The 68,694-nt window shown below is 28.4% G+C and overlaps 7 protein-coding genes across 7 annotated transcripts in view; 3 read left to right on the top strand and 4 right to left on the bottom strand.

Moving 5' to 3' along the window:
• Positions 1 to 8,478: 8,478 nt before the first annotated feature.
• On the bottom strand, positions 8,479 to 13,650 carry LOC124931709 (nuclear pore complex protein NUP58-like). The gene is made up of 6 exons (XM_047472235.1): positions 13,130 to 13,650; positions 12,773 to 12,887; positions 11,441 to 11,902; positions 9,657 to 10,143; positions 8,985 to 9,025; positions 8,479 to 8,703 (listed from the first exon to the last, which is right to left on the bottom strand). Exons 1-6 carry the CDS (start codon positions 13,471 to 13,473, stop codon positions 8,668 to 8,670), a joined length of 1,485 nt encoding a protein of 494 aa, XP_047328191.1. The 5' UTR covers positions 13,474 to 13,650; the 3' UTR covers positions 8,479 to 8,667.
• Positions 13,651 to 14,126: 476 nt separating this feature from the next.
• LOC124929004 (WD repeat-containing protein 44) lies at positions 14,127 to 19,406 on the bottom strand. The gene is made up of 8 exons (XM_047469258.1): positions 19,382 to 19,406; positions 19,165 to 19,226; positions 15,881 to 17,614; positions 15,694 to 15,784; positions 15,443 to 15,600; positions 15,227 to 15,343; positions 15,044 to 15,134; positions 14,127 to 14,866 (listed from the first exon to the last, which is right to left on the bottom strand). Exons 3-8 carry the CDS (start codon positions 16,724 to 16,726, stop codon positions 14,277 to 14,279), a joined length of 1,893 nt encoding a protein of 630 aa, XP_047325214.1. The 5' UTR covers positions 16,727 to 17,614; positions 19,165 to 19,226; positions 19,382 to 19,406; the 3' UTR covers positions 14,127 to 14,276.
• Positions 19,407 to 27,855: 8,449 nt separating this feature from the next.
• On the top strand, positions 27,856 to 28,865 carry LOC124932932. The gene has a single exon (XM_047473644.1). The coding sequence runs from the start codon at positions 27,856 to 27,858 to the stop codon at positions 28,855 to 28,857; it is 1,002 nt and encodes a 333-aa protein (XP_047329600.1). The 3' UTR covers positions 28,858 to 28,865.
• Positions 28,866 to 30,995: 2,130 nt separating this feature from the next.
• On the top strand, positions 30,996 to 34,319 carry LOC124930707 (uridylate kinase). Its single transcript, XM_047471049.1, has 7 exons — positions 30,996 to 31,311; positions 32,191 to 32,332; positions 32,421 to 32,474; positions 33,056 to 33,147; positions 33,354 to 33,580; positions 33,679 to 33,855; positions 33,929 to 34,319. Exons 1-7 carry the CDS (start codon positions 31,082 to 31,084, stop codon positions 34,057 to 34,059), a joined length of 1,053 nt encoding a protein of 350 aa, XP_047327005.1. The 5' UTR covers positions 30,996 to 31,081; the 3' UTR covers positions 34,060 to 34,319.
• A 161-nt stretch (positions 34,320 to 34,480) lies between these two features.
• Positions 34,481 to 36,073, bottom strand: LOC124929003 (glycolipid transfer protein 1-like). Its single transcript, XM_047469257.1, has 6 exons — positions 35,924 to 36,073; positions 35,739 to 35,794; positions 35,441 to 35,571; positions 34,818 to 34,953; positions 34,598 to 34,729; positions 34,481 to 34,516 (listed from the first exon to the last, which is right to left on the bottom strand). The coding sequence occupies exons 1-6, from the start codon at positions 36,039 to 36,041 to the stop codon at positions 34,481 to 34,483; spliced, it is 609 nt and encodes a 202-aa protein (XP_047325213.1). The 5' UTR covers positions 36,042 to 36,073.
• A 9,804-nt stretch (positions 36,074 to 45,877) lies between these two features.
• On the bottom strand, positions 45,878 to 47,434 carry LOC124929002 (alkane hydroxylase MAH1-like). Its single transcript, XM_047469256.1, has one exon. It carries the CDS (start codon positions 47,432 to 47,434, stop codon positions 45,878 to 45,880), a length of 1,557 nt encoding a protein of 518 aa, XP_047325212.1.
• A 17,908-nt stretch (positions 47,435 to 65,342) lies between these two features.
• LOC124932059 (systemin receptor SR160-like) overlaps positions 65,343 to 68,694 on the top strand; it is a 4,095-nt gene continuing 743 nt past the window's right edge. The window contains exon 1 of the mRNA XM_047472662.1: positions 65,343 to 68,694. This exon is cut by the window's right edge and continues 743 nt beyond it. Within this exon, the coding sequence (XP_047328618.1) occupies positions 65,566 to 68,694 (3,129 nt within the window). The 5' untranslated portion in view covers positions 65,343 to 65,565.

Below are 68,694 nucleotides of genomic sequence, written 5' to 3'. Positions count from 1 at the left end.
ATCTCATATCGTGACCTTACACTTTCAATTTTTCAATCAAATATTTAATTCATATTTTTTTAATATTTAACATAGTGACCTCACACTTTGGTCAATCAAATATTTGATTCATATTTGTTTAACCACTTTCAATTTATACCAGCCTATTATCCCTCGATAAACCACATTTCAATCACACTTGATTAAAACTGTGTACTTGTTTCGTTAAGTTGCAAATTCGAAACATACATATAATTTTTAATTTTATTTTTGACCGTTTTAAGTTTATGGGCGAGTCAACTCATTATCTGACCTAACTATTCATTTACTCACACGTATATATATCCAAATTAACTACAGCTCTTGACCCGGCAATTCGAACACTTTAAAAATTATATATATATATATTTATATATATATATATATTAGTTAAAAAGTTAAACTTATATGGTTAAAATGTCCCGTTTTCATCAAATTTGGTATTGAATTTAAAATATAAAGTTTCATCAAATTTGGTATTGAATTTAAAATATAAAGTGTTGTTAGCCTAGTTGGTTAAAAGATTGTATTTGTTATAACATTTTTAGTTTTAACTGTTTATGGGCGGGTTAACCCACCATCCGACCCAAGTATCCATTTATTCTCACATATATATCCAAATTAATCACGGCTCTACATTCCAGACACTTTAAAAATTAAGCATCATTATTTATTATTTATTATTTATTATTTATATTTATATATATATATTTATATTTATATATATATATATATATATATATATATATATATATATATATATATATATATATATATATATATATATATATAGTTAAAAGGGTGAGATGTAACTAATTTCTTAAACTTCAACAAAAAAAAAAATGTAATTTATTTAAGTTGTTATCATTGTTATGTGTATAATTTTAATCTATGTATCAAATTAAAAACTTATTTTAAATTAATAATTGTTTTAAAGTTTAATCCATCATTATAAAAGTTTAAATATCAAAAGTCTTATTTAATTTTTAAAATAATTTGATTCAATTTTCTATTAAAATGCAATTGCTCTTAGAAGAACATGAAGAAAGTTAAGAGATGTTATTTAATGATATTTATTATAGTGATATCTTGTAAGTAAGGAACCCTTATTTGATATCACAACATATTTATTTATTTTGATGTGGAAAAATAAATTGTAAATTAATATTATTTATACAGACGGGTCAATAGGTTAAAGAATCAGTTATAAATAATAGTTTTTTATCTATCAAATTTGTATATATTATAATAATTTTAAAATAATTAAATTTATATTAGTTTTATAGTAATGGATAGTGTTATAATTTTTTAAATCACACCTAGTTCAATTATTTTTAACTACATATTATTTTTTCTCTCATTTTTTTTTTTAATTTATCTTACATTTTTTTTCAAACTCACTCGTAACTTTAATTTTTTTACGGTTGTTTTTGTGATGATTGTTGAATCCTAGAAATGAAATTCACGGGACATGATTTAATGATGATGATTTACTCTATAATTTTGTACAATATATATTGGGCTAAGCCCACCAATTTTTTTTAGAAAATATATGTATATATATAATAATAAAATAAATAAATTACTCTATAATTCCCTAATGTTTTCGATTTATTTCACTATCGATTAAATATTTATTTAATTTTTTTCTTTTTTTTCTTTTTTTTTCTTTAAGTTTACCCAATTTTATTTTCAAACCATCTTAACTTCATATTCTGGATATTTCCCTGCCTATAATAGGTAATGAGGCCTTGTATGAAATAAACTACATGTTTGTTTATTTGATAAGAATTTGCAAATTGACTATTTATGTATATTTGTTTGATAATTGTTCCATTCTATTTTATCTTGTTAGTTTTGGTGAGCTTAGATATCTAAGTTGACAATACATTTTAATATGATATTTAACTCATTAGAATAGTTAAGTTTTTGTTAATTTATAACATGAAATTATTATATTTATTTAATTTAAAATAGACAATGTGAAATAAAATAGAAAAAAATTATCATATTTTTTTAAGATACACCTCAATCTGGCTACTGATTATCATCTAGGTGTTAAATCAAGTATCCCATTTTTTTTTTAACATGTAAATATATTTTGGAGAGATGATTGGGTTGAAATTTGAGAGATAATTGTTGTGTAATAACTGATTTTGTTGAAAAAATAATAAATTTTATCTCTCTTTTCTCTAGCCTCACTCTTTATCATTTTTCCAGCCAATAATGTGCTGACGAATCTTCTCTCCCCAATTTTCTCCCCAATTTTCTCGTCTTGTCTCTCCTCCATATTTTGTGTTGGGCTATTAATAATTATTTTAGTTTTTTAAGCTCCTTCATTTCATTTTCGTTGATATGGATATGGGTCATTTTTACCTGGATCGATTCTCCCCAAATAAGGCCCAATGAAATAATAAACTTATTCTACATGGAATTCCAAGCAAATGGAATTTCTGAATATATATTCCTGAAAAAAATTGTGATATTTGTGTTCATAACATTTTAAAATATTATATTTAATATTTTCTAATTATTTATTCCTAAAATATCTCTACCTAATCTATTTTTTCATATAACAAATTTAATGTCTTAAGTATTACTTAAGACATATGAACCTGTTTGAAACCCAGTTTCTGAGATTTTATTTAATAAGTTACTTACAAAATAATTTTTTAATATATTATTAAAAATATATATATATATATATAATTATACATATATTAATAAATTTAATAATATTTATATATTTACATGTGTTTTCAAACTGAAAACAACTAAAAGAGTAAACTTGGAAATGAAATGAATATATTAGTACGAAGATAAAATTGAAAATATAGATTAAGAAAATATTGATAAATATTATTAAATTAGTTATATATATAATTAAAATATTATTTTATTTAAATTAATATCTAAATAATATATTTTAAAAAAATTAAATAAATATATGTTTTTTTGGAAACCCATATCTAGATGTTTACGGATAATGTTGCATAGATAGAGACGTTGAAACAAGTGTGAAACACGTGAGAAACACGTGTTCTTTTCTTCCCCAAACATTGACACGTTAGTCTACTTGCTAATCAAGAAATCAAACCGCCCACTGATTTGTTTTAATTAAAACCGGTAGGAAAAATAAAAATAAAAAGAGTGGTTGTATTTAAAAGTTTGTTTAATAATCAATTATTTACTTGAAATATATATATATATTTTTTATGTCTGATATATATTTAATTTCACTTTAAATACTTTAATTTAAAATAAAAGTAATTTATTATCTAAACAAAATTAGATAATAAACTTTACATAAAAAAAAGAGGTCTTTTATGTTTATTATTTATATAAAAAATTGACGTGTCTCTAATATGTTTAGATCATAGGTCAATTTAAACACTTTTATTTTATTAAGATCTAATCATATTATAAATTTAAATGATATTTGAAAACAAAATTGTTAGACCAAAATATAGTTTTTTTTTTTATTTAGGATAAAATAATGATCCTCTTTTATATGTTAAATCCTTTATATTAAGGTTATTATTTAAATATTTTAATTATAATTTTATTAATTACTTAATTTATATCATATATTTTATAATTTAAAATATTTTTATTTGTTTCTATCAATTTTTGTTATAAAACTAATAGATTTATAAAAACTAAAAACTCGATTCAATCAAATTAAAAAGAAATTAATTTTTAAAATTTGAAGACTAATTTATCTTTTGAATTTAAAAATACGATTATGTGAGTGAATTTAAAAATATGATTATGTGAGTGGATGGTGACTTAAAAGAAGTTAATTTTAGTATTTAAATTGATAAAATTATTAATATTTTGATTAAATTTTGGGATAAAAATAACCCCACCTCAAACAAGTCATAAGCTTATTTGACGCAACAAAAAGTAATGACTTACAAGGTAATACTATATCAAATCCTTGAACTTTGATTTTTAAAAAATTAATTTTATCATTTAAGCTATTTTATTTTTATAAATAACTTATTTATATTAAAATAATCTCTTACCAATATTCAACCAACAAATCCTATTAATAATATAAATTTGAAATAATAATGTGTTGATAAAGATATAAGTTTAAATAAAAGCAAAAGGTGGGGGCCAATAACCACCGACTTGTTGTTTCAATTCCTGCCCAAGCTTATCCGTTGACAGTATTCCATTTCCATTGTTTGAGGGTTTATTTATTTATTTAAATACTCCTCCCATGGAGCTATTCTTCTTCAACCCATTAATTAACTTCTAGAGAGAGAGATAAAGAGAGAGAAAATGGCGGATATTGCGATGCTAGTTGCAGAGGAGTATGAAAGGAGGGTGAAAAGATCAATTGGAGAAGGAGGTAGAGGAGGAAGAAGAGGAAGAGTTTGCGAAGAAGAAAACGTAATTTTTTCTTCTATTTCATCTGTTAGGATGATGATAATCAAGCAAATCGCAAATCAGGGGAACCCTAAAACGCAAATCGCCGGCGGTGGTGCTGGTGGTGGTCGTGTCGCAGCCTCCGATTGCGTCTTCTCCGCTTGATTTTTCTTCTCATTAATTATTATGTATATATTATTAATCGCCTGTTCTATTATTGTGTTTATATACATGTATTTTAATTAATAAAGTTATCTTTAATTAATTATTTCTTCACATAAACCGGGTTTAATTAGGCTGTTCAAACATTGATTAAGAAAATTTTACATCTCCGTCTCCTCCAGCTTCTTCATATAATAAAATATAAAATTAAAAACTCAAAATGTTATAAATTATTTAAAGGACCTGATAACTCATGATAAAGCATAATAAAAGGGTAGGTAGCTAGCTAATCAATCCTAATATTAATTAGATTTATGGTCTATTGAAGATGAGTTTTAAATATAATTATTATTATTATTATTATTATGTTGGAAGGTGTTAATTCTCATTAAATTAAACAATGAATTACAAATAAAATATTAATTTATAAATAATAAAAAATAATAGATATTAAGTAATATAAATTTATAAATATTAAAGTTTTAATGAAAAACATCTAATAATCACTTAAATGAATTCTAATAATTTTTTATTAAAAAAAATTAAGACTAACAAAAAACAATTTTAATTGATAAAATTATCTTCTTCTTTTTCTTTTTTTTTTACTGAAAATAATGAGACCGAATATTAACTCCAGACAACCAAAATTCAAATTTGAGTTTTAAAAATAATTAAAAATTCAGTGATACTGACCTCGAATGGAATAATACTTTTGAACTACCCTGGTAATAAGGGCTATTGGATTTTGACTTTTGATTATCTAAAAATATTAAATTTAAATTATATTAAAAATTCAACCTAATTTGCATAATCATCCTTTAAGTCTTTTCAGAAATATAGTATTTAATTGTCACAGTACTGCCAGCTTGGAATTATTCTCCTTCATTATAATTATTTAATAGAAAAATAAATTATGTATTTTAAAATATTAATGAATATTCGGCGCATATTCGAGTTTGGATATGACCAAAAATGTGCATAATACTTTTTCTATTATTTTTAATATCAAAGGTATTTCAAAGTAATTTTCAATTCCAATATGTTTTTAACTTATTTATTAAGTTTATATTTTTCTCAAATTGTATTATATACAGTTATGCCAATTTTAATCAGTACACAGTTTTCGATTTGAAACCACCCTGGTTTGACCGATAGTAATATCATATTATCATCCCGGCTTTTCTCCCATGTTATACTGATTTTACTTCAGAAACAATTAAATATAACTAATATATTTATTTATTTTCAGTATTAAGTTTAGTTTTTTATAATAATATAAATTATAATATATAATATTAAAAAAAATATGTTTATATAATTTTATAATTTTTTTTTTTTTTTTTTTTTTTTTTTTTTTTTTTTAAGAATATAGTTTTTTTTTGGAAAACGATTAATATAATTTCATTAAAAATTCTAAAATTGTTGATGTTTTAATTGTTTTTATTGCAGTTTGTTTGTGATGTTCATTTGTTTTTGTTATTATATTATTTGGAAATTAGAGCAAATGTTTGTTTTGCACTAATTCATAAACTCATGTAGGTTTTATCATTTTTTGGGTTTTTAATGAAATGACGCTAAGTCATTTTTCAAAAAAAAAACTGATAATCGAACTAAATCGAACCGATAACTTACCGGTTTATTGGTTAATCGATTTTAACAGTTCAGGTTAACCGATTTTTATCGGTTAAACGGTTCGGTTTTCGGTTAAACTATTTTTCTAACGGTTTAACTAATAAACTAGTAATAATTTAATTATATATATATATATATTTATATTAGTTATTTTTTTTTTGTAATATTAGATATATTATAAATAATATTTATATATAAATATATATTAGTTATTTTTAATTTTTAAATTATAATTTATATAAAATTATTTTAAAAGAAAATTTAATTTATATGAGTGTTTGTTTAAAAATACATACTCTTAAAATATATTATATTATTACAATAATATAAATATATCTATTAACAATAATATAATATATTATATTATAACTTAAAATAAAAAAAAATAGAGAATAACAAACAAGATTTTGAAAAACAAATCATTTAATAAGTTTAATACTTAATTTAAATAATTAAACTATCGGTTCACGGTTAAATCGACCAAAACTGACCAGAACTAGTAGAACCAAAACCGGTAAAACCGATACCAATATTAATCAATTAATCAGGTAAAACTGACCAAATAAGAAGTAAAATCGGACTTAACCAGAATCATTTAACCGGTTAACCGATTGATTGAACCTCCATAACTATAATTAAAGAATGAAAATAAAAAGACCCTAAAAACTTATTATTAACATTCACAAAAACAAACAATAGAGATTACAAACGAAAAAAATACAATAAAAACAGTTCTTTACTACCACAATTAGAATGTTTATTTCCATATAAATTTGTTGCGTCATAAAGTCTTATTCCCTTTAATATTCCCTTCCTCTAGTGACGCAAGAAGATTGAATTAAAGAAGATGATGATCTTACTTATTCTCAAATTGTGTAATTTTTCTTAGTACGAACCGTGCTTATGAAGAATATAGTTTAAAGATGTCTCACGTTCCTACCTTTCCTTTTTATATTCTTATATGCGATAAATTGTCATTTCGTAGCACCACCTCGACACCAATTCTTATTATTTTTCTGAGTCCCATCTAAAGATTGCCTCATGAGTCATCTTGGAGCTGTCCTCGCGAGACTGACATCAACTGCCTATTCGCTAGCACCCCGCTGATATGAGGTTTAGATGTTTGATGTGCCATTACTCTCTACTCATGAGGTTTAGATATTTGATGTGCCAATACTCTCTACTCTATGGAATGATATGAGAATTAGATGTTTGATGCGTCAGTACTCTACTCTATGTTATTCTTTCTTGCGTTTTTTTATAATTATTTTTGGTTTAATTCCTTCTTTAAATACTCCCAAAAAAAAAAAAAAAACTATATTATGCAAAACTGAATAGGAAGAAATGTTAGTAAAAAAAATCTCCAACTTAGAATGGACATAAATAATGTTAAATGAATTATTCACATTATTATTATCCATATTTATATATATTAAACGAGTTAACCTTTTCTCATTTATTTCAATATAGTATAATCATTATATATCCCTCTCTTATATTTTTAATTTATTATATTTTTAATTTATAAATATTTGTACAGTTTTTCTTAAGTCATCTAAAATTTGTAAGATTTAAAAAAAATGGAATATTGATTATTTATTTCCTTACATATCAACCATATTTGTTTTACTAGTCAATATATGTCGGTTTATTTAATATTAAAAATGGTTGAATTTTGTAACCAGATAACAACCTTAATTTATAAAATAATTTGTATAAATGTGAATGATGCGTGATTGTTTAGGTTTATTTGAGACATGTAACATAACATTTTAATACATTACCAATTTATTTGACAATAAATAAATAATTTGTTTAGATTACAGGACATTCATCCGGATCTTAAAATAATATTAATACATTTGAGGGTTGAGTCATGTTGTACTATTTTAAGGAATTATTTAGTCATATGGATAAGATAACATAATTATATAATATTTAATTAATTGTAGGAGTGGATAAGATATCAAATTATATAATATTAATTAATTGTAGGGACAAACAATGCATATTCTTTAAAGTTTGGAGTATTTCTTTTTCAATTGAATTACTTCTTTTGTATAATTAATAAAGATAGTGCACGAGAAAAAGTTGGAATAATTCCAAACAATGTTAGGTACACTTTTAAACTAGCTAAGTTTTTACATAATTTTATTGAATTTATATTTATGTATTTAAACTCTAAAACGTAAATCTTAAGAAATTGCTTAAATTAATATTACACACAACCACCTCTTCTTAGTTTCAGCATTCAAAATTAGAGGAAAAAATTGAATAAAGCCCTCAAAATAAAACAACAGCTGCAACCTAAAAGTACCTTCCACAATGATAAATAGGAACATTTTACAATATATTTTACTAAAACTGAAGTTTAAATTTCATTCCGAAACAAAAATAAATAAAAATAAATAGTAGATTAAATAAGAGTTCACAATTGTTCCAAGCCGCCAAAAGACAATCAATCAGACAGATCTTTGTCTAACGTCTGCCTGCTCGAGCTTTTGCTCTAGGTTTCTGCAAGTTAATTGAAGCATCGTTAGAAGTTGAAAACAACAATCAAGATGGATCAACTGTCCATACATAGGTTCAGAAATTAAAGAAGGAATTGTATATTTCATTTTCGTATCTCTTTGGCAAATTTTCAATTCAGTTTTTGACAAAATGTCGGTTTCCAAATAGACTCATATGTTCATACAAAAGGAAGAGTTTACATAAAATGACATAGAAGGAACTAGAAAATTGTTGGAAACTACTTTTATAGGAAAATGTGGAAGATAAAACTCATGTAAACGTACCGATGCTGTTCCGAAGCTTGCTCCTGAACCAGGTACAACAGCTGCACCAAATTCAAAGAACTCACAAATCAGATGATACACCAACATTTGCATTTTGGAGTAAAGAGTGTTAATACAGCAGACAGAATATTACTTTAATTGATTCATTTGGCACATCAATATTAAACATCACAAATAACAATTAGAAAAAGAAGTTAAGGGATTAAAAGGAAGAATATAAAATCCTCAGCATGTGAACTATGACCTTAAGGCAAGACTCATTGGTCAGGCAATGGAGATGCACATGCCGTGAATCTAGTTTTTTTTTTGCTGTCTTAGGGTCTTCTAATGTTCATCTTTGAGTTCTTTTTTATGGTTATCTTTCTTGAGCTTTTAATTTTAATTTTTTTAAAAGGAGGCAACTTTTCATTTGCTGAAAACTCAATATGCTCTTTTCCTTTTGAGTTTGTTTTGTGTTGTTGTGAAACTTATGATCATTGGGTCCTAACTTGTAATGAACGCTATTTGTTGTTGTTTTCTTTACCATTATATTTACGGACTAAAAAAATGGTTCTATACTTTAAAAAAAATGGAAGTTTAGACAGGCCTAACTTGCAGAATACAGCTAAATTACGTCCAAATATAACCTTTGACATCAATAACTAATATAAATACAAAAATTGAAGGGCATACCTGAAGCAAATGGAGTTGAGAAACTTGGAACTGCAACCGAAGGGGTGGAACCAAATAATGATGAGCCACCAATGGCAGGAGTGGAAGTACCAAAAAGTGAAGTTTGGACAGGAGCAGCAGAACCTCCAAATAAGGATGGTGATGAAGTAGCAGCAACAGCTGGAGTTGAGAACAGAGACGATGATGATGTTCCAACAGATGGAGTAGCAAAGAGAGAGGATCCACTAGCAGATGAAGCAGCTGGAATTGCTGTAGTTGTTTGTGGGGCAGTTGGTACAGTAGATGTTGTTAATCCTGAAACCTGAGTTGAAGGTTGAGAAATTGCAGGAAGATGCAAAGTTGGGTGTACTCTCCTAGCTGCAGCTTCTTCCTTTGCTGTTTCACGCCTATCTGCTTCCAGAAATGGATCATTGTAAAGACCTAGGCGTCGCTGGTTTGCAAGATATGCAGTTCTCATGGATCCTATATACTGATGGATGCTTTCAACCTACAACCATAACAGAAAAAAAAAAAAGAAGGCCAATTTAGTTTCTTAGAACTATTGTGAATTGATTATATCATATTAATTTTCAGCTAAAATGAAATAACTCCAAGAACGCTAAATGGATGTATTGATTGACTTTTATAGAATAGAAAAGGGGAAGGAGGGTTTACAACCACAGTAAAAAACGATATCATCCATAGAAATTAGATATGGCTAAGGAAACACAAAATAGTATCTTTGACAATGAAGTCATATTTGACAAATTTGCAACAGAAAGAAAAGGAAAAATGAGTAATTTTTTATATATGATTAGATGTAGTTTAAGACTAGTATATATAAGAATATGTATAAAGTTTTTTGGGTTCTTTTCTTTCAAAGGAGGCTAGCACAGCATCATCACACTACCAAAATCCCCCCACTTCAATCAAGGTGGTTTCACTGGGAATCAAACTTGAGACCTGACTTCGAATTTATTTATTTTTGGTGGAGGGGGAAGTAATGTATGTATACCTATACTTGTAAACATAATTTGGTTCTAAAAGGAAATTCTTTTTGAGAAAATCTTTAATAATTATGTTCTCCCACTTTTCCTGTAGTGAAAATTAACAGCAAGACTAGTAAAAAGACATCTCTTTGCAGCATTGGTAAGTTAGTTTTCACATGTGAAGGACCAACCTAAGAGCACTATAAGTACTGTATCAGGCTTGGGACGACAATGGATACCTAAGAATTCGGTCACCCACCAATACCCATCACAAATGAAATCAAAATTTGAAAACTTATTTTTATTAATCCTATCTTTCACTCTCTCTCTCTGAATTAAAGAGACGACATTTATTACTAATAAGGATGTGTTTGCATCCATAACTGTAAAAGTTGTAATTGGCAACAGGCATCGGATACCCACGGAAGACTTCCAAGATAATGGTAATCAAAGTTTGGTATTTAACTATCAAATGGGCTTGTACCCATAACCATCACCACTTAATAATCTTAAACACTCCTGGTGTTGACTTTCCCTTGTTCTACTTGAGACTTTGTTGACTCCCTAAAATACACTTTTATCCTTAACAATTACATATTCCAAAAGATGAAACTTGACAAAACGAATAGATTTATGGAAAAATTAGAATACTCGAGTTATAGGGAAAAGACAATGACCTCATAGTCCAGTCCAATCAACATGAAAATGATGAGATTTTGGCCAAATAAAAAGACAGATGGAGTATATCAATAATAAGTGTAGAATATTAACATTGAAGAGCTTGATAATGCAAAATAATTAATGGATTAATCTTACCCTTGCCACCACATGAACAAAAAAGTCATGTACATTTGACATAGTTTTGGGGAGTACTTGCAACAATGAAGAGCCAGAGTTTAAGCCATTCCTATCAGAATCCACAATGAGCAATTGCTCCAATTCTTCAATCAGCTGAAGGCACTCACCAAGGTACTTATCGAATCTTGAAACTGTCTGCTGCAAAAATGGAGAAGGTTTCCTGGGGACACCACTATAGAAATCAAATACTGGTATAGCAGCAGTGGTCATAGACTGGCCAGTTCCAGTTGCCCCTGAAGCTTGTACTATTGCAGCACTGTTAGGAGCAGCACCAGATTTAAGATGAAGAAACCTTGGTCGTAACATCAAAAAAGAACGAACAGCAACCTCTGTGTTGCGTAGCATATCTTTCACAACAGCCATCAACTCTTGTTGAACAGCTTTCTGCCGTTCCATTGCTGTACTGATACCACCAAGTTCCTTCAACAATATTTAAAAAAGAATAGCATTGGAATATAAAGAATAAATAAGAAAACAAATCAGAAAATCTAAATAAAGCTGATGTTTTGGGTGCTCAAAACTTTGGCTAGTGAACATCATTGAATCAAGGTTAGGTATGGTATGCTCATATTTTAGCAAAAGAAAAATTGATGTTGATTAATAAAACTCACATCTGAACTTTCATATGCAGAGGGGTAAAAAAATACAAAAATATAATGTAACACATATGTTGCATTTATTTATGAGACTTGGTCCAATGGTGAAAATTTCCATTCCCAAATTTGGAGTAAAATTTCAATTGTTATCTGCCTCGAAACATCGTGACATCTTGCCTATCAAAGTAGGTATACATTGTAACATGTTTTGTGAAATTTTATCCACCAGTTTTATGTAGCTAATTCCAACTATGGAATATTGGATCAGATTGAGTGGAAGAATATTCCATGTCGGGAATATAGGCTAACTCACTATTTTTCCTCTGCTCCAGCTTCCCCCACAACCTTGGGTTATTAACTAACTTGTGAAATCTTATCCACGTGTTAATATTATATATGAATCAGTGTGTCTATGATTACACCTAAAATAGCATTATTATGCCTTTAACCAAAATGTATCAAAGCAGATTACTGTAATGAAAGCAAAGTTGTGTTTATATACATTCTTAGTGACATGATAAATGTGCTGTATTATCACAAACTCTTGTGCAAAAATGGTTCATTGCTACTAGAGAGGACTTTTGACATGATATACTCTGAAGAGCTCTACAAGTGATCAAGGCAATAATTTTCTGTCCAAGGCCATGAGGATAAAAGGTAAATTCTTTTAAATTAGAAAGAGATAAATGAAAACCTGGACAGTGAAGCTTGCATCAGACTCAAACCCGTCACTTGAAACCGATGAATCATAAAGTCTACTGCACTGCTCAAGCCTCTGGCTCTCATCCCTATACTCCAGTATTCTTTCCCTATTACATGGAAATACAATAGTTTCATAAACCAAACACTTACATCCAGTTAATACACAAATGGGTTTGACATTCAATAATTTACTGTAAACTTACTAGAATGAGTACATAACGAATCAGTAAATTCAGTTTTCTTAGCTATTCAAGAAACAGATTAGGTCCACAAAACGCAAAGCCTAAGTTACTGGATTTCAGCAGACTAGTCTAATTGGAGAGGGGATTGATGAAGATAAGGAACATACTCTATCTGAAGGAGATGTTTCTGGGAATCGGGATGAAGATCTGCCCATTTGGTGCTATAAGTGGCAGGAGCCTTTTCATTGGTGAAAATATAAAGTTGCTGTTGTTGTTGTTGTTGTTGTTGTTGTTGCTGCTGCTGAAACTGCTGCAATTGCTGTTGTTGTTGCTGCTGTTGAAACGTCTGTTGTTGCAATTGCTGTTGTTGTTGTTGTTGTTGTTGCTGCTGCTGCTGCTGCTGCTGTTGCGACTGAAAAAACGGACTAGTCTGTTGAAATGGAGATGGTTGCTGCGGTGTGAAAAGTTGCTGCTGAGCAGGCTGTTGTTGCGGCGTAAGAGAAAACGACATTCTTCTGCTTCTTCTCCGATCGCCTTATTACGGCGCTAATCGCTCATCTCAGATATTTTATCTGGAATCGCTAATGATAACGGATGGAAACAGATTAATTAGAAAGAATCGGCTTGAAAATCCGTCCTCTATGCATAAACCCTAAAAAGGAGAGGAGGAAGAAGGAACACTTGAAAATCAAAGTGCCCGCTTTTTCCAACTGGTAGGAAAAGTCACTATTTTAAGGTTGATACTCAAATTAATCCTCAATATTAATCAATATATCAAATTCTAGACGCAAACTCTAAAACAAAATCAAATCACCCCTAAATATATAATTAATTATATTATATTATTTTAAATATAAATAAATTTATAAAAATCACCTCGAAACTGAGATCCATATCTAACCCTAAATTTTGTTTCCAAATGGACAAACTTTAATTATTCTCAAAATTGAGACATAAGCTTTTGTAAACCATTTATTATATTTATATTTTAATCAAAACTTTGAATTAAACTCTTAAAATATTCTAATATTTTACAAATTGAAAAATGAATATCAAATTTACTTAAGTAAACTATTAAATTTATTTAAATTTAAAATTTAAAAGTATTTCAAATTTAATGAATTTAGATTTATAAATTCAAACTTCCACAAGATATGCAAACAAAATATATTATTAACAATGGCACCAAAAAGTTGGCAGAATCTGAATAATTATGCAGATGATCATGTGCTGTACAAATTATAATTTTTAATAATTTAAAACCACTATCAATAATATTCTCTAAAATCAAATCTAAATCAAATTAAATCAAAATTAAATATTGGTTGCTGCTGCTGCTGCTGCTGCTGCTGCAGGCAAGCCAAAGTTATGGAACGTCCTAATAATTCCGTCCCAACCAGCCGTGACTATGACAAGGCCCCATGTCTCCGACAGCTGTTCCTCCGCCGACAACATTACAGAATCCCAATCTTGATCCTCATTCTGCACCACCCCCATTTTTGGCAGTTTCTCTTCCGGCCATGTTGCAGAAACCCGACTCGACCCTTCCATGGAAAACCAATTCCCAAGTGAAAAACGTTCTCTCCTCCCCCCACCACCACCGCCGCCGCCGCCGTCTCGCTTCTCATGTGCTCCCTCACTCATCTCTCTCCTCCAAGGCACCGCCACTGAAACTCCATGATGGATAGAGAAATACTCACAAGAAGACAGAGATCTACCCGACGATGACGACGATGATGATCTATCTGAACAAGATGAAGATGATGAAGAAGAAGGGGAAGAGGGTTCGTCGTATTTCCACATGTAAACTTGAGAATTGTTATTTCTGGTCGAGATTACATGTCCGCCGTCGGATGTAAAGGCGGCCGACATCTGCCTTTGTCTTTGTGGAGGAAGAAGAAGACCTATAATAATATTTAACAAATTTATTAATCAATAATTCACCCTTATCAATGCATATTATGTATGTACATAGGAAAAATAACACGTTACATTTTACTTTTAAAAGGTTAACCCATGCATGTGCGCATAACTACTTTATATTACAATTTCATCAAATAAAATAAACATCATTGTTTTACCTTCTAAGTTATGCGTCACATTTAGGTTGATTATGCGAACTTCGGAGTCTTCTGAGGAGACGATGATTTTACTATTATCTTCTGGAGGGAACTGTAAAAACGTGAATTAACTCATGGGTTAGGTCAAGATTGAACAGATTAATTAGGTAAATAGTAAAAAATTTAAAAGTAAAGAGTGAAAACCTGAATGCAAGTGATCTTCTTGTGCTTTTTCCCCTTTATATGAGAATTCAATTGAAGCCCATTGTCTGATAATTCGTAGTGACGGCAGAAGCCTTTTAGAGTACCAGCAACCAATCCCTATAAATATACAAATTCGAATAAAATTAAGCAAATTTTATCATACAAAAATTCGAATAATAATGCAAGAAAAATTAATGTTTAATTTTTTTTATATACCTTGCCATCGGGTTGGTAACATATTGCGGTCACTTGATCTCGTACATCGGCCCAATCGACTACCCGTCTCTCAAATAGATCCCAGATGCGAACTTTTCCATCTATAGACCCGGTTATGAAGTAATTACCGTTCCAAGGATTGAATTGCACGCAAGTTACTGTAAATGGTTAAACAATAATATATTCTGTCAGTGATTGAAACAGCAGCCGTAGATTGATTCAGATAACTAGAGTAATTTTATTAGACATACCATAATTACTGTGTCGGTAAATTGCAAGGCATTCATCGCTACCCATTTCCCATTGACGAACAGAGTTATCTTTGGATGCTGAAAGGATACACTGCAAATCAAAATCATAATATATCTATTAGATTCATGCTTATATTAAAATAAGATTCATATGTTTAAGAGTTGAGATATTTTTGATTAAACTCACATTAGAATTACTTGACCAAGCGACGTCTAGGATTCCATCGGTGTGACCGCGAAACTCGTGAATAGGTGATTTTTCAACCTGGAATATTTTATCAGGAACGACAACAACGCGACCGCGATTAGTTGTCTTCTTCCTTGAGAGGTTGACTTGATGTTCTTCGGTTTCCTTGGTGAATCTACTGGCTTGAGTAACACGCCAGATTCTGATGAACCCATCTTCGCCGCCGCTAGCTAGATACTTCCCATCTGGACTGAATTTCATTGTCCAAATCAGGCCTTTATGAGCGGAGATCTCTTGACCAAGATAAAGAGCACTCAAATCAGTCCTACTCTTCTTCTTCCGGTTTACCTTGATTCGACTACTTTGTGCTCTTTCATCTTCCTGCTTAGTTCGACTCTTCCTATTTACAAACTGTTTCCACCAATTCTTCAATATTGACCTCTCACGTACACATGTACAAGTAGTACTCTTGCATTCTTCAGGAATAATACATGTTGAATCATTTGCACAAGCAGATGAGGGCAAACAGGGCAATGCATTTGAAATATCCTCAACAGGGCAATTGGCTTCGCCATTCAATTCTCTAACACAGCAAACCGGACTAATTTCATCCACACCAGTCACAGCCACGGGCGTATAACTATTACAACCGGCAGAAACAGCACCAACACTTTCAACCAACCTTTCGAAACCCATTTCTCGTAGAAAGCTCTGACGCCGCTCCTCAACACTCTTGGGCTCTTTCAACCAGATCTCGTAACCATCCTCCAATTGGTTTTCTGTTGAATAATGATCTTCGGAATCAAAAAAGATTTCTTCTTGAATATCCTCTTCTAAGGTCAGCATATCTAGAGAGGGTTCCACATCAAACCCCTAAGATACAACTTACAATTCCTTCCCTCCCTTCCCTGTTCCTTTTTATTTATACCCACCCACAAAAGATGCGAGTTTCAAGGACCTAAACAAGGGGCTGAGTTCAGATTCAAGACTTCAGAGAGTAGAGTAGTTTAATAAAAGAAAAGGGAAAACCAGCACACAAGACAGAAAACGGTTGAAATGGTAGGAGAAGGGTTTATAATACTGGAAGAGAAAGGATAGAAAGGACAAATGGGACCTGGTACGAGGTACCCAAGCTAGTAAAATCCCAGAAATCTTGCAAAGGATCAAGGTGGCAATACGTCGGTAAAATGTTAAAAGGGAAATTATATGGGTGGAACAGAGACCAAAGCTTCAAGGTTCAAAGACTGTACCTCGAAAGTAATAAAATACACCGCCCCCTCCTTTGATCCTGGCCTTTGCCAAAAACTTGTAGATGAAAACTCTTTCAAAAGGCTTATATTATATATAAGAAGGAAGTGGTTGATATTCTATGAATGGAACCGTGGAGAGAGGAAGGGTTGACAAATAAGAGAGATGACAGCGAGAATGGCGGAGGAAGAAAAGGCAAAAGGATCATGAAAGGTTGTTGTTTAATAATTTCGACAACCACAGGCCAAAGGCACAGGCAAGCTCGTGGATTTCTAAGCTGCTACTTGCACGAGCGACAACACGAACGGCGCGGCTCGAGCGCAACAGCTAATCCCAGGCCTATTATATATATATATATATATATACGCAGTGTGAAAGGAAGGAAATAGAGTTGTCGCCTTTCTGGTTATCTTTCTCTGCAAAAGGGCCGACTACTACTACTACTGCTACTATTACTACCACCCTTGCTCAAATCCTGACAAAATTCTGCACAGTAACAAGAAGTAAAGTCAATGACAGAACATCCTCAATATGGAATTACCAAACTCTAAAAAGGAAATATATAATAAAGAGGAATCCAAATGAAGTTTCATTACATTATTATTTGATCAGAAGATGGGTGTGGGGGGGACTGGGGAGGGTAAGGATTGAGGAAGATGATGAGATGGAGTTATAAGTAAGTACTGGTACAACAGACCGAGCATCATCATAATAATCGATCGGTAGTTAGAGTTGTTGACAAATGGAAGAACATGAATGAATGAATGAAGAAGTTTGGTATGAAAAAAGCAGAAAAAGAAACGGACCATATTGATAAAGCTGTCATAAATGAGTGACCTGTGAGAAGAGGTGGTAGACGTAGCACCACTACTACCACCATAGTTCTGGCCACTGCCTATGGGCAGAGAGTGGTACATGGGCGTGCTCAGTGTGTGTGTGAGAGAGAGAAAGCGACTGCTCGCTGTGTCGCAGAAGGGGGCATTACATTACATTACAACCAGCAGCAAAAGCAGGTGTCAGCCAAAAACCGTACCTATGCGCTATGGACACTACTACTACTACTGGTCCCACATCGCTCCCTCTCTCTCTCTCTTTCTCTTTCGATTTCTCTTTCTCCTCTTTTCTTTCTTTACCCTCTTTTAATTTTTAATTGCCCTTATTTGGGAAGTTATTTTCCTTTTTTTATCCTCTTTCAAATAAAAATATATATTACTTCACAATCTCTATCAATGTCTTATTACATCATTATTAAAAATAAAGTATAAATACATTTCTATAAAGAAAGGATTAAAATTAAATAAGTCACCGTAGTTCAATTACAAATAATGTTTAAAATGTTTATAGACTTTTGTACCATAACTCTACTTTTTTTCATTTTCATTTTCATTGTTAAAATTGATATGAATACTAATTAATAATTGAACAACACAACCACCGATTAATAGATATAGACATTATTTATGTAAATTAAAAAAAACGTATAATGTTAATGAGTATATATAAATTAAGTTTGATTAGTAATATTATTATGAACAAAGTGAATGAATATAGAATTAATTCATCACTTGAATCATCATCGATCGCCTACATAAATTATGTGTATAATCATGTAAGCTAGCTAATACTGTTCAATTTGCAAGGTATAGGTATATATAGATCTTCCTGTTTATCTTCCTCCAGGTTGATGCAAAATGCATTAATCAGATGAAAACCTAACTAGTACGTACTAATAACGAAACAATGAATGAATTCATGTGTTGATCAGATTTCAACGGAAGAAGAGCTAGCAGAGATATGATTGAAGAAGATCGATCAAATTCAATTAGAAACGAACGAAATCAATGCTGTATATATTAATGCGCGATTGTTCTTTCTCTTTCGATCGCAATCGTACGTACGACATCTCAACAGCTTGAGAATTCCGTCCGTACCGATCGAATTACCGATTGTATTATATATCATCAACTTTGAAATTAAAAGGCTAATTGATTAACTACTGTACTAGTGACTAATTACGAATGAACGAACGAACGTACCTTGTAGGATGTAGATGATGACGATCGATCCTTCAGTGTAATGCGATCTTAAGATATGTAATCTGGTACGGGAAGATATAGATGAGAAATGAAGAGGAAAAACAGTTAATTAGTGGATGAGTTGAGATTTGAAAAGGAAGCTAAAAGGCGTGTTGAATTTATATAGTAGGAGAGAGATTGAGTTAGTTAGAAGCTAAAGATCAGGCATGGCTGGAACCTGGAAGTGGTGATCGGAGTTTTACGGTGGCCGGGGAGCACCAAATCTCCGCTCGATCCTCTCTCGATTTCCTCTCATTTAAACCAAAAAGCCACTTTTTCTTCATTTTCTTATAGCCATTTTCATTTAATTAACCACCATTTTTAATTCATTTATTTTCTATTACAATCAATTGTAAAACCGTCTCGTATTCTCGATTTTATTTTCACTAAAAATGTTCTAAATTAAAATAACGTGTTACAAAAATTAAAAAAAAAATAAAAATAAAAGAAGATAAGATCTTTGATTGATTGAGGTAATTAATCGAAAAAAAATATGTAGCATGCAAATTAATCTTCCTTCCACTATTGATGTACCAAAAAAATCTTCAACGATATCTTCTCATTAAAAGCAAAAGTTCGTCCCTGCATGACCATATCCGATCCTGGTTTATTTAATTTGATTTTATTTTATTTGTATCTCTGATCATACAATAATACACCTAGCTAATTCTCTATCATTTTTATATTTTTAAAACATATATTTCACCCAACTAAAATCATTATTAATCTTTCTAGTGGTCCACACAACAGCTTTCACATATCATGTATCATGATTTCTCCCTTCTATTATTACTTTGATTTGGATAATATTATTCAATTTATTTTTTTAGATTGTAGCTATTGTTCGGTGAACGAAAGAAAAATTAATGTATAATTCATTGAGAGTTTGAACTTGACTAAAAAAGATGTTGGGTATGCATTATTTTTTTTCTCAATAAATAAAAAAAATATATGTAAAGTATTCTCTATATTTCCATAATTTGCTTCCAATTTAAATGGCATAAGAGCCAAAATAAAGAGGGTAGTGGCCTCCTTTTTGGTATATAAATGGTATTAGTCACTATGACAAAATATCTAAATAATTTACATCTATAAAAAAATCAAAAAATATGATTTTGATCGTCTTAAATTGTAAATTGAAGCACGAGTCATTAGTGCATGGTCATTCTAATTTTTTACATTCAAAAAATTAAAACTTTTGAAATGATAATAACTTCGTATACAAATCATTTTTATAATTTTGAAAGAAAAAAACTAAAAAAAAATACTATAATAAGACACTGAATCTTACTTAGTTGTCAAAAAATAATAATTAATAATATAGACAAATGAACTATAAGAAGTGTAGGCTTTGTGATTAAGATGGTTGCACCTTTTTACCTAATGACCTTTTTACCTAATGAAACAGCTGTCACAAAAGCAAGATAGAATCAGGAATGAAGTATATATTTTAATTTGCATTAAAAGTGCAAAAAGTTTTAAATCAAACAATAGAATCAATAAATAATGTTTAATAATAACTGCAATCACATGCTTAATCATATTTTAAATTTTATTATTTTTAATTTTTATGTGTCTCTCACCTGACCAACTCAATTTCTTTCCCCATTGACTGGGAATGCACTTTCCTCTAGGCCCTCCAACCAATCAAATTTCAACAATTTTCTCTCTTTTCCATCACCCATTTGAATATTAAAAAAATAAAATAAATTAATAATGATGTATTTTCTGGCAAGTCAGCTAGTCGATTTATGAAGATCTCACCTGCTCATTTAATCACATTGTTAAAATTACCCATTTAAAACCAAGATTAATTATAGAATATGTTTTTAATGAAAAATAGTGAAATCAAAAATATGTTTTTTTTAGAAGAAATTTAAAAAAATCAAAAGAAAGGGCTTTCTTATTAAGAAGTCAATAAACCCTTTTGATTTATAAGAGTCAATTTGATTTAATTTATTTTTGAAAATAATTTATATTATTGATTTTATTTAAATTGTTAATATTATATGTGTTTAATACACTTCATCGCTCCAATTTATTATTCATATTTAATTTAAAATATTTATTTTATTTATTAAATAGTAATTTATTACTCAAAATGTTTTTTCACTTATATGTTAATCAAACTAATTCTAAGTGTTTTCTAACTGTCTACTTTTGAGTTTTGATCACTTATATTTTCTTCGACATAATTTTATTATTCTTTAAATGAGGCATGTCTACTTACAAATATTATGATAGTTAATTTTTTGTTTACAATTATTCTTTATTTTTCATATTCTTTTTTTAAAATATTTTATTTTTAATTATGCTTAACCTAAAAAATAAAATGTTTAAGATTCTATTCTTAATATTAATGTATTAAATTAAAGTGTGAGAATATAATTGTGGAAATATGTTAACTTACTTTTAAAGAATAAATTGCCATTTAAGAAAACATTAAATAACAATTTATAATAGTTTAAATTCATGTTATTCTTGATAAAAAAAAATTTAAGAGACCAAATGTCAACTCACTTAGAACACTTTAAATGAAAATAAAAATTATGACGGTAAACTATTAGACTAACTTTTTATATTGAAAAACAGTTTAAATTGAAACTTTGTTTGGTTGCGGTGTTCTCGCAATTAATTAATTTTACATTTTAATATATATACCCAAATATATATACCCATTCTCATTAAACGCTTGTGTTGACATACAATGACTATGGGTTGTAGTCACAAATTTCATTATTTAATTCATTCTATCATAACATAACATAATTTTGTTGAAATGATATTGGATATTGCACTTCCTTAATTAAAATGTATTTGTTAAAACTGTAACATGATTAAAAATTAGGTCATACTTTTATTCGACATATCATATTCTCTAGTATTCAGAATCTGCCTTTTTTTGGTATATATATAAACCGAGTCTAATTAATTTACCCATTATAGAAAGGATGATTAGTTTACTTAATGATGATAATTAAACCCTAAAACACATTATTGTGTAAGAAAGATATTGCACGTTGTTGATATATTTGCGTACCAACTTGCTGATATTTCTTTAGTATTCAAATGAAGTTGCTGCTTTGCTAAATGACCAAAATACCCTCTTTTTTTAAGATATCACATCATTTTTTTTCATGGATTGTTTGATTTGTATTATTATTTGGTATTATTTAGATTTTTTCAAATAATTGTAAGGCCTTGTTTGATCAGTAAGTTTTTTGGTTTTTTAAAAGTTTTATCATAAACTCAACTATCACTTCAACAATTACTTCATTCATGTAATTGCTTTTTTTATTTATCAAAATAATAATAAAAAAAAAACTATAGTGTAGAGAAAAAAAATTAAGGATATTTTTATTAATAAACACTCAATTTTTATTTATTTATTTTTCATTATGAAACAGAATTTTCTTTTTGTGAAAACCCTAATAAAACAAAAAAAAACTGGATTTACATCATTATAGTAAATATAAAACCATTTATCATTAAATTCGAGCTATTTAAATGATCTAAAAATAAACCAAAACCATTGTCTTTTCATCTATTCTCTCATTAATCAATTACTAAATTTATCACCTAAAATACCTCTAAAGCCATGTTCGTTTGGGTTTTTTAAATAATTTAAACAAAATCAAACATAATTTAACTCTTTCATCCATCACATCACTCAAATCATTAACTAAAATACCTTATATTTTAAATGAATATTTTTATATATCAATACTTTTTAAATTTTTTTACGAAAAATAATTATTACCTCCTCAAAATCATCAGCAATCATTATTTTTTTCTCGCTCTAAATGTTTTAAATAACCCAATCCAAACGAAGCCTAATATTATTAAAAAAACATTATATATTAATACATTTTAACTATTTTTAAAGTTTTTTTCAAATTAAAAAAAAATAACCTAAATTGAAACAGAATATAATACAAACTAAATAGAAAGTAAGTTAAAAAACAAAAGAACATAAATATAAAGAAATGTTTGGGATAGTCACCCAACCCAAATTATACAGATTAAATTATAAATTTTATTTATTAATTGAAATATTTATTTATTTATTTATTTATTTTTTTGTTGCGGAAGGAATACATAGGAGAGACATTAAGTAAAACAAAAAAATGTTTAGAAATAACAAAATCAAATCTTGAAATAATTAAAAAAAATGCTAAACTTTTTAAAGTAATATATAAAAATATAATTTACAACAATGCAAAATATTTGTAACCCACCAAAATAGTAGAGTGGTAAAAGTCTCAAAGCATTTTGAGTTTAAGTGTAAATTTTCTTTAATTAAAAAAATAATACAAAATATTTGTTCCAACAAAATTTAAAGTAATAAAATTAAAAGTAAGGTGTGTGAATTATGAGTGCATTAGTACATTGCAATAACAGGTTCCAATATTGGTCCCTAAAGTAATGTAATCCAAACAAACATAATAATATATGTCATTATTGTTATGGGTTTATTTATTTTTAATCATGAATTGTACTATTGTCTCGACATTTGTTCTCTTCGGTATTATTTTACTTTAATCTATAACTTGCTATTTTTAGTAACTATAACCTTTTCTTTTATATATCATTTGAATTTCCAAGTATATATATTTTTTATTATTATTTGTTTGAAAACAATAGTTATTGTACAAATAAGATACCTGAATATAAGAATATTCTAGCATAAATAAAAGAAATTTCGAAGCAAAAAAATATAAATGTTTTAAATATTTCATCAAATATGTCTTCCTTGCAAACTTATAATTTCTCAAAAGAACCAAACATAAATAGCTCTCCTCATCCTCACCTATAGGTAGATTAATTGACCAGGATGAGAATCAATGCATAGTAAAAGTAAGCCAAAAAAAAAAAAAAATGATATCCGGTTGAAAAAGAGAAAAAGACTCAAGAATAGAACGACATTAGTTCACCAACTCGTTCTAATCTTGGGCAGAGTACAGTTACCGCAAGTCTGCATACTTGCGATATAATACTATTTGAATTGAGCATTATTCATAATGGAATTTTAAGGATAACATGTAAATGAAAAAACGTGGTATTATAGTAAGTTGTTGACATGACATATATGTCATAGGAAGGTGAAAACGTCGACTCACATATTTTTGAATTGTTGAGTGGGGACTAATATCTGAAGTCTTGAAGTCTTTGTGGAGTATGACTAATATTCAATGCGCGATGTCCGAATTTTTTTGATAGTTGCTGAGAAATTTAGATTTAAGAGGCTTGTATCCGAAAATTTGGGGTCAATGCAAATTTAAATTTGGTGACCCCTAAATATTTTTTTAATTAATAAATATAAATTTTTTAATTAATATTTATATATAATATAAAATAAATAATATATTATAATACAGAAAAAGATAAAAATAAAAATGAAAATGGTATATATATATATTATATAATATATATTTAATATTAAAAGAGAAAAAAAAATGAAAAAAATAATAATAATATAATAATATATAATTAATAATACTATTATATGAAAAATTGGGGTCCTATAATGCGGAATGCGGGTCTTGTTCAATTGTATCGTCATTATTTTTTTATTGGAAAAATTATTGTCCGGTCTAATGATCGTAAAATTGTTAAAGTGTTAGTTTTCTTATTTTTATATTTTGTGTTTTTTTCTTATTTTTATATTTTGTGTTTTTTTTTCTCTTTTATCAGGTTTGTATGATTGTATTTAAACTATATTTACTATTTTCATTATAAATGAATTATTAAAAAAAATGTTATAATTAATCATTTCATTTATTTATGTTCAATTACTCCTGAAAATATATTAAATTATAACTAGGATTATGTCAATAAAAACTTGTAAGTGTAAAAAATAAATTTTGATATAAAATAAAAGTAATAATCACATTAATTATCATATCTTTCTCGATATAGCCCTTTAAGTACTCAAATTGATTCATATAACATGTCTCTCTTGGGCTTAAACATGTACGGGCAAGTCTTCAATTTTGCAATTGGGCCTTAAGGGTTCATTAGGCAATTTTGTCCAAAGTAAATGGTCCGAATTTATTAGAAAAAATATTTTTATCAAGTTTAATTTAAAATTGTTGGCAGATTTTAAATTAAGAGGAAAATGAAATCATAAAGTTTAATTTAAACAGTATTGTTATATATTATTATAATATAACCCACCAAGATAGTTAAGTGGTAAACAGTATACAAATTTAAATTTTTGAGTTCCTAAAAGAGTATTTTTTTTTTTAATTTTAATAATATAAAATGAGATATAAATAATTAATACACTATAATAGGGAGGGAGAAGATTAAAAAAGAAATAAAAAAAATTATTTTTATAATATAAATTTAATATTAAAGGAGAAAAAAAGGAAAAATTAATATTAATAATATAATATTATTAAATATTAAAAAATGGGGCCATATAAGGCCCTATGCAAATGAATAGTTTGCCTTACCCAGGTCCTGGTGGTAAGAATCGGCTTAAAAGATAAAAAAAAGTTATGGGTTCGATTTCATCTGAAAGCGCTTTTTATTTTAAATTTGGTGCCCTATGTAAATTTAAATTTTTGGTCCCTAAAATAGTAATTTTTTTTAATTTTAATAATATAAAATGAGATATAAATAATCAATATACTATAATAGGGAGGTAGGAGATTAAAAAAGAAATAAAAAAATTATTTTTATAATATAAATTTAATATTAAAGGAGAAAAAAAGGAAAAATTAATATTAATAATATAATATTATTAAATATTAAAAAATGGGGGGCCCTATAAGGCCCTATGCAACTGAATAGGTTGCCTTACCCAAGGGTCGGCCCTGTTGATAAGAATTGGCTTAAAAGAAGATAAAAAAAGTTATGGGTTCGATTTAATCTGAAAGCGCTTTTTAGTTTAAGCGGATGTGATGCTACTTCTCCTACATTCAAAATAATATATATATATATATATATTATAATATATCTTTTTAATTTATAAATATAAATTTATTTTTTAATGTAAAATAGTAAAATTAAAATTATTTATAAAATTGTAAAAATTTAATTATTTTAGAGTTTATTTCCCGTTAGAATGGTTCACCATATTTGAAAGTTGGTAAAAGATGCATTTACATCTATAAACATGTTTGATTGCTGTGTATATTTAAAGATAATAAGTAAGATGCTGTTATAAGAAACTCCTATATTTAGTTATTAAATAGTTTTTTTACCAATCAAATTTCGTATCTAATAGAAGGAAAATATATTTGTGAGCATATCTTGTGATGTCTTTAGGTGTTAAAGTTCGTTCCAAAGCTTTTTGGAATTCTTTTATCGCCAAAATGGAAAGAAAGTTATCGATCTGAAAGAGAAGATGATTTCGAAAAATGGACGTTTAGTTCTCATTAAAAGTGTTCTAGCATATATGTTCACTTACATGATGTCTCTATTTCAGGGCAAGATCTCCTGTCACCTTGGATGTCTCAAAGGCAAAAGCTGAGTCATCATTTAAAATTAGTGTATTTTAAAATATCTGTGGAGTCCACATATATTTTTTATGTAATTTTTTTTTAATATATATTTTAAGGATGACTCAACCTTTGGAACATTCATGAGGACAACAAATCCTCATCCTTTTTTTCTTATACTTAAAAGTGTGGTTATAAGATAGAAATAATTATTTGTATGTTTATTTGTGAGTATTCTAAGTCATCATTCCGTCGTTTGAATATATGAGATTTGATTTCGTTTAACAATTTTTTTTATCAAATGATGTAGTAGATATTTCTCAGAGCTTACCTCCTTATGGACTATTATGATCAAATGTAAGTATGAACATGATTGGTCTGACTGGTTCACTAATCAGACAGTGGAGTGTAGTATTTGGCAGAGTCATCTTGATATTGTGGAAATCATTTCGTGGACCGTGCAAATTTTCCGTTGACGATGACTTTTCGATCAATTTTTAGGATCATAAATTTGTTAACCTTTTAGGTTAATATCCAAACTCATACTCAAATTCAGTTCTTCTGAAAATTTTCATATACTTATTAATTCTTCCATAAAGCTAATTTGATCTACTCTCTATTTCTTTAAATTTATATCTAAAATTTTAAAATTTAACCTTTTTTTTATCCAAAAAAAATTACAGATCAAAAAAGCTTTAAGACAAATGAATCTAAGGATTTTCAAGCTATCCTTTAACAATTTTTGTTTAAAATTATAGAAGTAATTAATTAAACATTAAATATATATATATATATATATATATTCCCAGCTTTCCTGAGGTTCTGAGTCTGTTAAATTGTTAAGTATGTATTTAATTATTCGCGGTTCATTTTTTTTTTAATATGAAATAATATGTTTTGATTAATTATATTATGTTATTAAATTAATGAAGTTCAAAGTACTTTTGTTTATTTATTATATCAATGGCACGATAGACAGAGTGCAATTATTCCTGTAATCAAGAGAACGATCCCAATGTATATATTTTTAAAATATTAGTAACATTAAATAATGACATTAGTTTTCTAATATGAATACTTTTCACCACTACACGCCATTTTGACATTTCAAAGTCCACTCTCTTAATCTTCATCATCTTCTTCTTCTTCTCCAAAAATCAATATTCCCAATTCCTGATCATCATCCAATACTTACTTGTTTGACATGGACAAAGATCAAGATGATATTCAATTCATAGGTCTCTTCGGCATCTACAAAGAATCCCTCACCATTATCAACTCATGGCGAAATTCCTTCGCCAAAATCGCTCTCGCTACCATCCTTCCTCTTTCGGTCGTCTTCTTAGCCCACATCGAGATCTCCGAGCTCCTCTTCTCCGAGATTCTCCATAACGAAGATGCCTTGGATGAAACCCGAGCCAACACCCCAAGGTACGCCAAACTATCCCACATGATCTCTTCCGAATGGACCGCCTTTTGGATTTTCAAGTTTTTCTACTTCATATTCTTCCTCATCCTTTCCCTCCTCTCGACCTCTGCCATCGTTTACACCATCGCATGCATTTACACCGCCAAATCCATGCCTTCTCTATACGAGCTCGTCACTATCGTCGTGCCTAGGGTTTGGAAGAGGCTCATCGTCACGTTCTTATGGAATTTCGTCATTATCTTCATGTATAATGTTATAGCCGTCTTGACATTTATTCTTTGGGGGTTCCTCTTCTCGCCAAACGTGGTAGGGATAGTAGTTTTATGTATTATGGTCGTGTTATACTTAACAGGTTTTGTCTACATTAATGTAATATGGCATCTCGCGAGCGTCGTATCGGTTTTGGAGGATGTGTATGGAATTCAAGCCATGATTAAGAGCAAGGCGTTGATAAAGGGTAAGATGCGAGTGGCTGCGATTATGTTTCTCACGGTTAACCTTTTATTCTTAGGGGTTCAAATTGTATACCAACGGTTCGTTGTGCTTGAGGCGTCGTTATGGCTTAGATTGTTCTATGGAATGATTTGCTTGAATTTTCTTGTTATCTTGATCTTATTAGGGTTAGTGATTCAGACAGTGATTTACTTTATTTGTAAGTCTTACCATCACGAGAATATCGATAAATTATTGTTGTCTGATCACCTCGAGGCTTATTTGGGACATTATGTTCCTCTAAAGTCGTCCATGGATGTCCAACTTGAGCAATTTCAATTGTAATATGTCATTTGTGACATTACAATACATTTTTATAATTTTATATAATAAACTTGAATTATCACTTATGTTAATAAAGTTTGACTATTATATATTAATCTTGATGGGATATTCAACCTCCTTAATTATATTTTAACTTAATGTGGTCGTTTATTCCATTCTCATTAATTACTCTCAGAATATTTATTATTTATGAAATATGCATCATAGGTTGCTGCCAGCAAAACTGAGGTGGGATCCAAAGGTCAACGGTATATTATAATGTTTTTTTTTTTTGGCTAAATAAATTATACTTGAAAAGATGTCATATCTAATTAATTTATTCGTTTGTTTAATTTCAGTATTTTTTTTCTTCAAAATGTTGGATGATTAATTAATTAACGAGCTAGGTAGATAATATTGATGATAAACAACCATTATTTTTTAGTAATAAAGAGTCAATTACATTCAATTTTGTCTTAGGGATTATCAACACTTAATCATCTAAAATAGAGTAATTAAACAACACAAACACAAGCTATATGAGAAAACTTGTAATTGGGCAATTCAGAAGTAATCTTCTTTTAGACGAATTAAAAAAGTCCATCTTCCTTCAGGCATAAGAGAAAATTGATCATTTTCCTTATCTTTATAACATTTTATTTATTATTAATATAATTTATAATATATAAAACAGTTAAGTAACTATTTGTTATAAAAAAAGAAAGAAAAAAAAGGTTGGAAGAGGAAACAAATTTCGTCGTTAATAAAAACTAGGAAGATTCCCGTGCGATACACATGGTTACAAATATATTGTTACAACGTTCTTTTTTTTTTATCAAATTTGGTGTTTAATTTAAAATATAAAATGTTATTAGTCTAGTTGCTTAAAAAGTTGTACTTGTTTTTATTAGGTTACGAGTTCGAACCATACCTATAGCATTTTTAATTTTATTTTTAACCGTTTTAAGTTTATGGGCGGGTCAACCCACAATCCGACCCAAGTATCTATTTACTCTCACATATATTATATATATCCAAATTAACCACAACTCTCGACCCGGCAATCCGGACACTTTCAAAATTAAGCATCATTATATATAGATGCTTAAAAAGTTGTACTTGTTTTTATTAGGTTGCGAGTTCGAACCATACCTATAGCATTTTTAATTTTATTTTTAACCGTTTTAAGTTTATGGGCGGGTCAACCCACAGTCCGACCCAAATATCCATTTATTTTCACATATATTATATATATCCAAATTAACCACAGCTCTCGACCCGGCAATCCGGACACTTTCAAAATTAAGCATAATTATATATAGATGAGATGATTTAGATTAATTAATTATATAAGTGACAACTTTATATTATTAATGGAGTTGGGAATGAGAATAGGGAAGTTTATCCAATTTACCCTACTCTACCACTTTAGTCAAATAAATATTCATTATCAAAACCAATTTTAATTTTACTATCGGATTGGATCTGAACTCAACTGGAATTTCTATTTCTATCTCGATCTCCGATTGATCGGATACCCGATTCCGATAGTACCCCATTAAGAAACTTATAAAATTATAAAGATGGAAAAAAATCACAACATTAATATATAATTTTAAAATTAGTAATGTCGAAATATTAAAAATACAAATAAAAATATTGTTTACTTATATACTTATTTTTTTTTAGATATTGAATAAGATGAATTAGTGTGGAGACGAAGTAAAATTAAGATTTATGTTTTGAAAAATATTGTTTTAGAATATAAAAAAATTATAATTGGAAAGATGTTTTAGAATATTGTTTAAAAAGTCATACACTAAATTTTAATTAAAAAAATTTAATTTAATATTAATATAGTCGGTTATTAGATATTGAGTTTGAGATTTGCATACTCCGACTCCGACCGAGTATCTTCTCCTCCCTCCATGCCCGACTCCAACCCCAAATTCAACTTTAAATACCCGAACCCGACTGTGGTTATTGGTTATAAGCATATGATTACCCATCCTCATCCTTAAAGTCACATCCTGAAATGTGGATAAAAATAGAATCTTTCTTAAATATATTATAATTAGAATATTAAGAGGAAAGTAAAAGAAAAAGAATTTAATCTGAATATGAGAAAAAAGCAAGATATTTTGATGAGACTTGAAATGAAAAGTAGCCACTGAAGAGAGAAAGAAAGTGTATTATTACAGTGATAGATTTAAGGGTTTTAAGAATTCAGAATCGTTTAGTTCCAATGGCGGCGTCAATATCTTCCTTCAGAATCAGCAATCTCTTCTTCTCTCTCTCGTTCAATGGACCATCATCATCATCTGCCTCCTCTTCTTCACGGTCATCTGCGCCCTCACTCTGTTTCTGCAAACCCCACGCTTCTACCTATTATGCACCCGCCGCACTTGTACGCTGCTCTTCTTCTTCTTCTTCCGAGTTTGGTTCCTCCTTCGAGCCCCCAAATCAAAATCAAAGGTAATTTCATTATCTCTTCATCTTACTTCAACTGTACATGGTTTTATATATAGCTTATTTCAAGCTGTTCAATGGAATTATGCTGTTTCACGTTTCTGGTTGTTTGTGATTCAAAAGTTTATCCATACGATTCTTAATGTTTGTTAACCCAAGAAATGCATAAGTAACATTGGGAATAACCTTACAAACTTGATTATTAGATATTCTAGTGTTCCTGAAAACCCCAGAAAAGAAACAATTGGGAATGTTGGAGAAAAAACTTTCACCCACAGTCTTGTTCATGCTCCAATCTCTAATCACATTCTGGTTTCTAGGGCATTTACTAATCTTTAGTTGAATAATTGCCTAGTATAGATATAGGGGCATTCAAACTAAAGAAACTAGTGATTCAGGGGGTTAACAAACTAAGAATATTTTAGTTATTTTACCCAGATAATCCACTTCCAAAAAACCTTACACATCATACAATCTCTAATAGTTATTAACTCACATACTTGAATTCTATACTTCCGATTTGTGATGTATGATTCAAGTCCCATTCCTTTAAATTCCAATGACACAAAGAACTTTAAAAGAAAATCATATTGCAAAACTTGCCTGCTCTCATTGGCTGGTGAGACTTCACCTAAGTTTCTTCGTTCTAGAACGATGAGGCAATCGTATTATGTTTTAAATGCACAAAATATGGTAATCGTATTCTTGTGTCTAACTAGAGACTGAATCAGTGTTTATCTCTTTGTATGATTTGATTTTTTCTTGCACAAAGTGAAGCAAACAGATATGAATATCTGTTTATGTACCTGGAAACTACTTGTTTTTGGTTTGATGGAGAATTTTGTATTTACTTTCTAATAAGCTCTTTAATACCTTTTTTAATAGGCATGTACCTTCTATATCTCCATTTGGCGTCACAATGGATGAACATGTAAGGACGAAACCATCATATAGATGGCGTAGGGTGTTGCTTAAAGTGAGCGGAGAGGCGCTTGCAGGAGATCAAACACAAAATATTGACCCAAAGGTTTTCTAAGAAAATACATTATTGTTTGATATTGTATAATAGTACTTTTGATAATTTTCTATAGTTATTGACGATACCATATATATAGGTGACAATGTCCATAGCAAGGGAGGTTGCAGCAGTGACTCGACTTGGCGTTGAGGTAAATTTGACATCTGTTCTCCACTTATATAGTAAGATGCTTTAGATATGTAAGTTTGATGTGGTGTTTATATGATGGTTATGAAATCAAAATCTTGTTAGTTTGATGGAAATGTGGATTTTTGGGGTTAAATTACTAAAACGCTCTTTTGCATTTAAAATTTAGATTTTATACAAAGTAAAGTAAGGATATTTTGGTATTTTAGTTGAAAGGATATGTGATGTGATAAAAAACATGCAAATAACCCAAGATCAAGCAAGCTTAGTAAGGCCCAAATTGTAAGGAAATAGTCAAACTTGTATATTTCAAAATTCTATTTCTCTCCATTTAAATATCCCATACTTTGGAAGAAGAAAGGAGATGAGTAACTAGAATAAGTCTTTTGACTTTCCTTGTGCACAAAGCAAGCACTATTGGTTTTAAATTTATTTTGAGAAACAAAAATGAAAATATTTTTCCAGATCCAGGGAATGTTTGCCAAGTAGTAGAGATAGAAATTCAGCCAAGATGAGCAGAAAAAAATAGTCACATAATGGAAAGGTATTATCATTTCATACTTTTTTTTGTTCTGTATTTTCAAGGTTGCAGTAGTTGTTGGTGGTGGAAATATCTTCCGAGGATCTGCTTGGGCTGGAAGTAGTGGCCTTGACAGGTCATCAGCCGATTATATCGGGTAACTTCTTGCTTCGACTATTATTGTTTATTACTACAAACTGATTGATTATAAGGAAATTGTCGATGCATCTCTTTGGCGATGCTCCAAAGATACTATTTTCCAATAAAAGGTTGAATGGCTCAAACAACTTATAGGTTCTTGGTACCTGGTTTTAGAATTGATAGTGTTTTTCTTTATATAAACATATCATTGTTGGAATTCAGAATGTTGGCAACTGTTATGAATGCAATATTTCTACAAGCAACGATGGAGAGCATTGGCATCCCAACGAGGGTCCAGACTGCTTTTCGTATGTCCGAAGTTGCTGAACCTTATATAAGAAGACGTGCTGTTAGACATTTAGAAAAAGGAAGGGTGGTCATCTTTGCAGCTGGAACTGGAAACCCCTTCTTCACAACAGATACTGCTGCTGCCCTTCGTTGTGCAGAGAGTAAAAGCTTAATTTCTTCTTTACTTTATGTTTTACGATGATGATTATTTATGAATGCATAAGGTTTTGATCTTCATTTTGAATTGCGGGTTATTCAGTTAATGCTGAGGTAGTGCTGAAAGCTACAAATGTGGATGGTGTATATGACAAAGATCCAAGACATAACCCGAAAGCTTCTCTTCTACACACAGTAACTTATCAAGAGGTCATGTCAAAGGATCTTTCAGTAATGGACATGACTGCAATTACTCTCTGCCAAGAGAACAACATTCCGGGTATGTGAATCTAGCTATTTTCTTAAATGTTTTATTTGATTTTTGAAAAGATATTGATTGCATTGCTCTGCAGTTGTTGTCTTCAATCTTAACAAACCGGGCAATATTTCAAAGGCAATCATAGGAGAACGGGTTGGCACATTGATTGGTGGAAAATGCGAGCAAGAAGCCACATCATTCGATAGGGAGCATCCCCTTTGGTGAGAGCTCTAGATAGATAGATACGTTTGTTGTTTTGGTAATACTCTACTATTATTATTATTATTATGAAGAAAATGATATTCGATATAGGCACTACTTCCCCCCACCGTTAGTTAATTTTGTAGTTGAAGAGCATGTTTTAGGGTTTAGGGATCATTCAATTGGGTCAATAGTGAAAACCTATATTTTGAACCTAAATGTGTTAAGAAGATTGTATTTATAAGAGAGGCTAAAATATTGTTATTATTGAAAACTTATATATATATATATATATATATATATATATATATATATATATATAAAGAAAATACCAAAATACTACATCCAAAAAAAGTTAGCAAGTTATCCTATCTAAAAGCTTTCATATACTGTAAAAAGGAAATGAAGAAAGGAAATCTTGAGCAATGAATATATAACCAATCAATCACAAAGCTTTCATACTGTCCAATCCCATCCTACCCTGCATCAAGAATAATCTTAAAGAGTATAAATTTTCAGCTCTTAAAACCATTTGAAATGTTTGAAATGGATCTTGACTTGCCAGAAATTTATGTATCTCTTGAAGCAAAGGCGAAAACGTTGTGTAGAACTTCTTCATATCCGCATTTACATTGTCAGGATCGCCTAGAACTTCCATGAACTTCTTCCTATCTGGAACGAGTTTTATCGCAACCTGCGTCCATTATTTTCGCAAAGGTGGTGAAAGTCCATCAATAATAATAATAGTGTTAAAAAAGATGGGTTAACCATCGTCATCTTACAGTGAAACTTGAACTAGAAAGCCAACCGTGCCATTTCTTTAAAGTCTTTCCATATGAATCGTTACAAGCTTTTTCCAAGGACCAATCTTCATGTTCATCCAAATTCTTGAACAACTCCACCACAAAATCCATTGCTCTATAATAATAGAGGTAATAATTGGATAGGAATTTAAAATTTACCAATCAAATAAGAGATATGGCCACAAGTGGTGGGGGGACCACCTCTAGATCCCAAGATTTGAAACTACAAGGGCCACCCACTAGGGTTCTGACACCTCTTCTTTCACTTCAAATGTATTACAAAATAATGTGGTTTAGAGAATTGGGTCTTGAGCTTGTGTGATTAGGAAACATAATTGTTTTTTCTTACTCTGATCACTTTGGCTGGCTGGCTGGCTGGCTAGCCTAGATGTGTTGGTGCCAAAACTCATCATCCACAATATTATCATATCACATATGCCAGATACATTACCTATATATATAGATAGATAGTTTTCCCTAGCTAGCTAATAGAGTAGGTAGGTAGGATTAGGAGGTCTAATGGGAATGAATAATGGGGCACCATAAACATTACAAAATACAAAGATGACAACAATGAACCGGTCCATAAATATAATAAATACCTTATTAGCCAAAGAAGGCCATTTGTGCAGCTTGATGACGATTTAGCACAACTTGTTTCCACTTCTGCTTGCACAAAATTGTACAAGTAGTTGAATCTAGATGGATTGGAAGCAAACTTGGTTTCCAGTCTCTACAAGATGGATAGAAGCATATGATTGTACTAAGTAAAATATGTGTATATTTTGGGTTTAGGTGCATGCAGTGCAATCCCAGTTTAATAACCTTCATAATTTGTCATGAAGAAGAAGAAGAAGAAACAAATTAAGGAGGAGGGTGGTGAGTGTTTGAATTAATTACCGAAATATTACCGCCGATATCAGACTTGACAAATGCTATGGCTGCTCCAAATTTGTCTGAAATCATGAAGAAGAGGAGAAAAATAATGCATGCAACCAATGAGTTGATATATAGTTTACTAATTAAGCAATATTAATTGTAAGTTCTTCAATGGATATATATATATATATTAGATACAAACCAACCTAGAATAGGCAATACCAGTTTGCAAACATTCAAGAAAGGCTCTGCTAGAAATTCTCCTTGGTCAGACTTTATGTGCTTCATTCCTTCCAAGGAAGGCGAAATTACAGTTCCTTCCATTTCAATGCGTTTCTGTAGGATAAACGGTTCATGAATGATTGTTTGATCGATTATTAGGTTAGGTTTTAGGTATCACAAAAAACAATATATTGTAAAATCAATTAAAGAAAAGTAAATTCATCACGCCTATTATAATTAAGATATAATGGCAGATCTAGCTAGCGCGATAACATTCATTCATTTGAAATTAAGGAGACGATAATGAACTGAAAATACCTTCATGAACAAAACCAGTTATCCCCTACGTGCTATATAACGTCCTGTTTCGAAAAAGTGTATCACATTGATATTGGGAAGAAGGAAGGAAGGACCCTGCCTGCCTGCCTGCCTGGCTAGCCAGACTTACCAACAAAAACTTATTAGTAGGTTCCTCTCAAATAAATTAATTAACAATAACATTATTATTATTATTATTTTTTAAAAGAAATGGAATAACAAGATTATTTATAATCAAATTTAATTTAATTTAATTTGGTCCTCATAATTGCATGTCTCACCTATAAATCCTTATCCACCACATTGAAAAAAATGTCATTCTTATACAGATTAAATTAAAATAATAATATGTTTTAATATGAGCTGTTAATTAAAATTAATAAAATAATTACAAATTATATTGTAAAAATGTATTATGGAAATTCATTAGATAACGAAAATTATAAAAGACGTGTTATGTTTAGATTTAGGTTTATATTTATATTTAGGTTTAGATTTATGTTTATGTATTATACATTATAAAATTAAATATGTAAATATGTAAATATGTAAATATGTAAATATGTAAATATGTAAATATGTAAATATGTAAATATATAAATATATAAATATATAAATATATAAATATATAAATATATAAATATATAAATATATAAATATATAAATATATAAATATATAAATATATAAATATATAAATATATAAATATATAAATATATAAATATATAAATATATAAATATATAAATATATAAATATATAAATATATAAATATATAAATCGACAACTCAAATACTTTTTGTATTGTTGAAAATGGCTAATATTTGAAATCTTTTATCGAGTATTATTAAAATTTATTAGGTGATACCCGAGTTTTGGTAATTGCTGTGAAATTTGAATTGATACGGCTGATATGTCACACATCTACATATTTGGGTTATCATCTAAATTATTTTTTGGTAGATTATCTGGTTGGAGAGAAATTATCGAATTTTCAATGATGTTAGGTTTTCAATTCGTATTATTCATAATATTATTATTATGACGCTTTTTGAGATTAGTCCAAAAAGTGAGTAGAGTATGTCAGAAAGTTAATCATTATTCTCGAGAATTTTTGAGCTCGATAATTTATTTAGTACCGTTTTTTTTTACTCTTTTATGTTATTTTTGTTGTTAGGTTTAAATGATTTTTTTTATAAATATAAATGAACATTTTTTAAAAAAAATAATAATTTTTTTTTCCATTTTTTGATAAAATACTTTTTTTTATTTTTTTATTTTTATCAAATAAGTTATTTTAGTTAAATATCTCATCATGTTGATTATAACTGTTGTCCCTTCCATTGTTAGCTAGTTAGGTTATTAAGCGTGCAAGAGGATAATTAATTATTATGAATGCTAGCTAGCCTACCTAGTTTGACAATTTATCGGCACTATTTTTTATCCTTTATAAATATAATTAAGTCCAAGTATAATTTGGATTTACAAAGAAAAAACAATTTGTTTATTTTATCAAAATAAATAAAAATTTAGATTAGTTTTAAAAAGCATAAAAAAGGTAAAAACAAAGGTCTAAAAATCATTTATTTAGGCATCCAAATCAAAATATAACATATATATTTATATCAAAATATATACAATCAAACAATAGTAAAAAAAATAAGTTAATACTATATTTCCATTCTTAATAATCGCAACTGATTAACCTTGGTTTAAAATTTTATTATTGTAATTTGAGTATTAAACCCTTTAACTATTGCAATATAAAACCGTCGGCAAAACAAGAAAAAGCATACCGTTTATTAGGCAGTGTATGAAACTGTTTATCATAGTGTCAATTTATTCTTTTGTCTGTCTAGTCTAATCAATAATTGAAGTATGGCCAAAGATATAGTCAACTAAGTGTGTTCAAACCTACAATTTATATATTTAATTATTTACTATTTTATTATATATTATTTACATGTTCAATAACCAAAATAAACACTTAAAATCACTCAGTAACCTGTATCTATATAAATTAGAGAACTTATTATCTTTTGACAATATCATAAAATCTTGAATTTACTATATGATTATAAAAATATGGACATTATTTTAAGAAAGCATGTTGTGATAGTTTAAAAAAATAAATTATATTACGATGTATTTTTTTTTTCTGGTGGTTCCAGTTAGTTCATACAATTATTTTGACACCGATAGTTGATCAATAAAAATATGTATTTACTTTCTGTAAAAAAAGAAGTAAATGTAATTAGAAGGGTTGTTTTACTTGGGGGTTATTTGAGATTATTTTTTATAGAATTTATTATTCAATTAATGTTTATTAGTTATTTATTAAAATATTTTTACTTTATTTTGTGACATTTTAATTAAAGTAAGTATTGAAGATATTTTGAGCACTAATTCTAATATTCTTTTTTAATAAAGGATGCCAAGAGAGACTCCAAGCATTTACTTATTTCTTATAGTCATTAATAATTCAAGTCTTCACATTTTGAACTATTTAAAAATATATATAAATTAATTTTCAAAAAACTTAAAAATTATCAAACCAAGACTAAATAATATTATATCATAATAATTTTTCTAATTTATTTAAAAATTAAATTTTTATTTTACATATTTACCCGTTATTAAAAATAATTATAAAGTAGTTCAAATATTGTAAGAAATCTTACTTAAAAATTAAAAATTTTAAATTCGATTCTCACTAGTAAATTCTGCTTTAATTTAAAAAGAGTAACACTTTATGTAGAAATTAAATTAAATCACAAAATAAAACTATATATATATATATATATATATCTTTAACTAACCTGCCTAAAAATTTAGTATCGAACAATATTAAATAATATTGTTGAGGAAGGGATAATGACCCTTCATTATATATTTACGCTTTCATTACAACTAATTAATATTGTCTCATGCCGAAAATAATTAATTATTCGAAATAGACTGCAACGTGAATCTAACAGCTAGCTAGCCTTAATTCACTCCTAGCCTCCAATTTCGACCGGGAAATCAATTTGATCTATAATTAATTAATTAATTAGCTCAACAATCAATATTTTAACATATCTTGATCAAATGTTTAATTAACTGAACAGTTCCATATAAGTTAGTGACTGAAATTAAAGTGAGACATAAAAAAAATATCATAACCATCTAAGTGATTGAGAATCATAAAGAAGATGTAATTAAAATCCCAAAACAATGCAGTAATCATATAAGAAATAAGTGGATTAAAGGAATAATGCTTCATTGACGGGATTAAAAAGCCATTGATGATTATATATTAAGATTTGTTGAAAGACAATTATGTTGTGAAAAGGGTTAAGAAAAGATAACAAAGTCCTAATTTTATAACAAGATGATAAGTATTTTCGAGGTTCCAATTTTTATATCATTTTCTTTATACTCGAACTTTGAATTGTGTAATATGAGGCTTGAACTATCCAACTTTAATTTTCTTATTCTAATATATTATTTTTGTTTTCCTAATTAGTTTGTCACGTTTATAATTGAAATAAATGTTTTAATCGTATATTTTTTAAATAGTGTATTTTTTCCGAGATTTACGCATTTTTATGTCGAAGGTGGATTTTTTGACTAAAAAATGTGTAATTTAAGAAAAAGATTTGAGAAAATTTGAATAGAGATAAATTTGATAATTATTTTTAAAAAACTTCGTAACGACGTAACTTTGTGTATTATCTATCAATTTAAACTTATTTGTGTTTTAAACGGAGTATTTTTTGAGATATACACGTTTAAAACTGTTAAATGCAGTTTGAATGTCTTTAAAAAAAACATATAATGTGGAGAAATAATTAAAAATGTTAAAAAATGAGAGAATTCATATTTTCTACAAATTCGATAAATTAGCTAAGAAATTAAAGATAAATATTATGTTAAAATAATAAGATGAATGTTTGGATGTTAGTACGTTTGTGAGAAAATTTTAAAGGATTAAAATTGTGATAATTCGAGTTTAAATAATAATTTATCCAAACAAAATTAAAATCATTTTATACCAATAATAATTCTAATTAACCAATATATATATATATATATATAAAGCAATATACACATCCTTAGAAAGAAACCCTTCAACAAGAAATCCGACAACATCTCAATCTGATATTTAATAATAAGAAAGAAAATGTATTATACTTTGAATTTATTATTTCATAAATGAATAAAAGAGACGTGACATAACTCTTCAAGAATTTATGATTGATATCAGTTAGTGAGATTATTTAAAAATTCATTAACAAAAAAAACATTATTTTAAAATTAATATTTTGTCACCTTGATATGATCGTAACATTTAAAAATTATTTGAAACTAAAAATAATTTTATTTGGTATAAAAAATATAATTAAATTAGATAAAAAAAAATAAAATAAGAAGTAAAATTTTAGAATGTTTAGATCAAGTTACAAAAATTAAATAATTAGTTTTAATTTTTGATAATCAGAACAGAACTATTCGAAATTAGATCGGAAATCGATTTCTTATAAAAATAACTTGGTCGGAAAAATTTCCTCTGACAAAGGAGACCTATTCATGCTGTTGATTTTTCCGACAATGGAAGAATAATATCTGTTGGCATTCCAATTTGATTCACTGAATTACAAACCTGTCTGAAAACAGCTTCTACGGTGGTATTCCGGCGTGCTAGGTAACTTGTCTCGCATGACAGAGTTATGGATGGGCTATACGAAAGGACGAATTTAGAATCGAGTTAGGGTGGATTTAAAAAAAAATTGAATTAGTGAAACGAATGTATAAATTTTGCCCAGTATTTTTTTTTCGGGGCTGGCTGAAACATAGATTGGCATTACAGTTTCAATGTCCGAAGTTGGGAATTGATAAAAAAAAAAAAAGATTGAGTTTTGATAAAATAATATTTTTAAGCAAATAATATTTTTTAGTTAAATATCTCACCAACTAACTGTAGTAATTACTTAATCTTGCAAGTTGCTTCATTTTAATTATAGGTTTTGCCCCATCCATAATAGCTAGCTAGGTTATTAAGCATGCAAGAAGATTATAGACTAATAATGTTTGAAACTAGAAACTTGTTGCAAATGAACTACCTTGTAACATTAATTATTTTGTATGCTAGCCTAGTTAGGTTGACTTAAAATGGACTATCATATAAAACTTGTAACATTCAATTTGTCTCATTTCAATTTCATTACATCGAGAATCTTTTGAGCTCAATCTCAAACCATGCTATAGTAAGATGAAAAGTTTACAACACTTAATACATTAGCATCGTAAGACACATAATATTTTCATTAATAACTATGTGAAATTTTGATCTCTTATAACAAGGGTACTTAGACGCCAGTGGCACGAGTTTTCTTTGACAAATATGATTATAACACTCTTTTGTATTGTTTGTTTGATTTACAAGCACAACAAGATAACAAATAAAAAGTTGATCAGTTAATTTTAGAGTCAGAATTTTAAATATGAATGTCTAAACACAACGAAACAAAGCATGACATCATTTTTTAAATAGTAAATGATTTACAGAATGCCGCCACGCAGAAATACGCAATCTAGGATCTCATTTAAGAGTATTTTCATCAAACTCAATTTTTTGAGATTTAGAAGGAGATTCTAGATTCTCATAAAAATTACTATATTTTGTTTATTTTGTTCGATTGACTCAAATAATGAAGGATTATCAATTTTTTGCTTAAAAAAAGATAAATGTTATTTTTTTTTATTTCTCTCTGTAATTGACATTAAATAGTTATTGAATTTTAAATTTCTCAGCATATAATATAAATAATGTAAAAAAGATTCACATAGACACAACCTACTATAAAATTGAAATTATACAAACTTGGTGATAAAATAAATTTCAATTTAAGCCGGAAGAATGCGATCCTCAGTTTTTTTCCACTAGATATTATAGAGACATAATATCTAGCGAGAAAAAAATTAAATTTTTGAATAAATTATATATAGCTTAATGGTTATTTAGAAATAAATTAAAAGTCTTTAATTAGGAAGAGATAAATTATATATTATTGAGTATGGATATTTATTAGGAATTAATAAATTAAGACGTTTGTTAGTACAGTAGTATTTACCCATTGAAAATAAAAAAGTCAATAAATTAGATTTAGGTTGCTTAATATATTAGTATAGCATGATGTCCTCTAAGCTAATTATATAAAAATGAAATAGATTAGAAAGTTTATGTAATTATATATTGAGGAATGATAGAGAGCGCGACTATGAGACACCGATTGGGAGCGCGATGGTCTACGCGATTGTAAGCGCGATGGTCTACGTGGCCTACAGGTGGAATTAATAAATAAATAAAAATATAATAATAATTAAAACGAATATTCTCTCTCCTATTATTAATTAATTTCTCTCTCTTATTAAATAATTTTTTTCTCTATCTCTACAAATTAAATTATCTCATTTATCCATATTCTCACGATTATTATTTTACTCATTTATTTGATATTTATTATCTCTCATTTAAGGTTAAAATAACTCGATAATTTACAACAAACTCTCACATTAAATATTTTAATAATATGTTTAAATAAATTCTAAACACTAAATCTTAAACCCTAAACTCTAAACCATAAACCCTAAACTCTAAACCCTAAATCCTAAATATTAAACCTTAAACCCTAATTAATATCACTAATTAGTTGAATTATGAATTTATCTCTTTTATTTTTATTTTATTTTTATGACTTTTCAATTCATTTATTTATCAAATATTATTTATTTATTATTTATGGCCTCTTTTTCTTTTTTTATTTATTATTTTATATGATAGAAATTATTTAATAAGAAGAGAGAGAAAATAATTCTACATGTCAATTCACGTAGGCATCGCTCTACCATAGCTGTCTCAAGTGACGCTTTCTATCATTTTTCTTATATATTATATAAGAGTAATGATAGAGAGCGCGACTGTGAGACAACTACTGGGAGCGCGATGGTATAAGTGGCTGACAGCTAGAATTAATAAATAAATAAAAATATAATAATAATTAAAACACGATTAAATATAATAATAATTAAAACACGATTGTAGAATAAATATTTTCTCTCCTCTTATTAATTAATTTCTCTCTCCTCTTATTAAATAATTTTTCTCTCTATCTCTACAAATTAAATTATCTCATTTATCCATATTCTCACGATTATTATTTTACTCATTTATTTGATATTTATTATCTCTCACTTAACGGTTAAAATAATCAATAATTTACAACAAACTCTCACATTAAATATTAAACTCTCACATTAAATATTTTAATAATATGTTTAAATAAATTCTAAACCCTAAATCTTAAACCCTAAACCCTAAACCCTAAACTCTAAATTCTAAACCCTGAACTCTAAACCCTAAATCCTAAATACTAAACCCTAAACCCTAATTAATATCACTGATTAGTTGAATTATGAATTTATCTCTTTTATTTTTATTTTTATTTTTATTTTATTTTTATGAATTTTCAATTTATTTATTTATCAAATATTTTTTATTTATTTTTTATGGTCTCTTTTTTCTTATTTTTATTATTTTATATGATAGAAATTATTTAATAAGAAGAGAGAGAAAATAATTAATAATAGGAAAGAGAATATTCTACCTGTCAACATCGCTCTCCCAGTCGCTGTCTCAAGTCGCGCTCTCTATCATTTTTCATTATATAATATATGAAAAATGATTGACAGATGAAATATTCTCTCTCCTATTATTAATTATTTTCTCTTTCCTATTATTAATTATTTTCTCTCTTCTATTATTAATTATTTTCTCTCTCTCTTCTTATTAATCGTGAGAATAGAAATATTAGATAAACATTTATTTATAAGTAATAAAACTAAAAAAATATTAATAAGTCAATAGAAAAAAATAATAAAAAAAAAGAGGCCATAAAAAATATTTGATAAATAAAGGAATTGAAAAGATATAAAAATAAAATAAAAATAAAAAAGATAAATTCATAATTCAACTAATTAGTGATATTAATTAGGGTTTAAGGTTTAGAATTTAGTATTTAGGATTTAGGTTTTAAAATTAAAGTTTAAAATTTAGAGTTTAGGGTTTAGGGTTTAAAGTTTAGAGTTTAGGATTTAAAGTTTAAGGTTTAATAAGAGAGAGAAATTATTTAATAAAAGGAAAGAGAAATTAATTAATAAGAGGAGAGATAATATTCTACGAAATGTGTTTTAATTATTATTATATTTTTATTTATTTATTAATTCCACCTGTCAACCCAGTAGGCATCGCTCTCCCAGTCGCTGTCTCACAGTCGCGCTCTCTATCATTCCTCGTAATATATATATATATATATATTAAGGAGATGGGCCCTTTGGGGCTACAGCCTGAGTAGCATTGAGAGTGGCTCTGCCCCTGTTCTGAAGTACACCATTTCGTGTGGTGTATAACTTTTCTCCTTCTCAAAGTATAATCAAACATGAACTAATTAAAATTATATGGTGTTAAAAGTCAAGTCATCCAAAACAAATGAGTATGCATCAACTTAAATTATTTTAGGTGGAGATAAAAATGTGACGTGACGACTCTATAAAACCCTAATTATGTAAGGAAGTAAATGAACTTCTAAAAAAGGAAAGGTTTCATTTTTTATTTAAATAACTTGAGATTATAAAATTGAATGCAGTTGGTAAGAGTTAGTTGTATAAGGGATAAATTATATGATAATGATTGGTTATTTGATTTAAAAGTATAAAAATGATAAACTATTGATATTTTATAATTTATATGCAGTACAAGATATAAAAAAGAATAGTGCAAAAAAAAAACATAAAAATATGGTTTCATGATCTTGGGGGTAATATTAATAATAGTTGAAAGCTTCTTTGGGAACAGTCTGTTCTAACTTCTTTGGTTCTGACTTCTAACCAAATAATAATTGTAACATAGTAAATAGTGGTCCAATTATATAAACTCATTAAAAAAAAATATAAATTATGATTTCAATTTACACTTAAAATGTTTTGAATGAAAACGGGAGGCAATAGGATGACACGATATAATTCAAAGTACAGACTACCTTCAACCCATTTATTTATTTATTTTTGAAAAATATATTTTGACATTTAAAAATAACAATGTAAGATAAGAAATTGATGAAGACATTTTTCATTCATTAACGAGACCGGTGGAGAATTAAATTTCATTAATAATGATATGGGTTTTCTAAAAAACATTGTGGACACATGTCAGTTTGTCAGTGCCTTGATATTTATAGCCCCACAAACACTAGCCATGAAATAAATAAATAAAAAATAAATATATAACTTACTTCACCGCCTTTTCAATATCTTCCTTTCCATTTCTAATTTTATTCTCACCATATAAACTTTTAAATTAGTTAAAATTTCATTATTATAAATTTACTTTATAAAAAGGGCTTAAAACAAAGATAGATGAAAGATAAATTTTATTTATAGTTTTGAATGATAGGATGAGATGGAGTAACAACATGCATGCAAGCAATTCAAACAAGTGAATTTACTTAATAATTAATTAATGCGTCATATTTATGATTTTGGTCCGGGTAGCTAGAAATTAATTAAGGTAATTATTTTTGAAGTTAGGTCCATCTCTTGGCCACATTAACCTTGAGGCCATGCTTCATGTAAAGGATAATGGAGCAATTGGTTTCGACCACATGACCTTTCGCTACGTCCACGTTGTAGTTATGAAGTATGGTCGCGGCAACCATCTTTGTCTGAGTTAAGGCCATCTCCTTCCCAAGGCAATTCCTCGGCCCGTCGTTGAACACCGGGTACTTGTACGACGGTTCGTGTTTGATTGTTCCTTTCTCCGTTATCCACCTCTCAGGTTTGAACTCCGAACAATCTTCACCCCATATGAACTTCATCCTTGCCATTGCGTAAAATGACACGATGATCTTGTCTTTTGGATTGGCGCGTATTCCACTTGGAAGCACGTCTGGTTTAGCCGGTTGCCTCAATTGAAGGGGAACCGGCGGGTAAAGCCTTAAGCTCTCGTTCACACTGGCGGAAAGATAAGTGAGTTTGTTCACTTCCTCGGCTTTGAATATGTGTGGCTTATCCGCTTCCGATGGGGGTAAGGCCGATTTGAGCTCTTCTCGGATCTTGAGAAGGATTTCCGGGTGGGTCGATGCCAGCCAGATGAACCAGATCAAGGATGAGCTCGACGTGTCACGACTCGCTAACATGTAGTTCAAAATACTGTCTCTTAAGAAACTGTCGTCGATCTTTAGTGCCGTGTACATGCTCCCCTTAGCGTTTAAGTACGACGACAAAAAGTCCTCGCATTCTTCTTCTTCTTCTCCGTTGATTTTTTTGTCGTCGTTCGTCTCCTTGGCCATTTGTTCTCTCTTCATGGATATGTACTTTGCGATCTCCACGTCGAGAACTTTCCATGCATGTTTCAATGTCTTCTCCGACCCAATCCCCAGCCACCTCGCCAGTTTCCACAAAGAATCCGGAAGACCGTGGCGTACGAGAACCGACTCTTCCGCCTCATCTATCGCATTCGAAAATGGAACCTCCGGAAGCTCGAGGGATAGGCTGCGGGGATCGTATCCGGTGACTATCTTACAAGATGTGTCGAATATCAACCTATTGAACAAGTCTTGTAGGTCAAGCACCGTTCCACGATTAGCAGCGTTGTCGAGAATCGGTATCAATCCATTCTTAACCTTATCCATGCTTATTCTCCCCAAGAATCCATAGAACCGATGGTTGGTAAGCAACGCTTGAGCCACCCTCCTCTGAGCCTTCCACTCATCGCCGTCGCAGTTGAACCACGCATTTCCCATGAAATCAAACATCTTAGAGAAGAGAGGCGCTTTAGGGTAATTATTCATGTTGGTGCTCAATATGTAATGAATATCCGCAGGATCCACGCTGATGATAATGTTCATCTTTGTGAACCATGGACCTCTAAAGTAGAAGGTGCATCCGACCTTACTATGGACTCGAAAGAAAACATTGTGGGTATTGTAGATGGCCTCGATAATGGAAGGAAGCATTCCGATGATGGGCCAATAGATGGGAGTCCCTAGGCGAAAGCCGCGGTTCTTGTGGAAGAAATCGGCAACAACCACGAGGAACAAGAGTGTTGTTGCCATCTCAAAGTAGCCTAAGACAATAGCCATTTAGTTAATTAATTTGTAGCTAACTATGTTGTTTGTTTTGGCTTGAATGGTTAACTTAGATGAGGAGGAGTCATCTATTTATAGCACAAGTACTCTTCCACTCTAAGAGTTGCCAACTTTAATTAATATATGCCTACCGCGTGAATATATATTGAATTGGGTACGAGTGACCCATGCCAATAATAGTAAGGGCTTGACAATGCCATAACATTTCCGGACATGGAAGTGAAAAAAATAAATTAGTTTATATGATTATTGATTTCCACTTAAACAATATTAATAATTAAATCATTTCTTCGCCAATTAAAAAATAAGGGAAGGATAGGGAGCACTACTTTGGGAGAGCGACTCGTACAGCGAAAATGACCTCGTTGTTATACGAAAGTGATCTCCCTGTTATACAAAAAAGACCTCGTCCTTTTTGTATAACAACAAGGTCTCTTTTGTATAACAACGAGGTCATTTTCGTATAACAGCGATGTCACTTTCGCTGTACAAGTCGCTCCCCCAAAGTAGTGTTCCCAATCATTTTTCTTAAAAAATATTGACATTATTACAAAATAAATATAATAAATTTTACATTTTAACGACATTAAACCACTAAGGTAGTTGATCAAATTGTAAAAATTGTGACTAAAAGATCAAACGTAGAACTCGCTGAATTATTGACGTTATTGTAGATTTAAGTTGCGATAACTTTTATAATATTTCAAATTGTATTTAGTTCTAATTTTTCATAAATTATGTATCATTAATAATGAAATTCACTTTTGTTTTAATAAGTTTTAAATATAAGGTTAAACAATAGTTTGATTAGTATTGTAGTTTTTTTTTATATTTTTATTTTCCCATTTTTATTTATTTTGTGAGTGTGACTTTTTATATTTGTGTTTGTCGCCCCCGGCCAATTAACTACTATTTTTACTTTTATGAAATAAAAAAAAATATAGTTAGTAGTTATTAATTCAACCTAACTTCCTGGGAATACAAAGAAACATCTCTCATGCGTCATTAATTCTAAGATGTGGAGCTAATTATTGTGATAGTACCATAAACCAAAATATCCAAACATATTATTTCCATGAAAAAAATGTGAGGTAGATGTTAACTTTACATGATGCTGGCCGCCGGCCACAAATGGGATGACCATCAATGCAGTAGTACCCTACAAGGTAAATGTGAGGTAGATCGATGGCCTTTCTATTTGGTTAATTAAAACAAGATAATTAATGTCTTGAGAAAAATATTATTTATTGTCATCATTTTAATTTATTTTGAGTTTTGGTTGTGACGATCTATTGGTTTGATCGGAGTATGTGTAGTCTATATACTTTTTGAGTTTGAGTCTATTAGTTTGCTCGGGGTATTTGTAGTATATTTCCTCACAGGTTTAGGGTGTTAAAAGTGGTATTAAAATCGACTGTTGGTAGGAACAAAGTGTCACGTTGGTCACTTCTAAAGTCGTAACCGGAGTAGTATGTTACTACGAATGTGATCGCGACAAATATATCGTGTTACTAAGTTTGAGAGATTGTGATATTCTCATCGGAAATCACAAATCACAGTAAATATGAATAACTTACGAGAAAGGTTAATAAATTATAAGGTTAATAAATTATAGATAGATTTATGGGTACACATTGAGTTTGGACTCATTTGGACATTGACATAAAAAAAAATTAATGAAAAAATAATTCAATCTTTTAAAAGAATTTATTTCAACTTAAGAGTATATTTTTTGTGTGAAGAAATGTGATTATTTATACCTTTTATGGATGAACGGATCTTACAATATTTAAGGTATATATGAAAATGTAATGTCTAATCATTTTGTTTAAATTTATTTTATTTTTAATTTATATTGAAATATAATGTCGTTGATTTTAGATTTTGAAAATTTTGGGTTCTTAGTTACCAGCAGGGAATATCAATATTGTAAGAATTTCGTTTATTTGAATATCAATATGGTTGTACTGCATAAATAGCTATATATATTTTTATTTGAATGTATATTATTTCTTAAAAAATAATTAAATTATAATATATATATTTTTTTAATTGTCATTCCAAGTTGTCTTTTCAAGCGTGTTTTCTATGGAAGACCGAGTTTTGAAAGTATTTATTTTGAGATTATATATATTTTAGTTGATGAAACAAACATACTAATCACAATTTTATTTTGAAAGTATTTATTTTGAGATTATATTATATATATATGGCAATATTGACTTATAATGAATCCCTTCAATTGCGTTTTCGGATCATGTGATTTAAAATTAACCAAAACATACTAATCACAATTTTATTTATTTATTTATTAAAAACTAGTATTATTACTAGATATAACCTAAACAATTGTCAATTTTACAATAATATATATATATATATATATATATATATATATTTGTATCCTAATAAAATTCCAGAAACAAACAACCTATTTAGTTGCAACTGAAGAATCATATATTTGGAACAACAATAATCTTAATTTTCTCGTCAAATCAAAACAAACATTATCCTTCTTGTCGTCTTTAATTAATCATATATTTATTTTATATTTTAAATGATATTTTATTATTGTCGTAACACGTATGTAATCTGGATACAAAGAAATGAAAGGAACCATTTAGTGAGTTGTAATTAATCAACATGCCCCCTCTCTATTTAAAAACTACATACTATATTATAACGTTTGTAATTAATATTATTATTATTATCTGTAAGGGAATGAAATGTAAATTAAAATTGTCACATTCAAACTATTTTAACTATATACAAACTTGTAAAATGATTGTTTTTTTTTTATCTTTATCATAACTAACCCATGAAATGTGACTTTATAATTTAATTTAATATATTTTTATCTAATTATTTAAAATATGACAAAACTTATCTCTTTTCACTCATTTTATTTAAAATTATTTTGTTATTTTTTTAAACCCACCCAAAATCATATAAATTGAAAACATTCATTAGGTGAAAATAAAAAATAATTTATATAAAATAAATATTCAAACATTGAATTTTAAATCAAATTACTAATCAAATATAAAGTTCTACTAGATCAAATATTACTTATTATTATATATTTATTTAAAAAAATAAAAAGTTTAAATTAAACAATTCATTTTAAGTTTTTATATCTATGATTTTGATTATTTCATAATTTAAGGGTGCATTCTTCACCTTTAGGCATAAACCCTTAGATTTTATCACCAATATTTGTGTTAGTCAAGCTGACATTCTCTCCATGTACGAATTCTCGTTTCTTTCAAATACTAGTCTTTAGTATGAAATGATAACACTAACTGATAGATCATTTATGAATAAAATAACTTTATGTATGAAATGTTAACATTTTAACCGCCGCCAGACTATTTTTGATTAATTAAATAATTTTATATATATATATATATATATATATATATTTTTTGTAAATTAGATTTTAATAACTATATAAATTATGTTTAAATTTTATACATAAAAATATATATAATAAAAATAATTATATCTCTTATACTAATATTAAATACAATTTTTTTTATTAATAATGATATAACATACTATATAATAAAAATTATAAATTTATTATCCTATAATTTTTTTCCAATATATTATATAAATATTTTAATTAAAATATTTTTATTTTTATTTTTTTTCTCTTATATATATATATATTTATATATTATTCTAATTAAAAATATTTCTAACTAAATCTATTTTTCAATATATAATGTTTATTTATATCATTTTTTGCTTAATTAAATTTCATTTAAAAAATATTAAATATCTTTTGTGTTTTATATTTATTTATATATATATATATATATTATAAATTTATAAGTAATGATAAAGAGTAGAAAAAATCTTCACAAAAATGTGTAGGGATTGATGTGTCACTTATGGATAATATTAAAATTCGCACTCATATTAAATTTTCAATCCACTTTAGATTTAGAATGTGACACATCATTTCCAACCCATTATTTACACTTTATTGTCAATATTTTGTCACTTCTATCATTATTTATATAGAAAAAAAAACTAATTAAAAAAAGAAAGAATAAGAATGAGGAGAGGAGAAAGAATTTATAATGTGAATTATTATAATGCCTTATTGACTTTAATATATAGATTCTCCGTTTATGTTGGTCTTGATCTTGCACCACTTATTTTTGTAAAAATCTAATTATATTAACGCGGAAGTTTGAGACTGCAATTTTTAAGTATACAACAAAAATACAAATTATTTTATCTAAACAAATCATTATCGTTACCAATCGGACATGTAAGGAATTTTCGTAGAGAAGTAATATATAAATATAAATTTTTTAATATATATATAATATGAAAAAATATAATATATATATATATTTAGAGAATTAATATATTTATATATAAATTAATAAATAATAATAATTTATCTATCATATCTTAATATGTAAGGGATCGAAGTCATTGATTAAATTATTTCAATACAATAATAAATAAATTAATAATATTTTTAAATAAGAAAATAAATAATTAAATATAAAATATGTCACTATTATTCAATCAATATTTTTAAATAAAATAAAATATGAACATATACTATTTTATAGAAATATATAAAATTTATCATAAAATTACCGTTATTAAATTTAAATATCTTCTTACAAACCAATTGATTTTATTAAATTATCGTTAATATTATATAACTAATATTTTTTAATATATATTTATAATTTTTCAAAAACAATATAAATAATTTTAATATTTTGAAAGTGAAAATTTAACCATTTAAGGGCATAAATCATTCATATACATTTAAAATTTTGTATTTTGATATATTATTGTAAAATTAAGTTAAGATTGATGTTAGTATTCAGTATCATGTTATCTTTATATTTTTACAAAATATTATATATATATATATATATATATATATATATATATATATATATATATATATATATATATATATATATATATATATATATATATATATATAATCGCAATTGATTCGGTTTCCTCTGAATTATCAACTAGATTTATTTATACTCAAGAAAATATTTAAATAATAAAGGAAAGGATAATAAATTATTGACTATTGATAATTAAATGTTATAATATATTGAGAATTTAGAAGAAAAATAAATTTTGATAATTTTATTGGCTGAAAAAATTAAAAAATATTAATTTTTTACTTTCTACTAATAAATAAATAATGAATGAAATTGAAAAAATATAAAAAAAAAATATATAAAAAAAATAAATTGGTTAGACTGCAGTGCATTGTATATGATCAGCTTATGTATATATAAATAATATATATTTTTAAAACATTTTAGATATTTTGATGGATCGGTTATTGATTACTTATAAGCATTTATTGAAGTTTTTATTACAAATTCACGTAACATCTCAAGGCTCGGCATTTTTTATTTTATTAGTTTTATCTAGAAAATGGTTTCTTAAATATTTATGACCAAATTTGGTAATTCATGTAATTGTTATTTTTTTTTAAAGATTAATGATAAATTAAAATTATGATTAGCTAAGTACAACAAAAGTAAATTATGACATTCTTAGAAAAATATATAATACAATAAGAGAGAAAGAAAAAAAATAAAGACATTAGATAAAGCACAACAAAATAATTAGTGTGCACGAAAGTTTTGAAAAGGCGAGGATCTCTCAACCGATTTTACAGGCTTTTAAGAACGAATTTCAGATAGTGTCATAATAATGGCGTTATAAATTATACGCATTGATCGAATACAATAATTGAACGTACGCATATTACTTTCTAGTCAAATAGTCCACCAATAAATAATAAGAATAGTAATCCAACGATTCGGACATGGGATAACAATGACTACGCGTATATCCGATACTCGTGGGTATCAGATTGTCGGGTTCAATTATTTTAGATTGGGTTTGGTGTTAAGGTTGGGGATGGGGAATGAAATATTACACGATCGAGTTCGGAGTCAGGGATGGGATAAGAGTGTGCAAAACCCAAACCCGATACCCGAAATATTAATATTAAAATATACATATATATATATTAAAGAAACATTTGGAGTGATATTTACGTCATGTGAAAGGTTTATTGGGAGCATTCAATTTTTATTGTGGGCGATGAAAGTTTGATTAGTTTTTTGGGACAACACTTGGTGTGGTAATAAATGTTTTGCGAAGGTTTTTCCCGAGCTTGCTTCTATTTCTATTTGTAGAGATACATCGGTTAAAAATATGTTTGACATTCGGTCTAGTAATTTTGTTAACCGTAACAGATATGTAAGAAGATTGAACAATGAGTAAAACATATCCACTGATAGACTTTTGCTCATGGTTAAAAATAAGGGGTTAAACCCGTTTTCTCGGGTTTCTATGCGATGACGTGATCAGAATAACTTTAATGTGGGACATTGTTACACTTTATTCAATAAAGCTAGCCTGAATAATTTTTGTTGGGAAAATTTATGGGAGTCTAAGATGTCTACCAATATCTTTTTTTTTTGTTGGAGTGTTATTCATGGCGGAATTCTCACTGACGATAAATGAATGAGAAAACACATAATTATTGTAAGTCGTTGTCGTATATGTTACAAAGAGATGAAATAGTTTCTCATATACTTTTACATTGTCACGTTGTTGCAAATATATGAAGTCTTTTGTGGAATTTGACTAGAACACAATGAGTTATGCCGGAAACCGTTAATGACGACTGGGAGGCATGAATTTGGACGAGTAAAAATGTGAGACTTAGAAGATAAGTCTCTATCCCTATATTTTCTGGTGGACTATCTAGATGGAAATAAATTGAAGAACTTTTAACAACGAAAGTAGATCGTTAATGATTATTAACAATGTCATTATCATGACGATGTTGAAAATTAGATTTGGAAAACATGTAGATTTGTGTGAAGATTTTATTGCTCTTTTGAAGATATTCGAGTCAATTAATTATTCTAATATAATTAATTTGTATGTAACTTTTATATATATATATATATATATATATATATATATATATATATATATATATATATATTATGCTTAAACAATTTTTAATTAAATGAAATAATTAAAAAATATATATATTTATTAAAGTTTAAAATAATTTTTCAAATTCCACGTAATTACAATCCTTAAAAATTTACCATAAATATTATTTATGTTATTTATATACACACTTCACTCTAATATCATTTAATTTATTTTCCATATAACTCTTAATATTCAATTAATATTTTAATAACAAAATGATTTTTTTTATCTCTCTACTCACTCTTCAAATTTTATTTTCAAGTTCTAACAATTTTTCAACTTTCTTCACTTATTCTAGTTTTGGTTGAACTTAATATATAACAACAACTTTGTTATATTTTTCAGCTTTTACAACATAATTATGCAATTCAAGTAAATAATATTTTCGTTTATGTTTCTATTATTTATAAAATAATAAATAAAAATTTATATTTTAATCGAGTAATGGGGTACCCAACGAATCGAAAATGTGATACAAATAGTGATACCCGTCGGGTTTGGAGTCGGATAAAAATCGGGTTCGGGGATAATACCCGGCGGGTAGGGTACCCGTTGCCATCCTTAATTCAGACCTTTCATATTTGTTGCCTCAATTCAAACCTCCCAACAACTATTGAGAGACTTAAGCATCACCCACTGAATTCTTGTCATGCTCCATAGAAGACTCCAAATGCCGTCACTCCACAACAATGCAGAAGAATGTGAGACGTTGTTTCAACCTCCATAAGGTACATCTGACTAATCATAATACAAATTTTTTTCATACATATGTTGTCCGTCAAAATCTCACCATAAATAACACTAAAGCCAAAAAATTGAGATCTTAGACGACATCTTGGACTCCCACTATTTCTTTGAATCGTAATGGTATTGGGACAACTCAACATACTATAGCAAATGACCCACATGAAAACAATTAATGTCTCGTCACCACATAACATCACATATACGCCCCACATTGATCAAAATTCTAATATGAAAAGAGCTCTCCATGGTGTTACTTCTATATCTGATCCGACTAGCAAAATCGCTACATTTCCTTAATAGTGACATTTCTACAAATGACAACGGAGGCGAGCTCAAGAAACGCCAAAACAAAACTATTAACCCCGCATCAGACATCATCTCAAAATCTAATTGAGGCATCGTCCCCCACCGTGAATCTAGATTGATCGCGATAACTTTTCCACTTCAAATGCTACGGTCAGTAGGGAGATTATAATTTTTTTTTTGAAAAAACTAGACCAGTCCTGATCATATTTAAATTTGATCAATGATGTCAAAAGACTATCCAACTTAGACGCTAATCTACTGCACCATTTTGAGAGTATGGTTTTGTTAAAAGAAATTAGATCATTGATACTCAGTCCTTCCTGATCCTTGTATCGTTTGATCTCATCCTAACTGACCAAATGATCAAATTCGGAATTAAACGATCCCAAAAAATTTACACATAATTCTCTCAAATTTCATAACCACATTCTCGGGAAGAACGAATAAAGATATTATACAGGAGGAGGAAACAAAAAATAAATAAAAGATAACTATATGCATATAAAAAAAAAGTCTCCTTTGAAAATTGAAAAAAATCTTATAAAAATAAAATAAAATTGAATAAGATTGGACTTTAGAGTAGATAAAAAAATAAATGGGTAGTTGAGGTGTGCAATTAATTTGTAGCTTGCAAAGATTGAACAATTAATATAACTAATTCATGAATTTGAAAATGGGACCATAAATGGCTGTCCATCAACTCATGCAAGCTGCCATTATCTAAAAATAAATAAATAAATAAATATATATATATATATATATATATATACCCTTTTACATAAATATTATTTTTAAAAATTTTAAATTTTATCAACGAATTACAATATTTTTATATAATTTAAATTTTAAATAGAAAATTCTTATCTATATATATATAATGATGCTTAATTTTTAAAGTGTCCGGATTGCCGGGTCGAGAGCTGTGGTTAATTTGGATACTTGGGTCGGATTGTGGGTTGACCCGTTTTTAAATTTAAAACGGTTAAAAATAAAATTAAAAATGCTAGAGGTATGTTTCGAACTTGCAACCTAACAAAACAAGTACAACTCTTTAACCAACTAGGCTACAAAAACTTTATATTTTAAATTCAACACCAAATTTGATAAACGCGGGACGTTTTAATATTAATATAAGTTCAACTTTTTAACTAACTAATCTATATATATAATAATGCTTAATTTTTAAAGTGTCCGGATTGCCGGGTCGAGAGCTGTGGTTAATTTGGATAATTTAAATTTTAAATAGAAAATTCTTATTTTAATAATTCATCTTAAATTTCAATTAACATATTCATTTATCAAAAACAAAATTTAAACCGACAAACAAACTCACCTATTCTATTCATATTTCTCTTTTTTTTTATTTATTTTTTTAAAATCGAAATCTAACCTAACAATACAATGAGTATTGTAATAGGTCTTTTATATAAAAAATTATGTGGAGATAGAATTATAATTTACAATAATTTATTTTGTATTAATTCATTAACCAATTCAAATAGAAAAAACGAAATTCTCATCAATAATCAAATATCTTATATTTCACTAAAACGCTTGAGGTGAAACATATAACAGGTAAAATTGTGTTAATTTGTTCTGTCTACTCTAGTTTGTAAAGACTTTTGATGGATTTCTCTATTAAATATGTAAATATAATAAATAAATGCATCAATCTCTCATAAGTGTGTTTGTGTATTTGCTTTCCATTACCCCATATAATTAGGGTTTCTTATTTTTTTTATAAGAGGTTACTATCATTTGAATAGATTTTGGTCCATAGTGGCAAATCGATTATTTAATTATAAAATATAGTGTTCACACAATAAATCTTGACTTTTAAGATATTTATCAATGCATTTATTTATTACATTTTCACATTTTAATAATATAATAAGGAAATTAACCATCATACCACTAATTTTCTTAATTAACATTTCTAAGATCACAAAAAGTCTTAAAACAAATTATAGTTCAACACATTAAAAAAAATATCATTCAAACTTACTAAAATAGTTTAAATGATGAAAATGATTTTTAAAAAATTAAATATTATGAGTTTAATTAATATTTAAAATGATTTATGTTTTAAGTGAATGTCGTGTAACTGTTCATACATTCAAAATATATATAATTGGAATATTGTAACTCACATGGGCCATGAAAAAAATTACACATTCAATCTCACATCCAAAAGAAACTAAATTATAAAATAATCTTTAATATAGATATCGTAAGCGGTTGCCAAAATCTACGCGGGTCCTCCTATTCGGATCATCATCAATTCATCATTGCAAGTAATTAAATTTTCATATATATATTATATTATTTCTTTTATCATACCAAATCTTGTCTTTCATTTCTTCGATCGATCTCAGCTTCAAAACTATCAATTTGTGATTCAAGATCACTAATCTAGAGTTTGTTTGATAAAATGGTTATTGGAATTTTTTCTAAATAATCTTTGTTTAATTTTATTTTATTTCAATTTTACCCTTCTCATAATTGGTTCTCACTTTCTCTCTTCTTATCCAAAATTCTATCCCTTTAATATTTTCTCTATAAGCCAAACAAATAACCCATCCTTTTATTTCATTAAACTCATTTCTTCGTTCAAATCATTTCTTTCTTCCTTCTCTCAATTTAAATTATTATCAAGGATTTAATCAGCTAAATTTATTTATTTATTATTTCTTCATTCAAATCTTTTCTTCTTCCCTTTTTTTTATTATAATATTTTATTTTATTTTATTAAATTGACAAAAATATTAACTTAAATTAATTAATATATTTATTTAGAACCGATAGTTTAGATTTAGTTTATATAAAAAAAAAGTTGAATAAATTTCTTTATAAATATTTAGTTTAGATTGGATATATTTATAAATTAATTAATATTTGTAAGTCAAATATATTAACTTTATTTTTTAGTATAATTATTTATTTATTTGACTTATTTAAATATTAAATGTTATATTAGATAATATGGTGTGTTAAGTGTGTTAAGTTGAATTTATATTGAGTTATAATTTTTATTTAATATAATTAATAAAAATAATATTAAATTTAATTAGAGAACAGTTTTGATATTTAAATAATAAAATTATTTACAATAACTAATTAATCAAACAATCTCTAATTAGGGAAAGAGAAGACAATTTTATTATAATAACTTCCAAACAAATGAGAATCCTAAATGTAAACCTATGTCACGCCCCCATTCAACTTCCAAACAATTTTCAAATGATTAATGGTTCTTTAAATGTTGCAACTCTTTCTATTGAATCAATATATGATAAAAAAGAAATAATAATAATCTGTGTTCAATAATAATAAGTATACAGTATTTTGATATTTTAATTTATATATTATATTTTAATAATAAGATGAAATTCAAGATTAATCTCATATAATTCTAGAGGAGTATACAGTTTTTAACTGGTCGACATCATTCATGGGCCGTTTTCAAATTTGTCAGGCCACTCATTGCCCTTTTATAAAAATAAATTATTGGCCCATGAATTTTAATACAAACTTAATAGATTTATCGAAATTATATTGGGTTGGTCTTTGAAAATATTTTGGGCTTCTATAAATTGTTTTCGATTTAGCCCATTCAATTTTTTAAACCAACTATATTCATATACCATATTTTGACAAAATAAATATAACCTATTATTTATAATCAGTTTAATAAGTGCAATTATTATTCTACAATAAATAAAAATTAGTTGTGAAAATTATTATTATTTTCTGTCATTTATATATTAAAAAATACTTTAGTTTAATATAACTATAGTGTAAGTATTATACTATTATTATTATTTTTAGTTTAAATGTAACTATAGTATATATTATTTTTTATTCTATTAAAGGTAAAAGTTCATACATTTTAAACTAATTATGTATTATTAATATTCAAATAGGCAAACCTTATTGGGCCGAATTTAAGGTCCAAACTTAATGTACATATCTCATTTGATAAGATGGACCGGGTTCCTTCTTTTCCCCAAATTATTGAGGTGGATTAATAATAGGCCACCAAAATTTAGTTTTTAATGGTAATAAATACATCAATTATTTTATATATTAGTTTAATCCTTAAGAGGCAAAAAAACAAATTATAAAATGTAGTTTAAATGATCAAACACATTGGAAATGAGATTCTACTCAAATATACAATATTTACAAATTATCTAAAAGTGTATCAAATTACATATTATTTTGAATAGTCCTACAAAAATAATCCATCTAAACATTATATATCAAATTAGCTAAATAAAGTCATTTAACAATTTGATAAGAAACAAAAGTTAATATCTAAAATTATTTACCCTCTTTTTTAACCACCTAAGTGTATTTTAATTTCACAATTTGAAACAATATATGTGATAATAAATCAAGATGCATTGCTTAGAACATCATCTTAAGATTAACTATGGTGGCTCCATATAGTATAAGTGACTAGCAAATTCTTAAATATATATAACCAAAAAAAAAAAAAAAAAAAGTGTACCTTAAAGAGGGATACTTATCCTAAAAATATTTTGGACCATCAAAATATAAAGTATGTACATTTATGACTTTTTATTTGGAGCAATCAATATACATTATATATAAACATTGTTTGAAAACCCAGTTTTTTACTTACAGTAACTTGAACAGGTTTCGAATTTTTATTTATTTATTTAAAAATTATTTTTGTTTTGAATATTTTATTTAAGTATTAATTTAAATAAAATAATGTTCTTAAATATACTTTAAAATTTATATATTAATAAATTTAATAATGTTTATTTATTCAACTCCACTCCAACTCTAATTGTTTCTAAATACTATAATTAATTATTTTTTATTAACACAAAAATTGATTAAATTTTATATTATTTTAAATGCTACATTTATATTTAAAATGATAAAAGTCGTCTAAACACAACGAAAAACATGACATGAAAAAAATATATAAGCATGTTACTCAACATATTATTGAGTTAATGAATCTTTAAAAAGAATGAATAATTCACCGACTTACTCTACTACCGACTTACTCTACTGAATTTTCAGAACGAATATTAAAAAATATCGTAAAAATATAATTATGAATGATATATGTATCATACAACTACGATCATTACAGGATTAACAAATTCTATCAAACTTATTCATAATCCGCGTGATATTTAATTTATTATATGAATTTAAAACAAAATAAAATTATTATCTTTCTCCAATTTAATTTAAATTTAAAAAATAAACTAAAATAACAATATTTTTTACTTAGGATATATATTCAATCCTCCCTAATTTGATATAGAGAATTAAAATTGTACAAAATTTTATTTTATCAATTATATATTCTCAAGAAAGTAAAACATAACAATAATCATAAATGATAATAATATGTAAATTTTAACTTGCTTGATATAATATAGAAATTATTAAACTTGTGTGATAAAAGGTGCATACTTTTTAGAGAAGGGATTTGATGATGAAAAGGCTCTCAAGCAAATGTTTGGAAACTTAAAGACAAAATAAAAATAAATAAATAAATAAATAAATAAATAATAAAAAAAAGAAAAAGATAGACAGCGACTGTTCTCCGTCCACCCGGGACTTGATCGCACGTACGCGGAAACATGTAGAGACAAATAAATCCCTTGTCATAGAGATAGAGAGAGAAAAACTTATAATTAAAATTATTTATTTAATAAAAACTAATCATTCACCCCAACCCTACACACCAAACACCCCCTTATTTTAAATATTAATACTATTTTTATATTTACTCTTCTTTTTTTTACAAAAGACAAATTTTCTTTTATTTTAGGATCATAGAAAATTAAAATCTATTATGTGAGATATTAAGTCATTTCCAATCTTCTTCTCAGAAATACATAAAATAAGTCACACATTTGAATACATCAATTTTAATTAATATGTATGTGTTTGAATCTATACAACTTCATTTAAAATCATTTGGCATTATTTTCATTTTGATTTAATTAAAATAATATATATTAAAAAGCTTTATAAATGATATTAATATAACTTCATCTTATTAAAAATATGTAATTTAAACAAATATATTTGACATAAAAATGTACGGGATTCTCTATCTAAGATAGAAGATCATTTTTTAAAATATATATTTAGATAATAATTGAAATAATTAATAAAAAAACAATGTTTTTATTTTTAGTTTAAGATGATCAATCAGAACAATTTCTAATCCAATAAGACCGACTATTTTGGTGAAAGTTAATTGTACTTTTTTTTTTGGCTTGTAAGAGGGGGTAATGCAGGAATTTCATAATTTAGACAGCTTAGGGTATATCTGGTAGTTTATGGACAAGTGGAGGGTATTTCTATAACTGTATTGAAATACATAAAAAAAAAGCACATTTATTTCAATTTAGAGAAAAATAAATGTTTTAAAATGGTACAACTAAGGGAATAAATATGTAAGAGATTGAAAATTTGAAATGAGTGTGAGTGTGGGACTATATATTGTCTGGATTTGTTTGGAGTGCTTAATAATTAAATTATTTTTATATCAAAACATTATAGGTTTATATATATTTAGGGACAACCGAATAACAATTTAATAATAAATTAAGTTGATATTTAACTAATTAATTGATTTAAAGTGACATTGATATAGATTGTTATATTTATAAAAGTAATTTGATGAAGATTGTTAGGGCTGCGAAAAAAACCGGAAAACCGGTAATTCAACTAAACCGATAGTTAACCGGTTTTATTTTAACGGTTTATTGGTTAATCGGTTCTAGCGGTTCTAGTTAATCGATTTTTTACCGGTTAAACGGTTCGATTTTCGGTTTCCCTATTTTTCTAACGGTTTAACCGGTAAATCGGTAATAATTATATATTTTATATTTTATAATTTGTATTAGTTATTTTATAAATAATTTTTATAGAATAATTTTAAAAAAATATTATAATCTAAATAAAATTTTACAAAAATAAAATAAAAACAAATTGAAATAATTTCATTAAAATATGTAAAATTGATTTTATAACGATACAAGATAACGTGGAATTATAAATTAACAAAATCAAAATAGTTGAGCAAATTAAAACTTGATGTCTTCAAAGTTCAAACTTAACTTTATGTTTTAACTTTTTCTTCAACACGGAAACACATAAAATCAAAGTTATAAATTATAATTACCGATTCCACTTCCCGTTCTATCGGTTAAAAATGGGATTCAATCATATTCGCTTATACTTGCTTGGTCAAAAACTAATCGACATAATGAATTTGAATTTACTCAAGGAATATATAAAAACCTAACAGAATAGATATAAAATATATTATTATAATATAATATATTTATATTATATTATAATAGAGACAACAAAGGATGGAGAATAGTATAAAAGGGAAGTCCAAATAATAATTTAAAAAAAATATATATTTTATAAATTTATTACTTAATTTAAAAAAATTGAATTATCGGTTCCTAGTTAAACCCGGTTAACCGGCCAGAACCGACCAAAATCGATAGAAACAAAACCGGTAAAACCGATACCATTAACGGCCGGTTAACCAGTTTGTAAAATAAAAGCCAAAACCGGTATTAACCGAACCGTTTAACCGGCCGGTTGAACATCCCTAAAGATTGTAACTAAATTATATTTGTAATTATACTAACATTAATCTTTTAATTTGTTTTTAGGATGAATATTGAAGAAATTAAAAAATTATTACTATTGAATGAAAACATCTTTAGATTTCAAATGGAGTTAGTAATAACCCTTTTACTAGTATATTTTTTTTTTTATTTCACTTAAAAATGTATGGTTTTTTTATTTGATTGAACTAAATGTGAATCATGTAACTTTTATTTATATATATATATATATAATAGACAAAAATAAGTACAAAATAATTATAATTAAATCTCTAATAAATAAATAAAAATATTACAAACTAAGGTGTAATATCACTAAAATTAAATGTAAACTATCTAGATAAAAAAACCAAATATTATCGAAAGGTATCGACTAATCATCATTAAGAGTGTGTCATCATCTATGATATCTTTATTCATTTTTCTTAAGAATGTGGCGATAAAAATTAAGAGAATAATGTGTAAATTTCTATGGGATCTTCTAATTCATCGTTGTCATCTAGTTAATTGGGATAATGTTGCTACGAAGTTGAATAGTCTTTGGATATTAATGATCAGATATAAATATGGTCAAGATTTGTCCGATTAGTTTATCAAAATGTCTAACAATCCAGCGAGGTGTAACATTTGAAGGAAAATTTATTCTACGTTGAAAACGTTTTCACAAACAATCCAAATTCATCGTGGGGATGAATTTTTTTATCATTTTTGGGACGACATTTGATGTAGTGTCAAAAATATATCTGCAACATATCGTAAGTTTGCTTTCATTGCTATTTCTAGAAATGCCACAATTAAGGAAATGTTTGATCATCGGTCTAGTGATTTCGCTAACTAAATTAGATATAGAAGAAAATTAAACATTAGGGAGAGTTCTTCACATAATAGAGTTTTATTTTTGATAGGACACGAACAAGACAATGAGACATGAATAATTTTCATTGGGACATTACTACAATTTATTCGCTAAGATGATTTCATATGATTTTTGTTGGAAAATATTTTCGGAGTCAAATATACCATCAAAATTATTGTTTTTTTTAATAAAGTGTTATTCATAGTGGAATTCGAACAATCGGGATGTTTAGAGAATGTATTCGAACAAATAAAAAAACAATAGAGATAAAGAAGTTTTACAACATATTTGGATAAGTCTTACTAAAAAAATTGATAAAATACTAAAAATATCAATTGAAACAAAATGTATAAGCTTGATTATGAAAAATAAAACAAGGATGGTTAATGTTAGTAAAATTTCTCAAAATATCCAATATGTTAATGGGTGAAACGGAGTTCTCCAAGATTTAATATTGTCTATTTTGTTTTTAAAGAACTCTTATATATATTCATCTATATCTCAATTGTACAAAAAAAAATCAAAATAAGAAGTCAATCTTGCTCAAACACATCATTACTCCTAAAACTCTCATTATAACTTAATATATTCATGTTTGAAACACTCTAGAGATAGATTGTAACACACTCTAGGCTTAGTTTGATATTATGCTAATATTTCAAATCAAAATAAATATTTACATAATCCATAAATTTGTGATCTATGGCATCACTTTTTATTTTAATATACCTTTACTAAGAATATTCCTATATTTAGCATGAAGTCATTTAAAAAAAAAGAGGTTATAAATAAAAGATGACATTTTAAATTGAAAATGTGTTAACTTTTCTAGATAATAAACTCCCAACTTAAAAAATAAAATAAAATAAAATAAAACTATTCTATTTTGAATGATTGTCAAATATCAAAACCTCTTGTCATGTTTCAACTTAATACAAGTTTATTTTTGTTGTGGGTTAAATAAAATGAATGAAATGGAGGTGTGGTAAACCATACATTAAGGGTTAGTTAGATTTGATAATGAATTTAGAATAGAACATAAAATGACATATATATATATATAGCAAACAAATTAACCTAGATCTAAAAAATAGATGGAATGAAGGTTACCCTTTGTAGGGAGGGGCTTGGAAAATGGGAAATAAACCTCGGAATTTGTGAATAAGTGAGGATTATAATATTAGATGACCCATGAATTGATAACATATGGAAATTCCCCCCCTTAATAATATTAATATTATTAATGATAATAATAATTTATAAATGACTGGAAACAGAGTACTCAAAATAATTTAACCTATTAGAGACATTATTGTGGATCGATGCAGAGAGAGAGATAGAGAGAAAGAGGCAACATGGCATGTGAGCACCAGCTGTGCTATTGTTCCCCCTCTTCTTCTTCTTCTTCTTCTTAATATATACCATTCTTACCTTCCTTACTCTACCCTTTTGACTCCATTTTCATCTTCTTCATCTCCTTTCTTCAATGACTAAACTAAACTAAACCAAACCCAGAAGAAGAAACCACCTGAAAGATGAGAACTTTCCATGTCTTTCACCATCATCACCGTAAGCAGTTCATCATTCTCTTCTATCTATTCCACCTAGTCTTCTCTTCCTCCTCTAATAATGACTTGCAGCTGCTCATGAGCTTCAAATCGTCTCTTTCCGATCCAACTTATCTTCAGAACTGGTTACCTTCTAATCCCATCTGTAGTTTCAACGGAGTTGTTTGCACGAATTCAAGAGTCTCCGGTATAGACCTCAGCTACTCGGACCTTAATAACATTGATTTCTCTATTATATCTTCACTTCTTCTCTCTATTTCCAATTTGGACACACTTTCGTTAAAGGGTGTCAATCTCACCGGTTCTATCTCCTTCTCTTCCAAAACTAAATGCACCGCCGCTTTGACGAAATTAGATCTGGCGGAGAACGGACTTACTGGCCCTGTTTCTGATATCTCAAGTTTGTCTTCTTGCTCCGGGTTGAGTTTTCTCAATCTATCGAAGAATGGTTTTGACTTTAATATCGCCGGGAAAGACTATACAGCCGGATTACAGCTCAAACTTACAGATTTGGATCTTTCGTACAACAGAATCTTGGGGTATAACGTTGTTTCGTGGTTGATTTCTTCCGGCTGCGACGGCCTTCGTTATTTGTCGCTTAATGGGAACAGGGTCGCCGGAGATATCACCGTTCTGAAGGACTGTAAGAGCTTGGAACATTTAGACCTTGCCGGGAATAATTTCTCATCTGGGTTTCCTTCCATGGGAGATTGTCAGTCTCTGCAGTATCTCGACATCTCATCGAACAAATTCTACGGAGATATCGGCGTTTCTCTCTCATCATGCAAAGTCTTGAATTTCTTGAACATCACCGTCAATCAGTTCAACACGACTTTCCCCGAGCTTCCCGGCGGCAACTTGAAGTTCGTCTACCTCTCCGGCAACCATTTTTCTGGACAGCTACAGGAAAATATCGTAAAGTCTCTCTGCTCTGAGCTAGTTGAGCTGGATATTTCACAGAACGCTTTATTTGGTCCATTCCCTGAAAGCTTCGGTGGTTGCTCTTCACTGGAAAGACTCGACATTTCCGGCAATAACTTCACCGGTGAGTTGCCAATCGATACTCTTCTAAAGATACCCACCTTGAAGAACATCTCCTTAGCTTATAACAATTTTGTTGGTAATTTACCTGATGGGTTTTCTAAATTAACGAATCTGGAATCATTGGATGTTAGTTCCAACAGCCTCTCTGGTTCAATACCAGGGGAGATTTGCCCTAATAATCTGAAAGTTCTGTATCTTCAGAACAATCTCTTCACCGGTCCAATTCCAGCTAGTATTGGAAACTGTTCTCAATTGGTCACGCTTGATCTGAGCTTCAATTATCTAACAGGGACAATCCCTTCTACCTTTGGTTCCCTTTCAAAGCTCAAAGATCTGATTCTATGGCTGAACCAGCTCCACGGTGAAATCCCACCGGAGTTAATGTATTTACAGACATTAGAGAGCTTAATTCTTAACTTCAATGAATTAACTGGTAGTATTCCACCTGGGTTAGGAAACTGCACAAAATTGAATTGGATTTCATTGTCCAACAACCAGTTAACCGGAGAAATACCCGAATCGCTCGGCCGTTTGACTAATTTAGCGATTCTCGAGCTGGGTAACAACTCTATCACGGGCAGGATCCCGCCGGAGCTCGGGAATTGTCAAAGCTTGTTGTGGTTGGATTTGAATACGAATTCGTTGAATGGAACTATTCCGCCGGAACTATTCAAACAGTCGGGTTATGTCTCGACTGGGCTTCCCGGAAAGAGATATATCTACATTAAGAACGACGGCAGCAAACAATGTCACGGCGCCGGAAGCTTGTTGGAGTTCGGCGGGATTAGACTTGATCAGTTAAACCGCCTTTCTTCAAGACATCCCTGTAATTTCACTCGGGTTTATAAAGGGATAACTCAGCCGACATTTAATCACAACGGATCTCTCATATTTCTCGATCTTTCGTATAATGGGTTGGGTGGTAGTATCCCAAAGGAGCTCAGCTCAACGTTTTATCTATCCGTTTTGAATCTAGGGCATAACGATTTGTCCGGTCAGATCCCGCCGGAGCTCGGGAGTATGAAATTCGTCGCGATTCTAGATCTTTCCTACAATAAGCTAAACGGGTCGATTCCTCAGTCTTTAACCGGGTTAGCTTTGCTAAGTGAAGTTGATTTATCCAATAATAATCTCTCCGGACTCATTCCTCAATCGGCTCCGTTCGACACGTTTCCTGACTACCGATTCTCCAATAACTCCGGGCTTTGCGGGTACCCGCTTTCGGCCTGCGGATCGGGTTCTCGGGCGAATTCAACGGGTCAGCATGGCAAGTCTCGTCGGAGACCGGCTTCTCTAGCCGCGAGCGTGGCCATGGGTTTGTTATTCGCTCTTTTATGCATTTTCGCGATTATTATCGTGATCATCGAGATCAAGAAGAGGAGGAAGAGACGGGAAGTTGCATTGGAAGCTTATATGGACGGCGGACGGGGTCATAATTCGAATTCAGGGAATACGAATACGGCTTGGAAGTTAACCGGGGCTCGTGAAGCATTAAGTATCAATCTTTCCACGTTTGAAAAGCCTCTTAGGAAGCTCACATTTGCGGATCTTTTGGAGGCCACAAACGGTTTCCATGACAACACTCTGATCGGGTCGGGCGGGTTTGGGGATGTCTATAAGGCCCAATTGAAAGACGGGTCTGCCGTGGCTATCAAGAAGCTCATACACATTAGCGGACAAGGCGATCGAGAATTCATGGCGGAAATGGAAACCATTGGGAAAATTAAGCACCGGAATCTCGTACCGTTGTTGGGTTTTTGTAAGGTCGGAGAGGAGAGGCTTTTGGTTTACGAGTTTATGAAATATGGAAGCTTGGAAGATGTTTTACACGACCCGAAGAAGGCGGGTTTGGTGAAGTTGAATTGGGATTCGAGGAGGAATATCGCAATGGGGTCGGCTAGAGGGCTCGCGTTTCTACATCACAATTGCATTCCTCACATAATTCATCGCGATATGAAATCGAGCAATGTTCTACTCGACGAGAATTTGGATGCTCGTGTCTCGGATTTCGGTATGGCTAGGTTTATGAGCGCGATGGATACCCATTTGAGC

Source organism: Impatiens glandulifera, chromosome 3, assembly GCF_907164915.1.
Source record: "Impatiens glandulifera chromosome 3, dImpGla2.1, whole genome shotgun sequence".
NCBI classification, from domain to species: domain Eukaryota; kingdom Viridiplantae; phylum Streptophyta; class Magnoliopsida; order Ericales; family Balsaminaceae; genus Impatiens; species Impatiens glandulifera.
The sequence above is the reverse complement of the archived record's forward strand: the minus strand, read 5'-3'. Positions and strand labels throughout refer to the sequence as shown.

Bases quoted from the DNA above. Each gene is read 5' to 3' on its own strand.
- LOC124931709 (XM_047472235.1), bottom strand. From the start codon at position 13,473: ATGTCGTTTTCTCTTACGCCGCAACAACAGCCTGCTCAGCAGCAACTT. The intron at 10,144-11,440 runs GTAAGATTAATC...TTATGGTTGTAG, and splicing joins TTGTTCATGTGGTGGCAAGG to GTTGAAAGCATCCATCAGTA. The intron at 8,704-8,984 runs GTACGTTTACAT...ATTAACTTGCAG, and splicing joins CAAGCTTCGGAACAGCATCG to AAACCTAGAGCAAAAGCTCG.
- LOC124929004 (XM_047469258.1), bottom strand. From the start codon at position 16,726: ATGCTGACCTTAGAAGAGGATATTCAAGAAGAAATCTTTTTTGATTCC. The intron at 15,601-15,693 runs GTATGTCTAATA...AACCATTTACAG, and splicing joins TTACCGACACAGTAATTATG to TAACTTGCGTGCAATTCAAT. The intron at 15,344-15,442 runs GTATATAAAAAA...GTATATTTATAG, and splicing joins GTTACCAACCCGATGGCAAG to GGATTGGTTGCTGGTACTCT.
- LOC124932932 (XM_047473644.1), top strand. From the start codon at position 27,856: ATGGACAAAGATCAAGATGATATTCAATTCATAGGTCTCTTCGGCATC.
- LOC124930707 (XM_047471049.1), top strand. From the start codon at position 31,082: ATGGCGGCGTCAATATCTTCCTTCAGAATCAGCAATCTCTTCTTCTCT. The intron at 32,333-32,420 runs GTTTTCTAAGAA...CCATATATATAG, and splicing joins CACAAAATATTGACCCAAAG to GTGACAATGTCCATAGCAAG. The intron at 33,148-33,353 runs GTAACTTCTTGC...GTTGGAATTCAG, and splicing joins TCATCAGCCGATTATATCGG to AATGTTGGCAACTGTTATGA.
- LOC124929003 (XM_047469257.1), bottom strand. From the start codon at position 36,041: ATGGAAGGAACTGTAATTTCGCCTTCCTTGGAAGGAATGAAGCACATA. The intron at 34,954-35,440 runs GTATTTATTATA...CTATTATTATAG, and splicing joins GGCCTTCTTTGGCTAATAAG to AGCAATGGATTTTGTGGTGG. The intron at 34,517-34,597 runs GCAAGTCAAGAT...TTCTTGATGCAG, and splicing joins AAGAGATACATAAATTTCTG to GGTAGGATGGGATTGGACAG.
- LOC124929002 (XM_047469256.1), bottom strand. From the start codon at position 47,434: ATGGCTATTGTCTTAGGCTACTTTGAGATGGCAACAACACTCTTGTTC.